Genomic DNA, 72,089 nt, shown 5'->3' on the forward strand with positions numbered 1-72,089 from the left:
GATGAGAGTGTAGCTCTATGATAGAGCACTTGCCTAGCATGCATGAGGCCCTGAATTTGATCCCCAGCATTGCAAATAAACAACAATACAAAGTAGGATAAGAAGCAGGAAATAGAAGGAAGTCATGAAAGCAAATTATAATGGCATAGGTGAGCTACAATAACCTGATTAATATCAGGACTTGATAACTGATTTTTCCATAGTGGGTTGCTTTTATAAATGTGGACTTACTTATTTAACAAATATTTATTCGTACTTAAACCTACCTGAACTGTTTTAAGTCTTTTATAGCTATCAGGTCATTTACTTCTCAAACCAAACTTAGATCTAAGAGTTCATCATTTTTCCCCCTTTACATATGAGGAAATTGAGACATGACATGGCATTGTAGTATGCCCAGCATCATACATCCAGTGAATCAGGGTTTGGACCCTAGGAGTTGGTCCTGATGTCCATATTTTTACTTGCCACACTAAACTGCCATACAGGGGGATTTACATCTACAATTATTTAAATTTTTTGATGAAGGCATAAAATCATTGGTCAGATTAAAGTCTATAATTCATTTTTATCTTCAATTTAACCTACATATTCCGTTATCAAGTCTAGTTTCCAACATTGATGTCATCATCCTTACATCATCATCATCATCATCATCATTTTTCATAACATCTTAATAAGTGTGTTTTACTTGCTCACATTTAACCAAGCATTTCCAAAAATTCACTGGATATCTGGCTTTCAGGCACTGTGAAAATTACTTTTACATATATCATGACCACTTTGGAACTTTTCTAAAATCATAGCAAAAACTTAAGTAGAGAAGCAGTTATACAATTGCTCCAAAAGAACCAACAGTGCAAAGTAATTTATGTTGCATGTTGAAATACATTATATGCGATGAGAAAACACAAATTTTACTTTAAGTGCTCTATTTCCTAGGCTTAACATAAAATTATACCATCATTCACTTCAGTAGCAGTTAATAAGAAGAGAAAGTTATTTTCCCCAGTGTGGAACTTTGCCTAATATGGAAAAGCTAACATTGATCAGAAAGCCTCAATGAGATTAATCCACAGTATAAATCAGTTACTAAAGAACTGTCGCTCTGTTTGATTTAATTATGTACTAGTTTCCAGCAAAATTTACATCATTGATAATTACACATGTAGCTTATTTCATTAACAGTGTCAGAATATTAATGATATTAATTAAAAATAAGATTACAAGTGAAGACGTGTTTCAACAGTGTTTGCCAAGCATACTGATGCAGAGGAAAATTAGTGATTATTTAAAGGTAACATTTAATTTATTACTTGCAAATTCCTTTATGAAATCAAAGGTTATTTAGTCTCTCTCCACAACCCCAGCTTATTAAGATATTAAGAACTGCCAGCTTTATCAGGCAAGCAAACAGAATTGCAATTGATTGGGGAAATTATTAATAAAAGTCAATGAATTTTAACTTTATATAAGCTGTTGGGAAATTACTGACAATTAACTTCAAGTGGAGTGCTCTGCTGAGCATTGTTTATAGAACTGTAACTTTCCAACCAGCTTCTGCATTGCCTTTCTCCTGTCACTACCACTCAATCCATTCTGTATAGCAGGTTCAACTATGTGATTATGATTAAAGCATCATCTTATTTGTGGTACCTCTATTTTTTAAATTTATAATCTAACTCTTGCAAACAAATATAGATGACATTATGACAACCACCCACATATCTACCAACTAGTTTAAGAAAAAATAATTATTGATGAAATGTAAGCCCCTATATATACTTATCCCAAATATCATTCCCCAGAGACTCACTCCTCTAAATTTCGCATATGCTATTCCATGTAGTTTTATACTGAATGCATGTGTGTACATTCATAATGAAAATGTAAAATTGATTTGCATGTTTTTGTTTCACACTTTGTTTTGGAGGTTTATCCATGCCAATCTATAATTCTTTATTTTTTAATTTGTTTTAATTATACATTTATGCACTTTGATATATCATATATAGATGGGATATAATTTCTCATTTTTCTGAGTGTGCAGGTTGCAGAATCATATTGGTCATGCATATATATATATATATATACACACACACACACACACACACACACACACAGTAATAATATCTGTTTCATTCTTTTATCTTTCCTATCCCCATATCCCTACCCCTCCCCTCCCATCACTTCCCTCTAGCTAATCTAATATAAGGCTATTCTTCCCTAGTGCCCCCTGCCTTATTGTGAATTAGCATTCACATATTTGAGAAAACATTCGACCTTTGGTTTTGTGGGTTTGGCTTATTTCGCTTAGCATGATATTCTCCAACTCTAACTATTTACTGGCAAATTCCATAATTTTACTCATCTTTAAAGCTGAGTAATATTCCATTGAGTATATATTCCACATTTTCGTTATCCATTCATCTATTGAGCAACACCTAGGTTGATTCCATAGTCTAGCTATTATGAATTGAGCTGCTATAAATACTGATATGGCTACATCATTATAGTATGCCGATTTTAAGTCCTTTGGACCAATCTGTAATTCTTAGTCATTTTAACCAAAAATTTTTCTAATGAAATCCCATGTATAGAAAATTATTTATACATTTTCTTATTGATATTGATAGCTATAGATGGATTAATAGATGAATAAACAGATATAATTACAACTTTATGATGACTTTTATTGCACAAGTCTCTAAGCACACAAACATGTGAAATCCTGTAGGAAATAAATGCTGATCTTAAATTATAATATTCAGGTTTCCTACATGTTGCCAGATTGCTTTCTAAAGCACTATATCAACTTATATATCAGCACTTTGATAAAGTTTCTATTTTTCCACATCCTTTCCAAAACTTTGAAATGTGGGACTTAGTATTTTTTTTCATTTTTTTAAATTTTTCTAATTAGTTATACATGACAACATAATGCATTTCAATTCATTGTGCACAAATGCAACTTTTCATTTCTCTGGTTGTACAGGATGTAGAGTCCTACCACAGGTGCAGTCATAATTGTACCTAGGGTATTTTTAGTCATTATTTCTCTAATGTAAACTCACTCCTGCTTCATGTTTTTATATTTTAAAACTCACTGATAGTCTGAGGATTGTGGGGTTGAAGAAGGTATTATGGCTTATTAAAATTTATGAGTCTGTGCACACACTTGATATAAGAATTTTAAACTTTTTACAAACTGCTCCTAAATTGCTTATACAATTTTATATTCTATACGTGTAGTTCTTAATATGTAGAACTGACCAGCATCAGCATTGGCTGGGAACTTACTTATAAGTTGCAAATTATAAAGCCCTTTACCTACTGAGTCAGAAACATGGTTGGGGGGGTATAGTTCACAGTATTTATTTAAATAAGATGATTTTGATGTACTTTCAAGCTTCAGCACCACTGATGTTAACCATAATTGTGCCTGGTTTCTCCTGGTACCTCCTTGTGCTGCCCCATCCCCAGCCCTCATCAGGGCCACTGGAATGCTTCACCCATGCTCTCTCCTAGCATGATAGGCTTTCCTATCCATGTCCATTAATTTAAACCTTTAACTGGACCCTGAAATCTTTGGAATCCCCCAGAAATAGAGTAAATTTGCTATAAATCCCAGCCATCTGAGCTTATAGACCCCATATATAAAACTTCTATTATATGTTTCTGGGCCTTTTACTTTGTGAAATGCTCTGCCTTTTATGATCCATGAGAAATACCAATATTTCACAACAGGTCCTCCCTGGATAGCCTTATGCAGAACAGAAATGCCCATTCTCTCCTTTGTTCCATGTCCACAACATGATTCTGACAGCATTTACACAGGTTGGCCTCTGTTACATGCTAACATGCTAACACAGCCATAAACATGTTTACATGTCTTTTTTTCACATCTGGATTACGACTTCTTGTTTTGGTACCTCATAACCTACTTCACAGCAAATGATCTGAATTGCACATGTTGAATGAATGAATTACTAAATTCTATTCTCAACAAATGACAGAAAGCAAGGGACAGAGTGGCTGTGATTATTAGTACTTATTATTACCCAAACATTCAATTCTTACATGACTCCTTTTTCTCAGAATGTAGAATGCCAACTGCCTATAATAAATATTTTAGGGAATCTGAATTATTTATTTATTATGTACTTGGATGTGCAAGGAAGGAAGTTGGTTCCTTTAAAATAATAACATTGGTTGACTTAAATAGCAGACACAGCACTCTCCCATCCTTATTTACAGACCCTGGACTCAGTTCAAGCACACAATGGCACATTAGAGATGTACTTTCTAACCTGCAAACAAATTTGAGGGTCAAAAGATCAATTAAGTAATATTAACTCATGAGTGATAGGGGAAATATTTCAGCTAAAACATTGATCTCAGTTCTGAAATGTAAGTCAGCTGAGCTAAATAAGTTCATGTATTCACAGAGAATAACATTATTTCCTGGCTTATACTCTAGCCTTAGGGGGATGTGACTGATGAAAGACAAACAGATCTCCCAGGTGGGAGAAGAAAAAAACAAATGAGTATCAAGCACTTACTTTGGCAGGCACCCTACCTGGCCCTTCCATACAGGTAGCTCATCTAATGTCCTTCAATCCTTCAATCTCTGCCTCTGTTCAACATTTCTTGAGTGAAAAACAAATCTTTTTTTTTGGACTGGAGATCTGGAGACATACTAGAAAGGATACTGGTGACTCAAGGATCAAAGTTCAGGCAGCCTCAGCAACTTAGGGAGACTCTAAACAACTTAGTGAGAAGCTGTCTCAAAGCAAAATAAATAAATAAATAAATAAAAAGGGATGGAGATGTGGCTCACTGGTCAAGTGCCTCTGGGTTAAATTCCCAGTATAAATAAATAAATAAATAAACAAACAAATAAATAATAGAAGGGATACTAAAACATTGATCTTATCTACAAGTTGCTTATAGGATTTATCCTCTCTAGAAATCTTCCTTCCCTGGGAATTCTACCTTATGGTCATCTTTTTCTATCATATAGCCCTTTTAGAACTTGAAATCTAATGAAGTTTGTGTACAATCCAAACACTTGACACAGTATTTTAGCTGTTTCATGTGTCAAGCCTATTTGTCTTGAATCATTTGTGAAGTATTTAAAAGTAAAATTTGCACTTTTATTTATTTACTAAGTTCCTATAAGGCCTACCTCAGGGTTGGGCCTAATTGCCGTTCAACAATTTCACTTTGAATTTTATGCAATATAACTTTATTGTGAAAAGAAAAAAATAGAATTACATTGCATTTTCTTTTTATATAATTTAAGATTGAAAGTATATTACTTCTTAGTTATTCAATAAATCTAGGCAGTTGTATATTTACCCAACATGATTGGAAATAAAAATATATATAAAGCTTTGTAACTATTTCTAGCCACCATAAATGATAATTTACTTATACAAATTGCTTTTATGGTTTTCAGGATTGAAACAAAAATAAAAGTAATATTTTTTCTCATTAGATTTTTTCCAGAATCTCTAATACAAAAGACATATGATTTTCTTCAAATTCCATATTATTTATTACCTGCGTCACTACATAATTACCATTCATAATTATATTGCTAAGATTATCAACACTGTTATAAACTACTTAGCCAGGTCTGGGATTTTATCTTAGACTATAATAACAATTTCTAATAAAAAATAGTGTCTTATGATTAATATAATGATTCTCACTTTGGATCAACCCTTTCTCTTCTTTATTATTATACTCCTTTATCCAATATATAGGGTAAATTGGTCCTTGACAAATGTTTGATGAGCAGCTCTTTAGCTAGATAGACGCCATAATCTCATTTATTTCTTGTACTAACCCCATTTTTGGCTTATTTTACAGATGAAAACATTGAGCGTGTAAGAAATTTAGAAGCTGAGAACACAATTGACCAAGTTATTAGTTTCTTGGTCCTGTGGTCCTAAGTACCCTATCATACAAGTGCTGTCCTACCTGTGGTAGCTTAAATGAGAGGTAGATATAATATAATAACAATGACTCAAAACAAATGGTACCTGTGGTGTCCTTTTGAGATCTGAGACTTGATTTGAATCTTCTTCTTGATGTGATGCAGTTTTATTAAGTGCACAGACATGATATTTGGTTTTCCTGTTAATGGTCATGAATATCAGGAGATACACAATGGAAAAGAAATAGAGCAGAAATGTTATTGGAATGCAGCATATCTTTCTAAATTGGTCCCTGAAAATGATTTGTATCAAACAACTGGGACAAAGGGAGATAAACCATTAACTCTGTAGTACATAGGAGAAGCAGTTGTTCGGTTTCCTGTGGCAGGTTTGTTAACACCTGCAGGCCTCACAACAGATTGCAGGAATTGTTACACCTTGGGTTGCCAGCCTGGGACTGCAAATTTGAATTTTCTCCACTAGAGAAGTGAATTCCCCTGCTGCTTTGCAAACTTTAAAAGCTTCACTTTTCCTTTGCAACAGCATGTTTTTGTGCTTCAAATGTATTCAATGGGCTGCTACAAATCAAAAAGTGAATTTGAAAGTGTTGATCCCAGGGGCAAGGGTTTGTTTGAAACAGTGAGAGCAAAGGTGATTTCTTAGCATTATGCCTTGTTGAAGAGCTTGCAGAGGAGTGCAATACAGCACACTTCAGCAGAAGTAAAGTCAGCATGCTATGTATTTTCTGGGCGATGTAATGTGTTTCAAGGTGACAAAACGACCATTGAATCAATGGGCTCAAAAGGAGAGGCAATAATGAAAGATGTAAGTCAAGGTAGAAGCAGTGAGAGAGCACAGTTTGGATTTTGAGTGCTTCTTTAAGAGGACTATTGCTAAAAGTTTCTATAGTGCTTGGAATGTGGCACTAAGAGAGAGCAGAACCAGACCCTGGTATTAAATTGAGCCCAAGGAAGGGAAAGCTTTACTATGAAAGTCATCTGATATCTTACTCTTTTAACACATGCCAGGAACCCCTGCAATCTTCCCCCCGCCCCCCGCCATCATAGAAATTTATCTTAAAAAATCAACACTCTTATTCTTCAATACTCAATAGGAAGACATTATAACAAGAATTTATTTTACTACTAGATTTGTTTTTCTTTTGAAAAATATCTTGCTTAAATTATGATTAAATAATAAGGATGATGTCTATCCAGTTAACTACATGCAATATGTACTCCAATTTATTATGAGATAATTTATTCTATTCAAATAACTATTGCTCAAATTCATCTGTTGCTGCAGGGAACAGAGACCTTAAGCAGGGCACAAAAAAATCATTTGATAGGATGCTTTGTTAATGCATTGTCTTGTGTTTGGTTCTCTATAATGGGCTTGGAATGAACCTCTAGACATTAGATCATCCGTTCTGCTTGAGATAGAATGGATTTTCACTATACCAGACTACAAGGCGTCTATCATAAGTCTCCAGGAAAAGAGATCTACAGTCTCCCTTGGAAACCTGTTCCAGTGCCAGTGCTTCTAATCCCACATCTGTATGTTCTCAAACAGTTATTGCTCACTAATCCATACTCTAGGAATGTTCTGTCAATATTAATAGCAATGATCATGAGCATCCTAAATCCCATCAGATAAAATTTAAGCCCATCTGCAGATGGATGGCTGCTTAACAGCATCCTTTTTGTAATAACTTTTTATATGTTTAAGGTATTTAATTGTCCTTGGCAATGGATATCATATAATGTAATGCACAATTCTGGAAGCAAAGACGATGCTGACTGTGTAAGAACAATATAGCCTGTACCAGAGTTGGTTTTCCTCTAATGTTTGTCCTTATGCTTCTACCCATTCATAATCTCTCGCTCTATCTACCTTGTGACCAATGACATAAAGTTTAGAGATAGCTAGCTGGGATTAAAGTACAAAGTCTTTTTTTTTTTGTAAGGTACTTTATTTTAATTAGCATAGTGTTCACCCAAGCTATAAAGCTTTGGGGGCAAAGAGTCTGGACTTTTTATTTCTCACAGATGTGGTTAACAATTGGAAGAGGCACTTAGGCAGCAATTGTGGGGAAAAAAAAAGAAAGAAAGAAACCAGGGTTTTGAATGGCTATGTGATATTGTTCTTTTGTACCACATTGGACAGGATTATGACACAGACAGGAATGATAATCTAAGTTTGCATCAAAACTGAAATTTGAATAATCAGAATAAAGTCACCCAATCATCCATGTGCCTTTATCTTTTGATATCTACAGAATTTTTGTTTTTTAGCTTGGGGGTCAATGAAGGGGACTAGAATGTTTCTTGTTAGTGAGATTATTTGGAATTAAACCATATACACTATATATAATATACTATAAAGGATAAGGGACATAGGAAGGGACCATAATTTCATATCATTTTTGTCACTGAAAAACTGCTATTTGTATAGTATGCATTTTTCTTAATTATGAATTTAAGTGGATCTCTTTAGAAAAGTCCCACCTTTTCTAGCCCTAAGCTTCCTGGGTAGGAAAGCTATTCCTGATAGAAAGTTGTCTTTTGCTTCTGAATTTCTATCAGTTAATTTCTATGGGAGTGTTTCCTTCCCCAACCTGTTCTCCTGTCTTGCTGGTTAATAGAAATAAATTTTGTAGTAGTTAATTATGAGTTTTTAAACTAAGTTTAAGCTTTATATAAATTATATATATATATTTTCCATTCTATGTTATTTTTTAGCACTTTGGCAAAGGTTATGGGTATTTTAAAGCTGCTTTTGTGAAAAGGATCATTTCCCCTTCTTGAGACATAAACTGGAAATAACTTACTCAATTGAATAGATATTAATGTTTATTTTATACCTATTAAGAGTTCCTTATCACACTTATAGCAGAGTAAGTTTCATGAACTACATACCTAGTAAGTGTTAAATAAATGCTAGTGTGTCTTCTGTCAAAAACATGGGTAATCACTTAAGGGCCAGACTTCTGATCTTATTAATGCAATCTTATTAAATTTATTATAATCTGAGAGGATAGAGCAATAAAACTCTATAACAGGTAAGCTCAAGAACCATTAGCATAATTCATATTTCCTAAGATTCATAACCATGCTCATTTACATTGGGACAGGATGATACTAACCAGTAGGTTTCATTATACTTCCTTCTTGCTCTATGATTATTCTCAAACAAAAAGATAGAGCTCAAAACAAGTAGAATATGGGAATGTCCATCAACAAGGAAACTATTGAATAAAGCACAGTAGAGAAACAACACTGAATAGCATACAATAAAATAAAAATATAGCAACAGGAAACCTATAGATGAATCTGCAACTCATACTTTTTCTGAAATCTACCCAAATACTGTGTTCAGTATTTTTACTAAGCAGGAAAACAGGAGGGTATAGTAGGGGAGACACATGTAAATGAATTCTCATTACTAAAATGTTGTTGTACATTCATTATGCAGGGGTTCTAGGGATCTATTTTACCACTATACCCCCCAGGATATTAAATAAAGTCTTTTACATGTGTAAGTCTTTTCCTTTCTATCATCTGAAATGAATTCTGTTTTTTTAATACATACTAATGAAAGAAATAATACGAGTAGAAAAAGATACAGAGTGATTCTTCAATAAGTCATTCAAAACAATTTTTTATCAGAGAACTGATTTTGTAATAGACTTAATGTAATTAGAGTTTTAATGTAATTAGAGTTACTACGTAAGAGTGAACACCAGAATAGTGCTAATTATAGTGACCAGAGGATCACTATAAGTGGGTTCTCTGAGGTTCAGGAAGTTCTCTTGATTTATCTGGAGCACTGTTTTAGCAACTCAGAGTTTCAAGGGGATAATGCATGTAAGACATTATGAATGCTACATCAGTCAGCTGGCCAGCACTGCATTGTAACAACCACTAAAAAAAATCAGCGACTTAAAAAGAAACAATTAGTCATTTATTTTCAAGCTCACAGGTCTACTGGGAAAACTGCTTCAATTGTAGGTCTCCAGGTTAGCTACGTGAATTTATTGATCCATGTAAATTTTTTTGCAGGGGAATTGGGAAGGGAAGGGCTCAAGTTGAAGATGGAAAGTTATCTGATGGGTTTCTGTTTGTTTGTTTGTTTTCTTTTGGCAATAGCAAAAGTATAAGAGGGCAACCAAAACTGTGCAGGATATTTTGTATTACATCTGATAATTTTAGCAGAAGTGAATCACAGGGCCAAGTACAAAGTCAGAAGGAGGGAAGGTGAACTGGAATGTGGACTTACATAACACTACTATAGAAAAGTTAAAAATGAGCATCAGTAATTTAGTCAACCACACAAATTTACCAAGGAGATAAATACCTTATATATTATGTTAGGTGTTTCCTCAGACTTGTTGTTCACCTGGGATCTGTTCTCTGCTCCCAGATTCTAAGGACTCTTTTACATGCACTGGGTTTTTCTGCTTGCCTGCTGATCAACTTCCAGGTGGTTCTGACCAAAGTATCCCAATAGGAGACTGGAGGGCAGGGGAAATAAAGCTGGGGATAAGTCTTCCCTGCATGGATAATCACATTCCTGGGCAGTAGCCGCAACTCTTGATTGTAGTTCTCACCAACTGGCTGAGACGTCATTGTTGTGTTACCTCTGGAGATGACAGTGGCTTCCCACTGTTGTCACTGAGTGTCTCTTTATTCTGGTTTATGTTCTTCATTCTAATAATCCACACTCATGTACATGGTCCTCTTACCAAAGTCTTCCTCTCTACCATCTCAAGTGAATTCTTCTTTCTTCCATGACTCTTACTCATACATATTTATAGCTAATTTCAATATGTATAGAATAGATATGTCCTTATTATTTGCAAATTCTGTCTCAAAATGATTTGCTAATTTTTTCTAAAGACTAAGAGTCATATATGTATGTTTTCTATTAAAGCTATATTATGGCCTCCTTTATAACTTCCAGGATATAAGATAGGTAGTGGCTATTTGACTAAGACTCAGGTTCTATACCAATTCTTCAACTAATACATGACATGCTTTTTTAAATGAAGGAGGAAAGTTTTCTACTTCAGCTACTTTTCATTCTGTGCATTTATTCTGCATTTACTTTCCTACATTCTAAATTATCTTTTACTTGGAAGCTAGCCACTGACATTTTTTAAAAAACACTGAATTTGATCACCTGCCCTTATCTTTAAAAATTCAAAGTGACTCAACTGGATTCGCATGACTTGAAAATGGTCTGCAGTAAGCTACGGTGAGGAATAATTTCAAAGCCTTAGAAATAAAACAGCCCAGTTTATGTAATAATGAGAATTGAGAAAATTATATTAGCATTAAACATATTTGGGAAGGTAGGGAGAAATGAAAAGAGTAGTAGCACAAACTCTAATTACAAGGTGATCTTTATTTTCCTTGAAAGATTAAAAGTAACTTGGAAAAGACTGTTCAATATTTAAACTTAGAAGGCTCAATTTGACTACTATTACACACATTCTATTCTGTATACAATAGAATTAAGATCCAATATGTAATAAAAATGTTGCTTTCTTAGCTGGGCGCAGTGGCACATGCCTGTAATCCCAGTGGCTCAGGAGACTAAGGCAAGAGGATCTGGAGTTCAAAGCCAGCCTCAGCAACAGTGAAGCACTAAGCAACTCAGTGAGACCCTGTCTTTAAATAAAATATAAAACAATGCTCGCTCGAGTGCCCTGGAGTTCAATCTCCAGTACCCCCCCCCAAAAAAAAGTTGTTTTATTTGAAATGGTTGCCAACATGTATTGTAGTACTAGTAATATCACAGGCACCACAAAATAATCCAACAAAGCCACATTATTAATGTCCTGAACCACGCTTATTAAAGAAATCCCCCCGGAGATCTGCGTTCACAGTCACTGAAGAATAAATACTCCCTCATCTTTCATTCAGTGATAGCAGAAGTTTACCCTTAGATATGTGGTTTTTTTTTTAATTTGTTCTTTTTAGTTATGTATGACAGTAGAATGTATTTGGGCAGAATATACATACATAGAGTATAACTTATTCTATTTAGGATCTCACTCTTGTGGTTGGACATGATGTGGAGTTACCCTGGTCATGTATCCAAATATAAAGATAGGAAAGTTTTGACTGATTAATTCTACTATCTTTCTTATTCTGCTCCCCACTCCCTCTCTCCATTTCCCTTTTTCTAATCCAGTGGTTCTATTATTCCCCTCCCCAACCTCCCTTGTTTTGGGTTAGCATCCACAAATTAGAAACAACATTCAGCCATTGTTTTATTTTTTTTAACTTAGAATGATATTCTCCAGTTCTATCCATTTACCAGCAAATGTCATAATTTCATTTTTCTTTACAGCTAAGTAATATTCCATTGTGCGTGTGTGTGTGTGTGTGTGTGTGTATAACATCACATTTTCTTCATTCATTCATTTGTTGAAGGACACCTAATTTGTTTCCATAGTTTGGCTATTTCGAGTTGAACTGCTATAAACATCGTTGTTGCTTTGTCACTGTAGTATGCTGTTTTTAAATCCTTTGGGAATAGACCTAGGAGAGGGCCAACTGGGTCAAATGGTGGTTCCATTCCAAGTGTTGGTTGGTCTGGTTCTTCCAGAGGACGTCGGAGAATCCTTTCCTTGCATTTTCCAGCTTCTAAAAGATCCCCATGTCCCTTGGCTTGTGGCATCACGGTTGATCTGTGTTTCTGTGAGATTTCTTTCTCACATGTATCAAGCACAATATGATTAATATCCCCTCTATACTCCACCACAATTCTCTTTACACATGCCACTATTCAAGCATGTATGGTGAATATTATTAAATGTGTTTCTTCTGGAAAGAACTCTAAATTATCAGAGATGATGCTTAATTCCCTTCTGAAAAAGCTTAGCACAATATCTAAGATGTAGTAGGTGCTCCATAAATGTTTATTGGTTATATTAATTGAAGAACTAAAATTATATTTATGTACCAGAAATAAAAATATAGCTTTCTATAAAGGAAAGATAAATGCCATGATTGTTTCAAATTTTTAAAACTTGTCAAATGTTACACACAGATTTTGATGCTTCTAGATGAATAAAATTTCTCCACAATCTAATGTATTTAAAATTAAATAAGTTGGCATCATATTTCTGATGCCTACATTCATCTCACTTATAATGTTGATCTTAACCAAGAAAAATAGCATTTTAATATTCTTGTATTTCATTTTTAACCAAGATAGGAAAATTTTATTAGATCAGACATAAAGTTAATTACATTTATTCACCAGTGAAATATGATATGTTTCTGTGCAGTAGAGATTTAGACATTAATCTTTGATTGTTTTAGCCTAGGATTTTTTCTAAAAAACACATAAAGAAGATTAATTTATATGCACATCATTGAGCATTTGTCTTAAAAATGTAACTTTTAATAGTATTTGAAAGAATAAAATATATCTGTGAATAAGTGCTACGATCTCCTGAAAATTAAAGAAATACATATAAATGGTTCTAGCAATCATTCTGGAACAATCCACCAAATGCAATACTTTCTTATTTTATAGTTGGATAGTAGCATTTTCCTTTAGTTTAAAGAATGTCTCCTTGGATCATTCATGTAAGGAAAACTAAGTTCCAAGTTGCATCCTCCTTGACATTTATTGTGAATTCTCAGCTCAAAGTTATAGAATGTGGGAGTTAGTGAAAGAAAAGAGCTTTGTCAAACTCTACTGCACTTTTATGAAGTCAGGACAAAGTAGAAATTTACCTCCATCTTTTTGATCTTTTTCATATATTCATGTCAAAATGTCATACCTGCCAAACCAAGGAAACCTTGTCATTTCCTTGGCAATTTATTCAACTTGAAATTGAAGGAAAAAGCTTTGACATATTTTTTTTTTCATTTCTGAAGTTCTCCTGGGGACAATTTTACCTAATCAAAATTAATCTTTATATTAGTTGGTCTCGGCAAGATTGATTGCCAATATAAAACAAACATCAAGACTACTTTTTTTTTTGTCTGAATTAATCTTAATATGGGGCCACAATATGCAGCTTCCAGGAAAAATATTTTTTTCAAATGAAAATACTTAAAATTTATACTACCATCTTTGTCAATTAAAAGAATCTTTTTTTAATTGGAGTACTTTTTTTCCCATCTGAAAACACAGAGACTACCTGTATTGTATAAACTCAGAAATACTTCCTACACCTCTTATTTAGAATGCCAAGAATTTCCTGAACCACAACATTAAAAAAAAAAAAAAGAACTAAAACCGCAAACTCATAAGCATCACAAAGCTGGCACATAGTTGATTTTCCACTTCAAACAAGGTATCATTTTCTTTCATTAAGCAAATCATCATCCATCGCCTACTCTGTCTTTAGCCCTGTGCTTTATTTCAGAATTCAGGAAGTAGTAGATTCTTACTTTGTAGAACATGATATACTACTTTTAACAGTGATACCAAGTACAGTCTCCAAGTGAACCTGAATTTTTTTCCATGGACCCATAGTGGCCTACCCATAATTACCTTGAAAATGTGAATACTAAAAATCAGTTTAATTGGTGAAATATATCTTGGGGAAGTAAATATTTACTTGCAAAGGATAACGAGAAAAAAAGCAAATATAAGAACAGCTGAAGAAAAAGGTGAAGCTATGATTATCACTAAATGTGGAAAGTATTATTTCTCCTTTTAAAATCTCCAGGAGTCTAACAATTCTCAAGCAGCTAAAGGCATCCAGGTAATAGCATATTCACACTTAAATCAGCTCTCTCAGCATTCCCTCAAGTTGTGTGAGAGCAACTTGGAATAGAAATAGAACCAGAAACAGAGAAAAAGGATAAGAAGTACAGTTTATACCAGAGGAACTTATATTGGAAGAATACTGATAGAAAGATTAGAAAGTTTGCATTCTTGCTTAAATAATGGAACAGAGGGTCAAATATTAATTCATGACAAATAATTTTCATTCTGTGCAATTCATCAGGCACTATATTAGCCCCTGGACTTGTGACCATGAACAGAAATCAATACATCACTTTCTCATTCACCTCAGTGTTAGGAGAAGCTCGATCTTTGGTGGGAAAACAGTAAAAAGAGAGAGATTTTAATTCACATGAATATATTCACCTTCCTATTAGCTGAGATCTGAAGAATAATTAAGAATGAACAGGGTAGGGGTGGATTATGGGAAAGGGTAGTTACACCATGCAGAAAAGGAAGCTCATACACAGGTTCTGTGAATAAATGGACTATGTAACTTTAAAAAAGCTAAAGTAGATATGAGCACAAAAAGTGGGTTAGAGAGTGATGTAGGATATAGCTTTCTGGCATCACTACCCAGGGGCTCCTAAGCCTTCAAAGGAAGAGCTGTTCTATGTCCAAGAACAAAATTAAACTCATTCCTATGTTTAATGAGGGGATAGGAAACATGACCACATTTGCAATTTGAAAAGATCACTCAGACTCTAATAAGAGAACTCAGAATGATTTTAGGGCACTCCATTAAGCAGCTAATTCAGTACTATGGGAAAGAGACAGTATAGCATAAAAACAACCATGAAGAAAAAGAAAAGTGCAGATATTCAAGGAATAATCACACAAGGAATACTGGTAAGGCTTAGTGAGAAATAGGGCAAGGTACATGAGCCACAGAGAAGAGTGTGATCAAATATACACATCAGTGTCATTGGCTGACACAGGAGACAATGAGAAAATAATAAGTCTGTGAACTCAGGGTTGGACTTGATTTTTTTCTTTGCAGTGCATTTGAGATATTCAAATAGAGATATCAAGTAGGCACTGGATCAAAACAATACTTGCACCTAATAATATAGAAGAGTTTATGGTGAAAAGCCATTATCTCCAATTTCTTTTTTTTTTTCCTTTTCCTAAGTAACCTCTTCTAAACATTTCAGGATATTTTTTTTTATTAATTCTGTTGTTTAATATGTAATTTCAGATAATTGACTAATATTTCTTTTTCTTGATTTTTCTCTTTTAGTTAATATCTAACTGCTATCATAATTAATATGAAAGACAACACCTCTCAGGGCTGATGTTTATATTTTTACTTTTACAAACTCTTACTAAATACATATTGGTGATAAAGGAGGAAAACTTTCATGGCTTAGTTATTTGTATTTATAACTCTGATGAATTTATTTGCTAAATTTAAGCTGTTACAATTAATTCTATGTTATTTGTCTAGTTTTCCAAAGTTACTCTTCTTACTGCCTTCTACAGTTCTCATATGAAAATAATGATTTCAGACAATCTAGAAAGATGGTGGAAGAGAGGAGTTTACTTTCCAAGCTGCGCCAATGGTGTGAGATCAGGAAAGCTGACAAACAGCTTCTCTTTGAGGTGGGTGAAAAGAGAAACCTTACTAGGATTTAATAACAGACTCTCAGAACAGCCTAGGGCCTCAGAAGTGTGGATAGAATAAAATTACAAAATTTAAAAAGGAAGAAAAAACTCACCACTGGTGCTGGCAGCCTCTGATGCAGATCCACAGCAGGCAAATCAAAGAGGAGGACTGAGAAAACCCGAATTTCAGGGGGCACCATGGAGTGTCTTAAAACAGAGACATCCGTTATGGAAGACATGGTTGAACTAATCCAGTGGGTAAGCTCACTATGTTCTCCTGTTGAAAAGCACTGCACATCTTCAAAGAGCCCACACTGAGCCAAGATAGCCATCTGCCATTACCTCCTGCAGAGCTACAATGGCCAGCAGGTGTAGGTATTGTAATTCCAGCTGGGTGTGATAACTTAACCTGGCAGAGGCCCACCACATGGCCTAGGGGGCGACTAAAAAACCAGGTGAAATTCAGGCATGCAGACTGTTGTACCCAGGAGAATTTTAAAGAAAAATGTTTATAGTTTGAAACTAGAAGAGTTTATAGTTTGAGAGTTTGAAACACTCAGACCCAAGATATTCCTGGTATCTCCCACCCTTTTAGTCTAGCAGTTCACAGGACTAGCTGAGAAGGATCAGGAACTTGATGGGGGGTGGAGGAAGTAAAGCAGTGAGTGAATGTGTGCTTCAGGACTGAGCCCAAGGAGTCTAGAAATACAGGAGCCAAAGATGGTGGAGGGGGGAATGATTGGCTCCTGGCCACATGAGCAGAACCCAGGAGAGACTCCAGGGGTACAGACTCCCAGCATGGATTGGAAGCATCCAGGCTCTGAGGTGTGCTGATTTGTGAAATAAAAGATGATGTAAGTAGTGAAATGAGAGAGAAAAATTCAAGAAGTGAAAGATCACTTCAATAAGAAGATAGAAATCTTGAGGAAAAAACAATTGGAAATTCTCAAAATTAAGGAATCAGTAAATCAAATTCAAACTCAATGAACTCAAGTGGTCCAGCAGACTAGACTACTTGGAGGACAGACTTTCAGGCAACAAAGACAAAACATATAATCATGAAAATAAAGTTGACCATGGAGAAAAGAAGTTAAGAGACCATGAACAGAACTTTCAAGAAATATGGGATAACATGAAGAGACCAAAGGTAAGATTTGTTAGGATAGATGAAGGTTCAGAAATACAAACCAAAGAAATGCACAAATTTTTCAATGAAATAATATCAGAAAATTTCCCAAATCTTAATATTGAAATTGAAAATCAAATAGAGGAGACTTACAAGACTCCAAATATACAAAATTACAACAGACCTACACCAAGGCATATTATTATGAAAATGCCCAACATGCAGAATAAAGATAAAATTTTAAAGGATGCTAGAGAAAAATTACCAGACACATTTAAAAGGAAACAAATCCAGATCTGAGCTGATATTTCAACCCAGACCCTAAAAACTAGGAGGTCTTAGAATAATATGTACCAAGCTCCGAAAGAAAATGGATGCCAACTATGAATACCATATCTGGAAAAATTAAGCTTCAGATTTGATGATGAAATAAAAACCTTCCACAATAAACAAAAGTTAATGGAACTCATAACTAGAAGCATGCACTACAAAACATACTTAATAAATATTTCTTAAAGAAAAAATTGAAAACCAGCAAAAGTGGGAACTACACTAGAAGAATAGCCAATCAAAGGAGAAACTAATTCAAATTAAAAAGCAGAAATAAATCCAAATAAAAGGTCATCAAAAATTCTCAATAATAACATGGAATGTAAGTGGCCTAAACTCATCAAGGAAAAGACATAGACTGTAGGATTGGATTAAAGAACAAGACCCAACAATATGTTGTCTCCAAGACACTCACCTGGTAGGCAAAGATACCCACAGACTGAAGGTAAAAGGACAGGAAAAAAACATATCATTCACATGGATCATATAAACAAGCAAGGATTTCTATCCTCATATCAGATAAATTGGACTTTAAGCCAAAGTTAATCAGAAGTGACAAAGAACACCATTACATACTGCTTAAGGGAATTGTTCATCAACAAGACATAACAGTCATAAATATTCAGGTCCCTAACAATGGAGCATCTATGTACATCAGAAAAACACTTTTCAATTTTGAGAATCAAACAGACCACAACACAATAACAGTGGGTAAGTTTAATGTGTTTCTCCTATCACTGTATAGATCCTGTAAACAAAAATTAAAAAAGAAGGGATAGAACAAAAAATACAATTAAAAGTTTAGACTTAATGGAAATATATAGAATAATTCATCAATAACTGAATATACTTTCTTCTCAGCAGCACATGGATCATTTTCTAAAATAGACCACAGCTTAGGTCACATTAAGTAGGAACTCCCAATTATTGGTGATTTAAACTAACAAAAATTCATTTCTCCCTCTCTCATGTTCATTGCTATTTGGTTGGGGCTGTCTTCCCATTGTTCTGCCCCTTAGATCCAGGTTGATGGAGGAGACACCATCTGGAATGCTGGTTGTCCCCATAGCAGAGGGAAAGAGACTGTGGCAATTCACATACAGCTCTTCAGGCTTTCAAATGGAAGTGTCACACATCATTTCTACTTATCTGCAACTAACCAAAGCAAAATACAAGTCCCACCTAACACAAAGGGAATTGGAAAGTGCAGTTCTAATATCAAACATGAAAGAGAACTGGAATCATTTGGTGGTCATCATTGATGTCAGTTGGATCTTTATTACTTCCAATTTGTAGATTAAAAACTTGATATTTGAGAAATCTGGTAACTTTTTCAGTATCACAGGACATTCATGAAGCAATGAACTGTGTTGCAAGACAGACTTCACAATATATCTTACAGTAAATTTACATGGATAAAACTCAGTTGTCAAGGGAAAGTACAATGAAATTATTTTCACATGTGTTCTATTGTTTTCATTTCAAAAGGATTTTTTTCAGTAACCAGATAGTTTAACCTTGGATTGATATATCTCAAATAGTCTACCATCACATCTACAGGTCCTACCTATTGAATTGATTCAGTCTTTTTAAAGAAATGTAAGAATTTCCAGTGGAATAGGCTTTAAATTTGATATGTTTTAACTAGAGTTCTAAAAAAACTATAAAACATGATATTGTTTGTCAAATATGACAGATACTTTTATAAATCTACATAAACATATTTACATATACTATCTTTTAATGTGTATTTATATATATAACTGTTGAGTTCTATTTTAACATTATGATTTTATGAAAGCATTTATTTTCAATTATTTTAGCATATAAGATAGCAATAAAATAAATTGAATTTGATGAAATTGAACAGCATTCAAAATACACTTCCTACAGGTTAAATATAAATAACAGGAAATATCATAAATTAATCATCAAATTTTTATATCCTCTGATTTTTATGTGTTCAATCTATTATCATTTTGCCAGAAGAGAAATCATTATAATAAAAAAAGCACATATCCAGGCAATCAGAATAAATAATAATCTAACCAAATATGGGTTAAATTTTAAAAATGTTAAATGCCTTGCCATTTTATTGTGAATGCAGAAAGAGAGAGAGAAAACATGTACATAAAATGAAAATAATAGAAATAAGAATGAATATAAGAAAAATAAAAAACTTGTTTTTAAGAAGCTAAAATCTACACAGGGAGATACAATTAGCTTGCATGAATGAACTAGATAATACTGAACCGATAAATGTTTGGAAGGAATTTCAAAGTCAAGAAGAGGAGTTCAGAGACTGAGGGGAGATGGATTGTGACAACCATTTTTCTGTCTTGAGTCATAGCTGCCTGTATCATTTAGGACAAGTGGTTAAATCAGCACAGACTCTAAGTACAAAGAGTTTCATTACCTTCCTTTTGGTAGAAATAGAAAATCTTTACATTTCTCATTTAAGTGGCTTAGTCATTGTAAAATCACTTAAAATGAAAAATCTAGAAGTAAATGTTAGAAAAGATATAGTATACTTCCATATTAAAAACTGCAAATGGAATGTGGGATCAAAAACATGACTTCATGAACTGATTCTGAGAGTATAACCTGGTCCCCAGGAACCTGAAATTCCTAGTGTGTGTAAATTCCCAAACAAAAGCTGAACATCTGACCCCTGCAATGATAACAACCGATAACTGTGATTCAAGGCATCAATTATTGAAATGGAAATTTTATATCATTAATTATGAGCGGAAATTTTGAAGAGATAATGTATTATACATAGATAATTGAGGATAATTATCCATCTGCTAGATCATAAAATCCCATCAAGCTTAATCTATGAACACAGAGTGTAATTTTGACTCAATGATAAGTTATTATAACCAATCATTCTACTACTCAATTTTAGAATTTTTTTTTTGTAACACTTTATATAAGTGGTCCAAATGGCATGAAAATTTCTAGTTTCATGGAATTTGGTACCGTCAATGCACAACAAGAAAAATGTCTGAAACCAGAAATGGGACTTTTAAAAATACTCATAATCAGGAAATTCTATATTCCCACCAAGATAAGCATATATTGTTTATTATTATAAGGAATTCCAATAAAAATTAAGTTATATGCAAAATTATTGTAGTGATATAAAAAAAAAACCTTCCCTGTAAAATCTGTTAACTCTTTTGTTTCTAGTGGTGTTCCCCATGCTCCATCATAAATTGATTCAATCTTACAACTTCAAACTTAAGCAATCAGTTTCCTACCTAAAAGACTAAGTAGAAAACAATTCCTTATTTTTTTAATCAGGAAACTAGAAGTTTCTTCTAATTAATTTCAATCTTCAGAGATTAATAGTCCTGGATTGCTTTCCTCTCTCTATGGTGTACTGATCCAGGGTAGAATAGCACCTCTCTGTGTTGAAGCATGATGGAAAAAGGTCACAATCTCCAGTCAGTGGCATCCCAGTGTTTCTTATATATTTGGCAATTACAGAGTTTTTAGTCTCAGCTACCCTTTCCCCTTCAGAAGCTTTTCTTGACTAAGATCTCTCATTCTTTAGCTTTCATTTTGCTCAATATCTTTTGTACTTGTTTGTAATAGTATTAGCAAACATTGACAAAGCCTTCACAATGTGCTAGCAGAGTAATAACTGAATTACATGTGCTATTTCTCCTAAGTAGCTATGATTCCATTTTGCAGATAAAGGGAATGACAATAGAGGTTTAACAAATTTTCCCTACTTACTGCTGAATTGAGCTTACAATTAAATGTGCTTGTGTACATGTGTTCCCACCTTATATGATTCACAAAAGATTGAATTTATTTGCATAAGGTATGATAACTTACATGTCTTTAAGTATTTTTATTTGCTCAAAACATAACAAGAATAAAGACCTACTTCATTCAATGTTACCTATATAGTTAAAATTATTAGAACCCATGAATTAATTATTGTTGTCATAATAGAGGAATCTAATATTTCCATTAAATCTAATCCATATGAGAATTTCATCTCTCTCTCTCTCTCTCTCTCTCTCTCTCTCTCTATCTTTTTTTTAATTTTTTTTGTAGCTGCCAACTTTGTTTTTTTTTTTTTTTAAGAACATTCCCTGGAGGAGGAGAGTGGATTTCATCTATGTGTCTAAAATAAATATTAGGAGACCCTGGGCTTTCCAGATCTGAGCCTAGGGTGCCCAAAGGAGCCAGCAGGCCCTATGGGCAGGCTGAGAACAATTCAAGTTGTGTGGAGACAAGGGTGGATCTGCCTATCACCATGGGTCTCTTTCATGTATTTTATATTTTGAGGGGATTTGGCTTTGTGATCAGGAAAGAAACAGCTGAGTATAAAGGTCTAATTTTACTAGGTACTCTTATAGAAGAATAATCATCAGGCCCAGGGTTGCAATTTATAAAAGAATAGAACATCCCATAATCTGAAAGTTTGTTCTCAAGAGACAGAATCTTTTAAGAGAATCTGAGAAGCAACCAACAGATAATGACTAGGTTACAATTTGACAAGAAAGCAGGTATTCTGGGAAGCCAGGTCTAATGGCAGTCAGAGCCCCTCTAGGGAAAGGCTCCTAGGATCCACCCCTTATTCTGGAGAGGGAGAAAGGTGGTTCAATGACCCTGGTTTCAACTCTTCCCTGCAGGATCTTGGTACTTAGTATCTGACAATTTCATAAGGTTCAAGACCACAATTAAATTATCTTTCAAAAAGCTAAGCAATAAAAGCTTTGTATCTTTTCAAGGAATTTTTTAAAAATATAACTGTAGTCCTGGTGATAAAGAAAAATACAACGACAATAAAAATATACTTCCTCTTCCTTATCAGCAGTCAGGTCAAATTAACAACTAAATGATTTTATTATATCCACTGCCAGTCTTACATTGTTTTCACAGTTCACTTGGATGGAAAATGAACAATTAAAGTCTTTCCCAGAGTCATTTAAAGGAAAACCTGAAACACAATGTTAAACTAATTAGTCATATTTTAAGATGAGTATTTTAATGATGATCCTAAATGCCTTTGATTCTTTTTTGAGAGGTAAGTGGGTGTTAAATTATACTCAAAATTACTTCTCATAAAAGAAATATTTTATTAAAAATCTTTTAAAAGTTCAATATATTCTGATAATCAAATTCCATAAAAGAATAATCTGACAAAGAATGTTTTAACATTTCTAGTTGTGGAAAAAAAGAATTTTCAATTAAATTTTACCAAGCAAAAAATCTAAACAAAATATTTGAGATATTTCTGGGGAAAATTTTTATTCATTTGAAAGAAAAATAATTTTCATGTTTTATAAATTGAGTACAAAGGAAGATGGAGGGGAGTTTTTATATAAACTTTCAGGTGGCCAAAAGTAAATACGAAATTTTAAGACAAATCATCTCTGGTAACAGGATTTGGAGAAAAATAGAACATATTTTCAAGCTAAATCTGTTCACAATGATAATTATAAAGCTTGTATTGTAGTAGAATTCACAACTAATTGTTCTTTAATCATGTTTCTTCCTGAGCCTTCCTCTCTTGAACTAAAAAAATTAGCATTAGTTTACAAGGACCACTTTCTGAAATAAATAGGTTTCTATTCAGTTAACAAAGTTCTCCTCTCCAGATTTTGCTTAGAAGTTTGGAGTTTAATGGAGCAAACACTGGCATTTCTCCAACAATAAATAAATGTGTCTTATAAAGTCCACTAGTAATGATCAGATTATTATACCTTTTTTACCTCTTTCCCTAAAATTTATTTCTACTGAGCAGTAATATTTATTTTGTGTTACAATTTGAGGTTTATGAGACAATTAAGACAGAATACCTCTTAATAAGTGGTTCACAGTATAGGTGGGGGAAAATGTTTTAAAGAAAAAATGGATCTTTTCTCTGTTATTATTAACACGGAGAAACAGGAGAGAAATATGCTATAGTGTCTTCACTATGTTACTGTTAGCTATTTACACAAAAACTCTATAAGGTAAATATTATATTTGATAATTAGATTTCACAATTGAGATTATTGATGATCTTAGAAGAGTTAAGTAATCTGCTTAAAATCATAGTTTTCATTGAAAATTCTAACATGAACCAAGAAGATCCCATCTCAGTCATGAATCAGGCTATGTTTATCTTCCTTTGAAGACAAAAAGCATGAGATCAAATTCCTAAGCACTTGGCTTCCAAAGCAGAAGATAAGCATGAATCCCTCAGGGGCTCAAGTACAGAACTTTCCAAGACCTACTGATTATAATTTAACACCGTTGTTATTAAAATTCAGTGTAGATTTAAATTATGGTGAGGTACTGTGATTGCAGTATACAAGGACTTCAAGACACAAGACTTTGTGATCAGGCAAACTAGGGTTCAAATATGAGTTTTTAATTCATTAATGATCTGGAGCAAATTAACTTCCTTGTACATATTTCCTTGTTTGTATAACTGGAAAAATACTGACCATTCCACAGTGTCCTTTTTTGCACTTGTATAATGATATGTAAAACTCTTAGTACATGTTTGAATGATGTCTTAGTAAAGTTATTTTTGTTGTTATTATTGTTTTTGTTACAGCTACAAGTATTGTTGCTAAAAACACTCTAATGCATGCAGTATTATTATATAGAGCAGTGTTGAATGTTAACCTGAATAAAATAAAAAGTCAGTTCATTCTGCAAATTTCCAAAAGGGAGCAAAAGAGTTGAAGGAATTGAGAATCCACTTCAGCATTAGAAAATTTTACGGTACTTTATTATATATTGTGATATATAATTCAAAAAGTGTTAAAAGAAATCAGTTAAATTATAAGATTAAGTTAATTGCTTATGTTAGGCAAAATTAGGACTCAGAATTAAGTATGCTGGCAGAAGTCATAAGAAACCCAAAGAGTTGACTTATCTTATTAATCACTCTCTTATATATCTATGATATATATATACTATAAATGCCATAAACACACAGACTTGGGAAGCTTTAATGGTACTAGTACCTTTTGCTAAGATCACTATTTTCATTCCTAAAAAAAAAAAACAGTTTTCTACATAATAGAAGTAGAAATAATTTGATAAAAACATTTATTTTAGAAATACAAAAGCTGTGTACAACAATTTGATCCCTTTATTTGCACAAGAGTAAAAAGATCAGTGAGAGAAGAATTAGAGAAGAAATGGTTGGAAGTTGACTTTCAATTAAATTTGACTTTTTGTTTTTTTATAATTCAATCCTTTTACGTCCATAACATCTTTAGTAAGTTAAATGCTTTAGCCAAACTCTTGTATAGAGGAAAAACAAAAGTTTCCTCAAGTGCCTGACTACAGATTCCAAAATAAGAAAGTAAAGGAGTCAATAAACACTAAGCAAGCTGGTGTACTGGAGTAAAAATAAGAATTAGATGCCATACTGTGAATAAAAACCATAGGAATGAAGAGACGTCAAAGGTAACCAGATTGAAGATTCAAGTCAGAATTTGGAGGTTTTGGTCCTAGCAGAAGCTCCGTTTAGTGTGTAATGCAGAGCCTGCACGTAAAATCATTGAGGTATGGAGGAAATAGAGATTCTTGGATTCCTCCTGGAACAACATGAAGTCAGAGCATCAAAGAGTTAATTGATACTGATATGGACAGTCTGTTGTTAGTGACAGAAAAGAAGCATGAAAGAAAATTCTGGACAAGGTACTCAGGCCTGGTAAAACTGAAAGAATATATTAAATGTCAATGGATGGCCAAAATGTGAAAGAATAGTATTAAAAGTGAAAGACAGAGGAATAAAAAGAGAAGCCATTGGCCTGGTGTAACACAATGATAATAATCTACAAGCAATACTTTGAATTAAAGAGGTAGTTGACTTCATTTTGCCCCACTGACAGAAGGAATGAGAAAAAAAATAGATGCTTCATGAGAGGGGCTGGGCTCTGCAGGGAATATATTAAATTGAATAGTGTCCTCCAAAATTTCATGTCCACAAGGAACTTCCAGAAAATTAAAATGAAAGGAGGTTATATTGGATTAGGGTAAGCCCCAAATCCAAAAACCGGTCTTATGAGAAAAGAAAAGGACACACAGAAACACAGAGAATGCCAAGTAAAGATGGAGGCAAAGACTGGAGTGAACATCTGCTAGAAAAGGAATGCTTAGGATTAGTTGGCCACAACCGATTTTCCTGTTCAGACATTCCACTGATTTTTGTGACATATCAGTTGGAAAACACTGGTTTTTATTTTTAAAGATAGTGCTCTGATCGCAGAACATTAGAACATATTCTAGCCTACACCCTTTCTGAGGTGTGGCCAGCTCAGTGAAAATGTGCTGATGACATGAGAGAGTATGTTATTAATGACATATTCTTGGAACATTGCTGTATTTTAATCACATTTTGTCATTGCACAAGTGTGTTCATAAAAGTAACAATAGATTACTCATCATGGGAAATACTCAAAGCATAAACACTTGTGTATTATCTCTGATTTATATTGCTCCCAGATGTTCACACATAATAAAAGAAGGAGGGGAGAGCAATGACTCTCTGTTCAGAGTAAAATAAATAAAGCTTCTGATACTCTTGGATAAATGAATGAGATCAGAATTATAATTTTAAAACTATATTCTTTGTTGATAAATAGTATCTCTAGATTAGATACAACAAAAGGTATCTACACTGTATTTTCCAGTTTCCTTCTTAATATTTTGACTATATGAACAATTTTATGACTTTTTTTATGGAATGAATATTCACATCATTGGACACTAAGTCAAGTTCATTCTTTATCTCTAAAACTAATATAACATGCTTTAATCCTTCCCTTCATTGTTCAAGAAGTAATTAGTGAGAAATTACCACATTCTGTGCACTGTTCTAAGCACAGAGGTTATCATTGCACACTAGCAAATGACATTATTGTCCTAAGAAATATGACATTAGGTGAAGTCAAGGTGAAATGGGATGGCCAAGACAGAATAAAATTGAGTAAAAATTTATGTAATTAGCAAATGTACATACTATAGAACATCCCATAAAAGAGATTAAGAGTGCTCTTTTGGCAATGCCACAATGAGGGGGTGATACTGGAAATAAGATGTGAATTGTTTCAGAAATAAGAGAAATTATTTTAGAAAAATAAATGAGCTTTAAGAATGGTTTCCCAAATGAAGATTTAGGAAGCATGAAGAAGACTTTGTGTCTTAGCTTGGGCTGCCATAATAAATTATGAAAGAATGGATGGCTTCATCAACAGAAATTTGTTTTCTCTCAGTTTGGGAGGCAGGAAATCTGAGATCTGGGTGCTGCCAGTATAGGGGTTTCATGAGGTCTCTTTCCTGGCTGGTAAATGCTGTTGCCTTCCTGTTCTGTGCTCACATAGCCTTTACTCTCTCCTCCATTCTTGCAAGGTCACTAATCCTATCAGATCAGGACTCCACCCTTGTGGCCTCTTTTAACTCTATATCCAAAACACCCCATCTCCATATACAGCTACATTGGGTATTAGGGTTTCACCAGATAAATGTGGGTGGAACACACTTCAATCCATAGCACCTAAGAAAAGAGTTCAATGTGTAGAGAGAGCATAAAGAAGGTCAAGATGGCAGAAATGAGAAGGTAAACATCAGGACAGTGGTAGGAGCCAAATAAAGTAGGGTCTCTAAGACAAAACTTAGGAGTGCAAACTTTAACAGGGAGACAGAGAATAAAGAGTTTCAAGTGGGAGAGAATGCCTGACTCAATATATAGCTTAAAAGTGAGTTTGACTCAGGTTACAGATATAGATAGCTCAGTGGTAGAGCACTTACCTAGCATGTGTGAGGCCCTGGAAAAAGAAAATTATTTTTAGTCTGCTGAGCATAAAGCAGAATGAAATATAAGATCCTCTGTTCAAGAATTTCACAATGGTGACAACAAAGCACTAATTCAACTGTGGGGCCATTTTGTGTGGTTATGAGAGTCTTAACCCTATTAGTGAATTAATACCCTGGTGGGGATTAACTGGGCTCTAACTGTAGACAGGGTGTGACTGGAGGAGGTAGGTCTCTGGGGGTGTGCCCTTGGGGTTTATATTTTGTCTTGGTGAGGAAAGCTCTCTCTCTGCTTCCAGGTATGCTTCATGTCCTCAGCCACTTTCCTCCAACCCATACTTTGGCCATGATGTTCTGTCTCATACCTCAGGCCTCAAGGAATGGAGTCAGCCATAGTCTCCCAAATGAACTTTTCCTCTACTGATTTTTCTTGTCAGATGACTAAAACACCCTTAGGAAAAAGGAGTACAGTAAAACATTATGTCCCTGAAGTGTTCTTCTCCATTCCCAAAAATCTAGATCAGTCAAGGGAACAATGAGAGCAAGTCTGGATGGAATGCCTGGATAAATTTTATCTCAAAGGACACTGGTTTTCTCTCATGTATGCTGGGAGTTAGGACAAGATAGTGTTATCAAGCACACCAAGATCCTTGGGATGCTGGTCATACTAGAGGACGAAGCAAGCTAAACTAGGGATATCACTGCTTATGTAGCCTCACTTATAAAACCCCTCTCCCTGAGGTAACTGGTGCTGACCTGAAGGTATCATGGGGAGAATAAGTGCCAGTCTTCCAACCAGCAACCAGTCAATCAGGCCTCATGAGGGATGGAAGTGATATTTTCTGACAAAGCACCATGAGTAAGGGATGGAGGAGCTATTTGTCAGCCTGTTGCCACTGGAATTTCTGGGGTAGCATCACAAAAGACAGAGGTGCCAACTGGCCAAGCATTATGAGAAATAGAAGTACTATATGTCCAGTCTGTCAGCACTGAGCCTTCCCCATAAGCATTTTTCAACAAACCTAATTTGATTCTGGGTACTGTCTTTGTTCTTCCATCAAACTGTCCTAATGGCCTAGCCCAGTTGAGCTATTGACAATACACATATCTATGAAGCCAGATCTGGATATAGGAATAGAGGCATAGAGACACACTTATCTGTCTCATTTTCCAAGGTGAAAAGTGATGGTGCCTTGGAATCGGTTGTGGCAGTGGGAGCTTGAGAAATGAAGAAATGCTTTAGGTGAGAGGAGTGGATATGGGAGACTGGGGAAAAGTAGGATCTTAGCTTAAGCAGCTGGATGAATGCCAATGTCATGCTGTGAGCTGGAAAATTGAGAAACTAATTTAGACATGCTAAAGGTAAGGATCATGTGTTTTTATTTAAAATGCCAAGTTGGAAATCTCCACTAGACACTTTAGAATATTAAAAGTATATAAATTTTTCTGTCATTTTTATAAATTTCTGTATCTTTGATTTACAAACTGACTATTAAGTATATATGCAGTATATTTGCTCATACAACTTTCAAATAATCAATATAATTTCAAAATCATTGTGGACCAATATTTGTGTAAAATATAAAAACATTTAATTATCAGCAAAACAAAATTTTGAAAAGTGGACAAAGTCCCTTTTTTAATTCAAATTAGTTATACATGACAGTAGAATGCATTTTGACACATCATACAAAAATGGAGTATAATTTCTCATTCTTCAGGTTATTTTTTACAATTATATAGAGTCAAAAATTATGTAATTGTTATGATAACCTTCTAGAAATATTTCAGTGACTGATTCCACTTTTGTACTTACCTCATTGCAAACTGAATCAGAGACTTCAAGAAGTACTATTTTTGACTACCTCCCATAGCTGTTCTTTCTATCTCCCCCTAATCCAGAAACTCTTGATGCTTTTCATTACTTTGTTCATACTAGAGGATTGAGAATACTAGAGGATTAAGCATGCTCTAGGTCATACTAGAGCATCTGCGAGCTCTAGTATGACCTAGAAATTACTAGTAGCCTACGCGAGCCAGATGGCACGCATAGGCTACTAGTAATTTTTAATTCAAGTTCAGTTATATTGCTGATGAGAAGCAAGAATTAAACAATCAACCCTATGTAAGGAATAAGTAACGAAGCTTTCATGGCAGTTGAAGCTCAGCATCGATTATCTAGAAATAAAATAATAATAAACTATTTTCACATTGTCATCTGCAGTACTAATTGTACTAAAAGAGGATCTGCTAGGCACATTCGTGCACATCTGACACCCCAGCAACCTGGGAGGCTGAGCAGAGGCTGGCAAGTTATAGGCCAGAGTGAGCAATTTAGTGAGGCCCTAAGTGACTTATTGAGCACCTGTGTCAAAAATTCAAAAATAAAATAAAAAGGGCTGGAGACGGAGCTCAATGTAAAATGTCTCTGGATTCAAGCCCCAGTACCAAACAATAAAAAAATAAAACGTATCCACTGCGGGGGGTGGGCAGAGCAAATTGAATCCTACCTGACCAATTTTGTAAGAAATAATTTTTCTGTGCAGTATGGAGAATGCTTGGAAAACTTGGAATGGAACCACCATTTGACCCAGCTATCCCACTCCTCCGTCTATACCTAAAGGACTTAAAAACAGCATTCTATAGGGACATAGTCACATTAATGTTCATAGCAGCACAATTCACAATAGCTAAACTGTGGAACCAACCTAGATGCCCTTCAGTAGATGAATGGATAAAGAAAATGTGGTATATATAGTCAATGGAATATTATTCAGCATTAAAAAAGAATAAAATCATGGCATTTGCAGGTGAATGGATGGAGTTGGAGAATATAATGCTAAGTGAAGTTAGCCAATCCCCCAAAACCAAATGCTGAAAGATTTCTTTGATTTAAGGATGCTGATCCATAATATGATGTGTGTGTGTTGGGGGGTGGGATTAAATGAACTCTATATAGGGCAAAGGTGGAAAGGGGAGGAAGGGGAAGGGAAGGGGAATAGGGATAGGAAAGACAGTGGAATGAGATGGTCATCATTACCCTAAGTACATGTACGAAGACATGAAGGATGTGACTTTACTTTGTATACAACCAGAGATATGAAAAATTGTACTCTATGTGTAATATGAATTGTAATGCATTCTGTTGTCATATATAACAAATTAAAATTTAAAATAATAATTTTTCTGTGATAAAATAGATATAAACATGAAAAACACCCATTATGAAGGAAATAGAGAGGAAAGAAAAAAATACTGACATTTGAAGAGTGCACATTTTTTAGAGTTACATTTATCTTATTCAAGCATTTGAGTTGCAAGGAATAAGAGTTTACTCAGCTAACAAAAAGGGATGCTTTTTTGAGTACTTGGCAAGCAATGTTATACATAAGAAGGGAGGTAAGGAATTATGAGACTTGGTTCTGGGAGTTGAAAAACAGAAACTAGGGCAGTGATTTGCTAAGAAACATGCTTTGTATCATTTTCTATAAATATTCCTGCCATAGCAGCCTTTAACTATCATTTCAATCATGGAGTTGGGACTGGAAACTCAGAAGCACACCATTACATTATATACCAGAAGTTCACCAATACATACAGTGTTTCTACCATTTAGATATAATACACATAAATGATCTAAAGAACAGATAATAGTATAAAAGAACAAAATAATTGAGAAATATGAGTTTGTAGTATATATTTGTTTCAATACAATGCATTTATATACTTTAATTTTTAGTAATGTGTGGTTTAATGACCAACTTATAAAATACCTGAACATTTAATAATCAGTTCTTTTGAGTCAGTTCAAATGAGCTCTACTATACCACTAAACCAGGGTCCTTCTATTTCTTACTCCCTCCTCTTCTCTCTCCTCTTTCTCCATCTCTTTAGCATTACATTCCCCCTTCTCTTTTTCTCTCATCTCCTCCCACACCTTCCTTACCTACTGATGGCTGATCTATTCTGCTTACCCACAATTTCTATTTCCCATAATTAGTTTGCCATGGCTTTAAATTCAGATCAAACTCTACATTAAGTTTCAACTTTAGAGTTCATAAGGCACAAAATACAGCATAACCTAATGTTTTCTCCTAAAATTCCAAAGGAAAAATGCAATTTATTCTTCACTCTGTAATAGATACTTGTATTCTAGATTGATCATTCCTGGTCATAAGTGGGAGTATCATATAAATAAATAATGACCTGTCCTTTAATAAAGTTTTTCCCTTGGGGGAAACTTGTACTGAAGTAAGATATGACTGTGGTAAAAAGTTACAAATATCTGGACCTACCTTTGTTTTCCTGAGAAAAGTACAAATTTTCATGCAATAAAGCTAAGTAGATGACCACTCTCTTTAAAAAGTAAAAATTATTTATTTGAAATAAATAATTAATAATTTAATTTGAAGAAAACCACTGAAATATTTTTATTTCCATGACACATGGTCAAAAGAAAAAGGTTAATTATTTGTTTTAAAATTGTTTTTACACAGTAGATAACACAAAGAAATTGATAATAACTAGCTGCTTGTTACCAAGAGAAAACTATTGCTGGTCAAATTGTAAATGTTTGTGTATCCCATAGTTGAACCATTATATCCTATTCACAGATTAGTGTTGAAGTATGAACTATGCATGTGAATAACAAAAAATATGTGGACAATGGTCTTTTTCGGCCCATGTACCACTGACATGTCTTACTCCATGATTGAGAGACAGTAAAGACAATTGTTTCACATTTCAGCCTAAACTATCAACTGAAGGCAATGAATTTCATTTGGTCATAGTCTGATTCTCTAAGGCCAGACTGATCATGAAAAATCCAAGTGGTTTTGAGTATGAATTCACCACAGTAATATGATAGCAATTTCTTACGGAAGTATGTGGTCTTATGATTTTTTGATTATATAGTACTCTAGCAGATTTTAACTTTTTCAGCATAGAATGAAGAAAAACAATGAAGATGACCAAGATAATGAATTTTAAGTTATTTTTCTTATCTAATTGTGTGTTCAGTTTAACATGACAAATTTTCTATTCTTTAAGTTTAGTATCTCTTCTAATTCGCAGGCTCTCTTCATTAGAATCACAGGATGGTAGGCAGATGGGAGGAGGGCCTGATATGCATTCTGGGCTACCTTTGAAGGCCTACTTACTGAATCAGAATATTTATGGTTCCTTCTACCTCCCTCTCCTTCTCACTGCTGGGGAAGTGAATGTGATCTAAGCATGAATCACAGAAAGAAATAGTTTCTCCTCCCCAACTCTACCACCTACCATCTAGTTCATGGTGTGTCTCCTGAACCCTGGTTTCTTTGAGAGTTTTCCTTTTCCAGAATGACTAGAAATGGAAATACTTATGCCCTTCAGTGGATATTCAAGACTGTGACGTTAGGCTCTGGACTCATCACAACAATTATACTAGAACACAGTATACAACCGAATACATTCAGGTTACTCAGACTCACATTACCTTGAAATTTGGTCAGCAACCTCAACTCCAGATTGAGCTACCTAGAAAGTCAGGCCAAATGTATTGGGTCTTTCGTCCGTTTGGCATTTTGTAAGACCTCTCTGGAAGATCTCCATCACTGTGTACAAATGAAAACAAACCACATTCTATAGGCACAGTGTTGTATTAATCCATTTAAAATCAAAGTTCTTTCTCAGTTTAACAAATGCAACAATGTCTGATGAGATTCATCTTAGACTCAACCACACGCAATTTACATAATCAAAAAGACAGAAAAATGGGGATTTTTACATTTTCCCCATGAATAATAGACAGTACTTCCTTTACATTTCTGAAATTACAGAGACATTTTTAAAGTGATTTTTCTTCCTAAATAAAAGTCTATTTCAAAGGCAATTTACACCTCCACTTCTTGAGAGAAAACTTTGTGTAACTTAGAAAGGAGAGTTTTTGCTGACTGCATTCCTCATTTAAAAAAAGAAACAAAGGTTAGTTACCATTTAAGAGCATGCACATATATGTGCTATTTATAGAATTAAAGTTTATATTCTTTAAATATATACTATTCATTCTTCTTATTTGCTTGTTTGACCAGCATTTTTTATGTAATTAAATGTTATTACTGAACTTTATTCTAACAATTACATAATTTGTTTTCATCATTCATTGAAGAAATATTTAATGGATGTTCACTATAATGGCTCATGATGCCCACTGCCTTCAGGGGAAATAATAAGAAAGGCATGTCCTCATCTTCAAAGATCGAGCAGTTGATATCTGTGCTCTTTGGGTAAGCTTTGATTTATAGAAAATAATGTAGGAGTGGCCCTTTAAGCCAATATTCAAAAAAACTATTTATAAATTTAATACAAAATTAGTGTTTTAGCCTTTAAATCATCCAACAAATACTTTCTTATCATTTATAGACCTAGTAAAAATGTTACAAATTCCAATATAAAATTAGAAATAAAAAATCACTCACTAAATTAAAACTTTATATTGGGAACTCAAAACAAATCAGGTACTTTCTCTATTGTGCAAATTTTTATTAAGCATTAATTATATTTAAAATATAAAATAAAATATAGAGATTATACCTACAAATAATAAAAAATAACATTATTTCTAAGGACATGATTTAATTTACAATTTCCATATTTGTTATAAATATTGATTTCAAATATATGTAACACCATGTGAATAATTCTCATCCAAATTCATCAAAATTAGACTGTTTTCTGTTAGTGTGTAGATTTCATACAAATCATTAAAAATTCTCGACACATCACAGGATTTATATTTTGTCTGACTCAATAGGAACAAGCAGAATCTAATGTTTGTTGGATAAATAAACCAAAAAAAACTGAAAAAATTACAAATGATCTTCATGTCCTAAGGTAAGCCATATCATCTAATATTTTTTGAGTCTTTATTCAAAAGTCTGAACTCCCACTAAAACTTTTACTGCTGCCCTTGACTTCTTCATTTGCATTTCTTTGGTTCTTTTTAACATTTGTGATTCTTATGTCTATAAAGATCCAGTATTGTACTTTTAGAGAGTCCTTCATGTCATTTTTTTATAATCTTTTGATTCTCTTTTCTCATTTGAGCATCTATAGTTTTGCTGTTTTTAATTTTTTCCCCACATTTTCCCTGCTTGGTGGGATCACAACTTACATAGCTATTAAAATGATACCATGCTAAATTATTTTACTTCACATGACTTGGTTCTGTAACATTTTTCATGCTCATACCAGACAAGCAAGAAAATAGTCAATATCAGTAAAGGAAAATGTACTGTGATAAAGGAAGTTTGTCTTCTCCACAGAATATATATTAGGAGCAGCTGCTCATCCTGACTTAATGGGGAAATACAGTGAGCTTAGTTTTATCTTAAGAGCAGGTATCATGTAGTCAGTAAACAAACAGAATTACTATTCAAAAGTGAAAGCAGGGCTGTAGATAGTGGGAGCCAGCTGACTAGGGAATTAGAAAGGCTTTCCTGGAAGGATTGAAGTACCCTCTGGGGGAGGATACTGTGAATTTGAAGTGGCCTAGATAAATGCAAATGTCTCCAGCAGTATTTACCTTCCCTCTATTTCTATGGAGGTTGTGACCGGCTGAATTCATCCTTGTGAAACATTATGCTATTCCATTACAATGACAGAACAGCCAGGTAACAGGTGAGATGATGCTGTCAGGTACTGATGCATGAAATTAAGCTGATGAGGAAAAACAAAGAATACAGGATGTAACTATTGGGGGAAAACAAATCAAGGTTTTCTCATGGTTTTCATGAGATCAAAGAAAATTGTATGATAGAAGAGAGAGGCAAACAGTAGGATAGGAGTTCGCTGCTAGAAACAAAGATGTCTGAATTCCCTATAATAGGAATGGACTTCTGTGATGCCCGGTTTTGACATTGATATATAGCTCTGGCAAAAGTAGATAACTAACATGGGTGCATGTGGTTATTAGAGTAAGCCACATCAAATAACTGAGGGGCTAAGTTCGTCCAATATTGTTATACTAGATTTCAGTCATCCCAAATGATCATCAGCTACAAGCTCTTAATGGGTTTCCTATATTGTACTGATATACAGGTTTAGTATCCCCAATATTAAAATGCAAATCCAAAATGCTCCAGAATATGATTGTTGACATGACTCCATAAGTAAAAAATTCCCCACCAATAGATTTTATTTCATGCACAAAATTATTAAATACATTGTATAAAATTACCTTCTGGGTAGTCATAAAAGTTGATTATGAAGCATAAATGACTTGTTTTTAGACTGTATTCCATTCCCAAAATATTTTATTATATTTAAATAAAATTCCTTTAAAAATAAGTGCTGGGTAAAAATGTAGTAACATTTTTAACATTCCAAATTAACCAATTTTTGAGTAGTAATTTTTGAGGACTCCTACTTCATACATTGGGTTTTACAGTGTTAAGTAATATTTGATAATACATTGGTAACTAAATACATCATTTTAATTTATACTTCTTTATTCATTAATAACAATCCCCATATCAAGTAGTTTGCTTGTTCAGGTTTTATACCTAATTGGTTTTTGAGGCTTAGTTTGTGGGGGTGTGGGTGAGGGAGGGCATTCACAAAATACCATCAGTACTTATTAATAATGCTTTACATATATTTTTGAAGTTGATTGGCCCTTACATTTTTATGATGATTTTAGCCTATAGTTTTGATGGCACATGCACATAAGAGTACATATACATATATGCATATATGTTTTTAATCTGGCATTAAGACATTTTCAGATCTCCTTTTTCTGAAGTATTACATGATCACATGTACTACATTTTACTTCAATTCATTATAATGATTTTAATTAAAACGTTAAAGTGTACAAATGTTATTATTTCTAATAAATGGTGGTTTTTATAGATTTTATTATGCTGCTTTTTTAAAAAATATGACTAAAATCTCTGATTAGTTCTGTATTGTGCTGATGCTCTTTGAGTAAATATCATTCTAGAAAAAAATATTAGGATCACTTTCCTTAAGTGAAAAAGATATGTATGTGTTAAATACTCACATATTGTTCTTATTTGAAATGGAATTAATTAATGGGGATTCAAGAGTATATGAGAATGGGATCTGTGGTCTTTTTTTCTATTCTTGTTTTCCAGGAAGTCAACTGTTACAATAAGAAAAAGTAATCCTGAAGTTCTTTTCTGAATTGTTAGTAGAATCATCAGCCCAATTTTTACAGTGACATTTACTTGATATTTTTTTTTCAATATTATAATATTATCCAGATCTAAAAAACAACACCATACCTCAGATGTTAAATTTTTATTTTATTTTATTTTTTTCTGGTTTAAAGTTGAAGACTTCCAGGGTGCTAAAACAATTCTTTACTTTTATGGAAGCACTCAATGAACAGGAAAACAGGGTTCTTGGCAATGTATATAAATCCTGTTTATTGTTAATACCTTTTTCTAAATAAAAAATGTAAGAAAATAGTTATATAATCTCTAAAAACAATAAAAATGTATAGTCTAATAACTATGAACTAGATTTTTTAAATGGTTACTTATTTATTATTTTTATTTTTGCAATTCTGAGGATCAAATCCAGGGCTTCTAACATGCTACACAAGCCTATACTACTAAGCTACACGCAACCCTTCAATTTACATTGTTAAAATGAAGTTAATCATATAGTTATTCAATTTTCATGAACAATTATTGTGAAAGAAATGACTATTTTCTGCTCATATTTCAGTTAGCCTAGTTCACAAAAAACAAGAGTAAACTTTGTAATACTTAGCATTTTATTTATAAGTAATTTGCTTAGAAATAATTTTTGCATATTTTGCTTAATCTAAAGTGTTTGATTCTTAGTAAAATAAGACTAAAAGTTTAAAAGTCTGAGTGTTACTAAAATAATCATGAAATTAATTGTTTCATATTAGTTAAATGAATTTCTATTACTAGGATTGTATGTTTTCTTCAAGGACATGCTTAGGAATGATGTTATTTTTTAGGACCAGTATATAGTTTAGATGAGGAAGATCATTTACTGGTTGACCTACAAATGAAGCATCAGTGCACAGACCAGTCCCATAGTTTATTCTGATTTATTCTATCCTAATCTACTCCATTTACTCTATTGTAATTTTCTTCCCAAAAGTATTTTTTCTTCAAAATTATGGATAACAAAATTTAATACTTCATTTTTATTAGAAAAAAAATCCCTTACTTTTTTTTAAAGAACTGTGTATCTCTTTTTTTTTTTTTTTGAGTTAGATACTATTTATTTTTCGAGTTATTCATTTGCATAAAATATACAGAATAGGAAAATCCAGACACAAATTAGTGGTTGCCAAATTTTCAGGGGAGGGAAGAGAATGAGAAGGAAGTTCTTAATAGGTACAGGGTATATTTGGGGGACCATAAACATGTTCAGGAATTACACAGCAGTTATGGTTGCATAACATTGTGAATATACTAAAATACACTAAATTGTCTACTTTTTTTATTTTTTTTATTGGTTGTTCAAAACATTACAAAGCTCTTGACATATCATATTTCATACATTAGATTCAAGTTGGTTATGAACTCCCAATTTTACCCCAAATACAGATTGCAGAATCACATTGGTTACACATCCACATTTTTACATAATGCCCTATTAGTAACTGTTGTATTCTGCTACCTTTCCTATCCTCTACTATCTCCCCTCCCCTCCCCTCCCATTCTTCTCTCTCTACCCCATCTACTGTAATTCATTTCTCTCCTTGTTTATTTTCCCATTCCCCTCACAACCTCTTATATGTAATTTTGTATAACAATGAGGGTCTCCCTCCATTACCATGCAATTTCCCTTTTCTCTCCCTTTCCCTCCCACCTCATGTATCTGTTTAATGTTAATCTTTTCTTCCTGCTCTTCCTCCCTGCTCTGTTCTTATTTGCTCTCATTATATCAAAGAAGACATTTGGTATTTGTTTTTTTTTTTCTATTTTATTTTTTTATTGTGGGTTGTTCAAAACATTACAAATTTCTTGACATATCATATTCCACACTTTGATTCAAGTGGGTTATGAACTCCCACCTTCACCCCATACACAGATTGCAGAATCACATTGGTATTTGTTTTTTAGGGATTGGCTAGCTTCACTAAGCATAATCTGCTCTAGTGCCATCCATTTCCCTGCAAATTCCATGATTTTGTCATTTTTTAGTGCTGCGTAATACTCCATGGCGTATAAATGCCACATTTTTTTTTATCCATTCATCTATTGAAGGGCATCTGGGTTGGTTCCACAGTCTAGCTATTGTGAATTGTGCTGCTATGAACATCGATGTAGCAGTATCCCTGTAGTACGCTCTTTTAAGGTCTTCAGGGAATAGTCCGAGAAGGGCAATAGTTGGGTCAAATGGTGGTAAATTGTCTATTTTTAAATGGTTAAAACTGTGATACTTTATCTCAATATAAAATTTTAAAAACTGAGAAGAAGCACTGAAGACACTGCCAACATTATGAACCGATATTTTGGTAAATCACTTAGCTCACAACTTAATATACATACTGTGCCCTTAAAAATCTCTTTCCTGTCCCACATACTTCTGTAGTAGTTTTTCCACTAACAGGAATTTCAGAAAATTCAACCAATTTCACTCAATTTCATAGGACCAGGAATGCACAGACTCAGGTCCTCGAGGGATCAACAGTGCATTAGGGTTCACACCATTTCCTGCTATTTCAGTAACTACCACATAAGCAAAATGAAGCTGGCCATGCCCCTCTATAGAGATAGCCCAAAACAAATAAGGAAGTGCCATTCACCAGGCTCTGCAGAGCCGGAAAGAGCTTCCACACTTGGTGCATGAGGGCTTCCTCTTATTACGTTTAATAAGCGCCACATGTCACAATGGCTGTGTATCTCAAATGTAACTTTTCTCTGAAGTCTTCTAGGCAGGCTAAGTCTTATCATTCTTCAAAACTCTTCTTATAATTGTCCCTCTGTTTCAGTGAAAGTTTACAAGACCCTTCTTAACCCTTCACTCTATGACAGTATTTTATTTATTTTATTGTGCCAATAACATTGTGAAGAAAAAATAATATTCTGTCGAATGAATGCATAGGTATGTGTATACACTTTTTCTTCCCTTTCTTCCTCTTCCATCTATCATTTTTAATATAAAATTTATTTCAATAGCATAAATGTTTTTACATCTTTATAGAAATAATATACTTTGTAAAATTATCTTCATGATCATCTTATATATTGACTTTCCTACACTCCATTTTAAGACCTTATATACTCCCCTCAACCCCTCATCACCATATTCCCATACTCATTTTCATCAAAAGTCTCTATTTTACTTGAGAGAAAGAAGAAGAAGGAAAACAACAGAAGAAAATTCCTGCCATTTCTGAGCAAAACAATTAAGAATCCTCTTTTATTTCAAAAGATATGCTCATTCCAGGCTCCTGAGTGAGACCAACGCCTTCACACATCCCAGAGATCCTATCCTTTGGGCCTACTTGAGGATATAATTATAACAGTTCATTCCTCTCCAGAAACATCAGCTTCTCTCTTTTTGGATTATTCTCATCATCATATGAACTGTTTAATTTCCTCCATCTTAAAAATACCCTTCTTTGGCCAGGTGCTGTGTAATTACAGGCACACCTATAATCCCAGTGGCTCAGGAGGTTGAGACTGGAGGATTAAGAAGATATACAGACAATCAACAAATATATGAAAAAGTGTTCGACATCTCTAGCAATTAGAGAAATGCAAATCAAAACTACTCTAAGATTTCATTGCACTCCAGTCAGAATGGCAGTTGTTAAGAATATAAACAACAATAAGTGTTGGTGAGGATGTGGGGGAAAAAGACACACTCATACATTGCTAGTGAGACTGCAAATTGGTACAGCCAATGGAAAGCACTATGTAGAATCCTTGGAAAATTTAGAATGGAACCACCATTTGACCCAGCTATCCCACTTCTCGGTCTATACCCAAAGGACTTAAAAACAGCATTCTGAAACGACACAGTCACATCAATGTTTATAGCAGCACAATAGCTAAACTATAGAATCATCCTAGATGCTGAAGGGTAAGAATGGATTAAAAAAATGTGGTATATATAGACAATGGAATATTATTCAGCATTAAAAGAGAATAAAATTATGGCATTTGCAGATAAATGGATGGAGTTGGAGAATACAATGCTAAACAAATGCTGAATGTTTTATCTGATTTAAGGATGCTGATTCATAATGTGGTTGGGGGGGAGGGGGAGGCATGGGAAGATTAGATGAAATCTAGATCAGGCAAAGGGGAAGGAGGGGAAGAGAGAGGTTATGGGGGTAGGAAATATGGTGGAATGAGATAGACATCATTACCCTAAGTATCTGTATGAAGACATGAAGGATGTGACTCTACTTTGTGTACAATCAGAGATATGAAAAAATGTGCTATATATGTGTAATATGAATTGTAATGCATCTGCTGTCATATATAACAAGTTAAAATTTAAAAGAATTAAAAAAGAGTTCAGAGTCATCCTCAGCAACAGAGAGGAGCTAAGCAACTCAGTGAGTCCCTGTCTATAAATAAAATACAAAATAGGGCTGGGGATGATGTGGCTCAGTGGTTCAGTGCCCCAGAATTAAATCCATTGTACCTAAACAAAAATATATATATTCCTTTGACCCAGTTTATTTTACATTATCCTATTGTTCTATTCTTTTCATAGGCAAAATATTTCTCTCAAAAGGCAGCTATATTCCATGTATCCAAACTTTATGTTGGTACGTACAGTTCTAACATGGCCCCAAGTTTCCCTGGCCCTCTGGCATATACAACTTCCATAATCCCTGGAACTACAAATGGGATGGATTTGTTTCTATATTAATTAGGTTATTATATGGCATAATTAATGTTAAAATAGGTAGACAGTTCAGGTAAGCCAGAACACTTACATGAATTTTTGTTTGTTTGTTTTGGGTACAAGAGATTGAACCCAGAGGCACATAACCACTGAGCCACATCCCCACATCCTCAGCCTTCTTTATTTTTTATTTTGAGACAGATCTCTCTAAATTACTTAGGAACTTGCTAAATTGCTGAGGCTAGCTTTGAACTTGCAATCCTCCTGCCTCAGCCTCCTGAGCTGCTGGAATTATAGGCATGCACCACTACCCCAAACAAAAAGGAGATTCTTATCTTAACCTGTGGCTTTGAAGAAGGACAAGACACATGGAAAGGAATGCAGTTAGCCTTAAGGAGTTAATCGAAGTTGTTAGCTGATAGCCAGTAAGGAAACAGGGACTTCAGCCCCAAACCATATGAAGTGAATTTTGCCACAGCCATGTGAGTTTAGTAGAAGCTACAGATTAAAACATGTACTGGCTGATAGTCATGCCATGCCAGATATTTTATCTAGAGTACCATGAACTAATAAATAGATGTTGCTTTAATTCACTAAGTTTATGGTGATTTATTCCACAATAATAGAAAACCAATACCCTTCCCATTTTCCTTTGGACCATCCCAAATTATATTTAGAATCACCATTCCAACAAAAGATTATCAATGGTCTTTCTATTGATCAATTCAATGCAGAATATCTAATACTATCTTTCTAGAACATCAGCAACATTTCTTCAAATTGACCCCTTCCTCCTTTTCCACTGAGATGGAAATAATCATCCCATGTGATACCATCCACACAGCTTTCCTCTTACCTCATCTAGTCTCATTCTGGCTCCCTCACACTTTTCTAACTTTGTTTCTGAAACACCATTCCCTCTAGTCTCTCTTTGTCCTTGTTCTATTCTCTTGTACCCCAATAAGTGGTTAATTATCTGTTGGTATACTCCTTAGTAAATTACCTGAGAGGGTTGTGCTGACCTAATAACAGGGGTGGTTTGTTGATAAGAGAAGGTCCTGGCAACCTGGTCACAAGAGAGAGAGCAACATGATCTAGTACCAGCAGTTCCCTTAAGAGATTATAATTAACTGTGACTCAGGGAGGTTCTGACATACCAGGCCACATTTTCCTGAAGTTTTTCTGCTTGGATAATGTTCCATTGGTTATAAGTACTACCTCCCCCAAGGGATTATAATTATTTATGGGTTGGGGGGAGATTGGATATCCTAGTTCCCACTCTTTAGATGTTTGCCTGCCTGATAAAGCTCCCTCTGGTCTGTTTTGTGACTCATGGATTTTTCTTAATGCATATGTCTATTATGTCTTCCCTGAAAGTTAATGCCCTTTCTTGTCCTTCCCTCTACCCAACTGTTCATGGCTGACTAACCTACCTAACAAGAAAGGCTGAGATTCAAAGAGCTTTCTGAAGACTTCCTAAGACTAGGCAAAGGGAAAGGATATGTGGCTGTTGACCAAAAACATTTCCTTTTGCCCCATATTTCCCCCAAACCCCTGTGCTTCTCTATTCTCCTTTTGCTTTCTCAGAGAAGAGATGTCATGGGTGTTGCACAGAAGGCTCTGGAGAGCAGGTGATGTACATCTATTCCTGACTCCATCTTTGGCAGTAGCATGTTGGTAGCTCAAAATAGGCTATTATGGGAACATTCACATCATGAAAGTAGGAACACGCTAAAAATCACTGTCCTTTGTGTGTGGAGAGCCAGCGGTCTGTGTTGCAAAGCATTTACAGAACACTCAACCCTACAAAATTCAACCTTCCAAATGCTTTCAATACTCTGCCAAACTCCAGTGTTATTCTTTGCTCCAAAAGAATATTTTAATTCTTCTTCTTTTACCAGTCACTCTTTTATAGACCATTATCAGGTCTAGTGGCATAGCATATATTGCTTCTAATTCCATAATATTTGTGCAGCTCATAATTTTGCCATTTTACTATTTTTTTTTTTTGGATTTCAATATGCATATTGAAAGATATGTTGCTTATCATGCTTTCATACCCTTCTTTATCCTGAAGTCCCTGCTGTGATTTCTGTTTGTGTGTTAGAATCCTCTTTCAAATATTTGGTCAAAGGGATGGGACAGTTGAAAGAAGAATGTACATGTATAATATATATCATATGTAAATAATTTTCTTTTCTATTAAAATCACACATAATGAAACAGATCCCCTTTGAAATTAAAAGCAACTTCCTGATAACTGCTTTCATTTCCTCACACTGGGGACAGACACGAGAAAATTAAGGATGACGTATTCTCTCACACAGCCTAGCTAAATCTACTTCCATTATTTCCTGCCTTTTGTTCCACTGTGCCTCCTCTTCTCTTATAAAAGGTTTATGTGTCCCTGAGCCCCTGAAGATGCCAATTTGACACACACAAAAAAGCTATTTTCTATATTCCTCAAACCTGGCTGTGAATGAACCTATTTTCTTGCCAACCTGACTCCCGCGTCTTTATGGAATGTTACAGGTGGGAAAGCCAAATGCCCCTGGTGTCCTTAAGATATAGCATGCCCATGGCTAATGATGATGATGACTAAATTAGTCAAAGGTTTACAATGTGTCAGGCATTGCTTATATCACTTTACCTTAAAAGTTTAATTCTCATGATGAAATAGTTACTATCATTAGTTTATTTTATTTTAAATAAACTGATACAGAGAGATGCTAAAGAATTTGTTCACGATGGACCCTTGATACTTACCGAGTGACAGTAGAATTGAGAACTCTTTCTTGTTTATTTGGAATATTTTTAAGACATCTTAGTAGCAGACAAGACTATCACTTATTCTTTAATATTTCAATCCCTTTAGAAAAAAATATTATTTACATTCAGTTTCATGGCAAAAAAAAGACATAAATTGTGTTTCTTAGGTTGTCTAGTTAATGAGGTGATAAAAATGTTTACTATTCAATATGTGCTAAATGGTACTCTTGCTCCTCATTTAGTTATTTAATAAAGGAAATTAGTAATTTAAACACACTTGAAAATTAGTCTTTTCAAGTGTGTTACCTTTAAGGTGTTTGATATAAAAGTATTCTTGTTAAACCTAATCTCACTCCATACAAAGATGGAAGGGTTAGCTCACATTTTATCATTTATTAAACTCATCCTGTATTTTTTTTTTCTCATTCAATTTTGGAACCATCTGAGGTATGGGGCTAATTATTAGAGACCAAAAGTACTTGATCCTGGCCACCCTGGCCCATCCCCACGCCACACTGCTGGACTTGCCACCAAGAGCCGCACCTTAATAAAAAACACAGAGATCAAAACTGAAATGGAGCATTCTCAAAATAACAAAGCAACAGCATACTACTTAGGGATGCTCAAGAGATCTCTTTACTCCAAAAGGTGGTGGTAGTGGTAGTCTAGGAGAAGGTGTGACATGGCCAAGACTGGTGATGCTGGAAATTTGGGGGGTTTGTGGGTTTTCCATCTGTGGGGAAGTCAACACTATTGAGTAACCTATCTGGGGTATATTCTGAAGTGGCAACCTATGAGTTCACTACTCTGACTGCTGTACCTTATGTCATCAGATATAAAGGTGCCAAAATACAGCTTCTGTAACTCCCAGGTATCACTGAAGGTGCCAGGGAGGGGAAAGATAGAAGCCATCAGGACACTGCAATGGCCCGAACATGCAATTTGATCTTGATTGTTCTGGATGTCTTGAAACCCTTAGGACATAAAAAAGTAATTGAAGCATGAAGAATTGGAAGGCTTTAGTATTCACTTGAATAATAAACCTCCCAACATTGGCTTTAAAAAGAATGACTAAGGAGGTATTAATCTCACAGCTACATTCCCTCAGGGTGAGCTGGGTGCTGAAACTGTGAAGAGCATACTGGGACTTTGTGTAGTGATGCCACAGCTAATGGCCTCATCCATGTGATGGAATGAAACTGTGTTTATATCCCCTGCATTTATGTATTAAATAAGATTGATCAGCTCTCCATTGAAGGATTGGGTAGCATCTATTAAGTGCCTCAGTGGGTAGCCATCTCCGCCCATCACTGTGGGAAATTTGGTGATGTGTTAGAAAAAAAGCTGGGACTATTTGAAACTAGTGAGAATTTACACCAAACCCAAAGGCCAGTTGCCAGATTATACATGTCCAATAGTACTGCCTTACACCAGGACCACATGGAGGCTTTCTGCATGAAGAGTCACAAAAATCTTATCAAAGAATTTTAAAATGCTGTGGTCTAAGGTCTCTCTGTGAAATACAATCTACAGAAGGTGGATAAAGACCATACATTGGAGGGCCAGGATGTCAATCAGATTGTGAGGAAATGAAACCTTTTCCTTCTCATCTGCAGGGGCCAACCACAGCAGCTTTCTCCATGAGTGAGCACCCTACTTCGCCCCTTCTGTCTTTAGTAGCCACTGGATCAGAATACAGAGGTGGGAGATAGAGACCCCCAAACTGCAACTTCAGTTGCCTTATTTTGGTGTCACCTTCTATGTTGAACTGTATAAAAGATCTGGTGGGCTTATTGGCTTTGTGCAAAGAGAAAAAAGAAAAAGAGTACCTGCTCATGTGTTAAAGTTGTTAAGAGTGTGGCTCACAGAGATAAACAAGATTTTCACGTCACAGTGATGAGTGCTTAGTTCCTCATACCCTGGGACCAAGTGTAAATTGAAAGGACCTAGCAAGCTGCTAGAATTTCAGTAGCTTTCCCAAGTTCCTAGTAGGGGAGACTCCCAATTATAGTTCTATTAAAAAATTTAGAAAGCTACTGTTATTTTACCCAAAAAAATGGATATATAAAAATATTTGAAAAGACTTGCTGTCTAGTCAACTTCTTGTCTCTATGACCAAAAGACTTGACAAAAACAATTAGAGGAGGAAAAGTTGATTTGGCATATACAGTTTCAGAAGTCCCATTCCATAGACTGCTGACTCTACTGCTCTGGGCCCAAGGTGAGGCAGAATATCATAGCAGAAGGGTGTTGAAAAGGAAAGTAGCTCAGGACATGCAAATCAGGAAGCAGAAACAGCTCCACTCACCAGAGACAAAATTTAAACCCCAAATGCAAACACCCCAATGACCCACCTCCTCCAGCCACACTCTACCTGCCTTCAGCTACCATCCAGTTCATACCTATAGGTAGATTGATTTACTGAGTAGGTTAAAACTTTCTTAATGTAATTATTACCTCTGAATATTTTTTCATTGTCACATATGAACTTTGCCGCAGTCCGGCTGCAGCAAACTAACCGGGGGGTGACGAGGAACTTGTGTAGGTTGGTACAGCAGGAGTGGGAGCCCTTTATTGTAGGACAGGAGGGGTATTTATACATTCCACACAGTTTATCTCAATTAACATAAACTAGATATAGCAGTCAACCAATAAGGAATCTCCACACTTAATGGCTCGCTGGCGTTACTTCACAAACCACTCCCTCTGGCAAAATGCCAGGTGCCATCTTGACTTGTTTACAGACCCTAACAAACTTTTCAGGGACACCTCATATCTAAACTATAACAAGTAGAAAAATGAGTATTTAAAAAATATGTATATGCACAACAGGTATATATATGTGTGTATATATATACATACACATACATATAAATAATTCATATGCCTCATCTCTGCCCATCACTGCTGGATGGCCCATATATATTTTATATAAATGTAAACATATAAAATATATATGGGCCCATCCAGAATATATAAATTTTAAGTTTAACCACTATGAAAATAAGATAAATAAATAAATGATAACAAATTTGAAGTTTTAGGGAAAGAGAACTATCTGCCAATTTCATCGTACTACTTAAATAATACTACCAAATCTATCTTGTCATAGTCATTAAAATTTCTAATAAGTCACTGATAAGTATATTTGCAAATTATGATACAATATGAGAATAGTTAATTCACTAATTTCACATCCTTAGGTTTGACACACATATGAAATAAAATGAGAATATTTGTTTTCAAAAATTAATTTGGGTCTTTTACAACAGCAATAGTAGGCACAAAATTCTATTTCTATGTGCAATATATTTATCTAGGGGCTTTATAGAAATAGGATTTTAAGTAAGGCAAATGTTCATCATCTCTCTGTGTCCTTCCTTATCCTAAAATTCATGCTATGATTTCTACTTTTAAGACAGATGCCAGACCAAGGAATTTCTGTTTAGAAAAATTTGTGACTCCATTGATCAAAATCAGTACTGGGCTCACTGTGCATAACTAGTAGGATACCTATCATTCATCAAGTTTCCATTATAAAAGATTAATAAATTCTATATGCTAACATCCTCACTGTACTTAACAATATTGTACTGTGCATTTAAAAATTTGTTAAGTGTAGATCTAAAGGTTTGTTAAAGGATTTTTCATTGCTGTGACTAAAATACCTGACAAGAACCACTTAGAGGAGAAAAAAAATATTTTGGGCTCACAGTTTCAGAGATCTCAGTCCATGGTTGTCAAACTTGATTGCTCTGTACCTGAGGTGAGGCATTATGGCAGAAGGGCTTGGCAGAGGAAAATTGTTCAACTCATCCCAGCCAGGAAGCAAAGAGAAAGAAACAAAGGGGCTAGGGAGAGAGAGAGTTCCCAAGACCACACACCTCAGTGAACTACTTCCTTCAGCCATGCCACACCTGCCTACAGTTTTCACCACCTCCCAGCAAACTGTTCAAATTATCAATCCATCCAAAGAAGTAACCCACTGATGAAGTCAGAATCCTCATGACCCAATCATTTCACCTCTAAACATTGCTGTTTTGCCTAACACACTAGCTTTGGGGAGACATTCCACATCCAAACCATAATGCATGGTACGTTTCTTGCCTCAATAAGAAAAACAGATCTTATCCTTATCTAAATATTAGAAATTACTTTTTTTCTCCTGCCTTTCTTTCAAATAACAGAGCTATTATTCTACTTTAGTAACACATATTTCACCTGCACAATTTCAGTCACTACCTACCCACTCTTCTAGTTCAAGTTACATTTTAATTCTGTAAAAACTGTCAATACATCTATACTAATCATTCTAAAACAGAATTTACCATTTCACTCCTTCAATTAGAAACATTCAGTGATTTTGTCTCCTAACAAATTAAACAAAATTTCTCAGCCTTCTATTATAGAGTTATTATAATACTACTTAAACCTTTCCACTAACCTTATCTGCCACATGGCTCTAATTGAACCCAGTGCTCCACGTAGCTTCTGATCTTTCCTTTTCCCCATGTTTCTTATAGATAACTTGCACACCCTAAGGCATCTTTAAATTCACTGTCAAGATGCCTTTCTCCCAAAGGCAATCAATGGCTTCCTGATTTTAACAAGTATTCTCCCTTTTCATAACAATTTGCAATTCACTTTGATTATTAGCTCTGATTTTTTGTTACCTTTCTTTCTAGAGTAAATCCTGGAAACAAGGTCAGTGTCTTATCCTACACACAAGCTATACACACTGTCATGCATAATTTTAAGAAATATTAATTGAATGGCGATTGAAGTCTCCATTTGACTTAGAAGATGATTCAAATATAGGCTCTTAAGTTGATAAAAATTTGATTCACTATATTCATAACTTAGTCATTGAGTACATTTTTGTTTAATATTATTAATAAATTATTCCCATAACTTTTTGAGAACTATTAGAAGTTATAATTAAATATATCTTTAAAATCTAGCATTCTAGAAATGAAGATGCTAAGAAGATTTAAAGTCTATGATTTGGGGTCACGCTTTCTGATTTGAAAACTTACTACAAAGATAAAATAATTAAAACAGTGAACATACAACAGTAAAAAACACAGAGAAATACCCTTTCTACATGGAGGTTACATTCTAGTGAGGAATACAACTAGTAAGTCAATAAGCAAACTAGACAATTTCAGAATTTAATAAGTTCTACAAAAGACATGAATGAAGTGCAAATTAGAAAACTACATACTATGAGATAAATTAAAAAAGCAAAAATGCATACCTGTGTTCAGGGAGTCTATTTTAATTAGCAGTGCTTATTTTTTTCAGAATAATTAGTACATGTTAATTAAAAGATAATTTTATTTCTCCCTAATACTTGTGTGATATATAGCTACAAAAAGTAGTTGTGTTTACATGTTGGTAAAAATGTACTAGCCAAGTTGCAGCAGCATGAAATGAACTTTTTGTCTGCTATTCAGATGAGCGATTACAAAATTAAAAAAAAAAATAGATCTCCATGCAATTATAGTGTATGAGTCTTGACTACGCAGTGAAATATCAAACTGAAGGCCATTCATAAAATAGTCTAGAAGATCATATAACTCATTACACTTGCACATCGTTAGTGAAAAATTGGCAACAATGCTGTATACTTTTTAATGTAGAGGAATAAAGATTACGGGGGAGTAGATGATTCAAGAGATCATTAGTGAACATTTCCAAGCTGAGTCAAGTTTCAACTCCAGTTCTTTGGGGAACAAATAGTATTACAAGACAGCAATTGTTTTGTAATAATGTAATAAAGTGTTCTTAATTCAGCTGCAAATAAATCATAATCCATATTTAAAAACCAACTGTTAAGCTTAACTGAACTTTATTTGAAGCCCCAAATATTGTAACAGATTAACATTTACAAATAAGGGACACTATTTCACTCAACAAAACCAATGAACATTGGAACTCACAATCCAGATCTGAATTCCAATGCACTGATCATCTCATTCCAAGGAGTATATTCTCAGGGAAAACATATCAGTTTGAAATTCTTTGTAAAACATAAAAATTTACTTTTATATGAGTCATTTGTCACAGGAAAATGCATAAACAAACAACTCTAAATTCATGGTCACACAATGTATTGTTTTCCCAAAATGTGAATACACAGTAAAAATAATTATGATATTGAGAGAAACACAAACCAGGCTTTAGACTTCTATGTGTATAGTTCTAGTCATTTTTGGAGTTATTCTAAACTATAACATATATAATATGTGACAAGAAATAAATTTCTTCACCTATTTCTAATCAATTTGAAAACTATTCTTTTTTGTTTTTAATGAGGTCTTATTCTCGGTAATATTAAGTAAGGACTCTTCCTTATTGCTACTCTGTACTTTTCTGCTCTCCACATTTCTCAAACTTGTCATTTAATGTAAGGTAAGAAGGCACTGAACTGAGAGGTGATTTTCAAGAGACATCATCTTTAGTGATGAGGACATTTAAAAGTAAAGTACATTTAAGAAATTCTCAGCACTAAACTTCACACATAGCTAATGTCTTTAGGGTACCCAGGGATATAATTTTTAAAGATATTAGGATGGTTTTTCTAGGTTTATTGCCTTTGGTTCACTGTTACCACTTACATCCTGGATGCGACTCACCACAACAAGACTTTCTGCAGCTTAATTAGAGTAGTTTACAATCAAGAACTGAAGAAGGGAGAGATTTCTTGATGAGAATAGAGGCAAGTGTGAAGAAAGTATGTCATATGCACATAGCAGTTGGTGATGATCTTTGGACAAAGAAATGGGGAAGAGATGACAAATCTGACATTAAAAGAATCAGTTCTGGAGACTGAGTGGCTACTCACTCACTCTAGCTTAAAAACTAACAAAAGTTCTGTTGCTGACAACCTCATGGTGAATGATTACCCAATTTGCCCTATTGGCAGCCTAACATCCATGCCTCATAATGAGTCTATCGCGCCAGCTGGACTTAAATCCTTATTTTCTCTCTCCACACACCTTGCCAATGATCACTCCCAGGCCAAATGCATATTTACATCAAAGGTGCCTTATTTCTCTACTCCACTAATTTTGCTTTTATTCCTCTTCCTTTGGTATGAAAATCATATCTTCACAACCTTATATCAACAGCCTCACTGATCTCTTCCTTTCCTTAATTCAAAGAATAGAGAGGGTTTATCTTAAAACACACACTGATTTGTTATGCTACCATTTTTTTGATGCAACACTTTTTCATTTGCTTTCTATCATCTCTATTACAAATTTCTCCCATTTCTTCCCCCAAACTGCATTTCCAGTTTTTTCAACTTCTATCACTTTTTTTCTCCCTTTGTCAGGGATCCATTCATCTCGTATCTGAATGATCACAAGACCTAACTAGCAGAGCTCCCTAGTCCTAAAATAAAAAGAGCTACTATTTGCAGAAAGTCACGCGTCAGAATCTGGAACATCCCATTAAATCCCCATAACAAGTCTGTTATCCCTCTTTTATGGATGAACAAGGTGGCTGAATTTCTTAAAATTACAAAATGAAGGAATTAGAATCTAACCAAAAGTCCAAACTCTAAATATGTATTCTTTACACTATGCACAATTTCCCTTTCAAAGCATCTTTCGCATCATTTCAATTTGCAGAAAATCTTACTTTTCTTATATTACAGGGAATACTGAAAAGCAAGACAAAAAACAAATTAGCCATTGTGATAATTCCCCTTAGAACAACAATGTAATTCAATTTTTGAGTTAATGAACATTTTTTGTTTGAAAAAATAAAGAACCACAGATAGACAATGGTGAAACAAGGGAATACTTGCTTGTTTGCTCTGCTTAACACAAGGGGCAAACATTTTGCATTTCTGTAAGACACCTGGGATAGGAGGAGGTGAGTGATCTGAAACAGAGGGACAGATAGGGGAAACTTTGTGAGATAGAGATAGTCTCAAGACAAGTCCTATGTAGGGAAATCTCCAGTATGAAACTTTTCAAGGCAAGCAATAACCCATAGATCTCTACAAAATGGTAGGTATTATATTGATTTTAAAGTTATTTCTTGCTTGTTTCATAATTCTATCATTTACTCCCTTGTATTGAGTAAAAATCATTACAAATGACAGATTGCCTTGAGTGAGAGGTGACTTGTAGAAACCTTTATAGACCAGAAATTCTAGGAAACTAAGAGGACCCTCAAATCCATAGAGAAGCCAGGAGACAGCAGGAAATCCTGGTACCTGCTGAGCTGACTGCTGCTTTTCCCCAAATATAACTATAAAAGGTGCCCCTGGAGAAGGGGGTATTATGATTAGACCTTCTATTGCAGAGGAGTTTGACTCTCCAAAAAAAAAAAAAAAAAAAAGGCATTCTGAAAATCTGGATGAATGGAGTTTATCCAATTAAAATATTAGTATACCAATATTCCTTTCATGCTAAAGAATCTATAATAACTTTCTTCAAATTCAATTTTTAGGCTCATTTTAATCTTTAGGTAATTTATTTTATACTCTATTATATATCCATTCCTATTTTAATCAATCATCTACTGTCTTTCATACAGATATTCACATATTGCTAAACTATGTATCTGCCAGAGTAGAGTACCCTAGACAAATTCATACACACCTCCAGCCTCCGTGCTCGTTCTGTCTCATAAATCTAGTTCTATAAACTGTTTTGTTCATGATGTGCCTACTTTTAACTTTCCTTCATTCATGGATTTTTCATTTTTTTTCTGAATGATTTCTTTATTCTTTAAACATTTAATTTCTTTATTATTGACCTGGTCCTACATTATTAAATTATCCTTTATTTGATAAACAGGATTCCTATTGGCTCGAAAGTCATAAATTATGGAGGATTTACACCTTATGTTTCTACATCTCTAACAGTAACACAGAATATTACCTGGTATGATAGGTTGAAGTGGCCCTAAGATGGTGGAATTATTCTCTGGAAACTGTGAATGTTACCTTGGATGGAATAAAAAAAATGGCTTTTCATGTAATTAAGTTATGAATTTTGAGATGGAGAGAGTATCCAGGACTCTCTGAGTGGGCTGTAATTATAATCTGAAGTGTCTTTAAAAGAGGTAGGTAAATTGATTGCAGTGAAGGGAAAGCAATGTGACCACAGTAGCAGAAAATGGAGTGATGGTAGTCAAGAAACAAGAGTGGTGGCTGGTTTTGTAAAACAAAGAGGCAAGGAACAGATTTTGCACCAGAGCCTCCAGAAGAAACTGGACTTTCTGACACTTTGATCTCAACTCTGAAGTCTAATTTTGGCAAAAGAAGCACCCAAACAACAGGAGAACAAGTCTGTGTTATTTTAAGCCTCCAAATTTGTGATAATTCATTACAATGGCAAGAACAAACAAATACCGCTGAGTACTTATAGTAGTTATTTAATAATTGCTTAACTGACCTTTCGACTTTTGGCAGTGGTAGAGACTTTTGGCAAGCACTCTTCTACCACTCTAGAAATAAGAGTCAATTCTTCATCATCTGCACCTTTTACTTGAAATGAAGGAGTATAATCTATCTAGTTAAAACACAATATAATATAATTTATATTATTGTTTTTCTTAGATTATTTTCTTACTTTTAACCTAGTTCTATTCATCATGCAATAACCTCGATTTATGATACATTTATTACCAAAAGTCAATGCTTCATATTATGCATAATAACAAAAGGAAATAATAGCCTACCCTTTGCTGTTCTTGCAGTTCATTCCTCACTCTTTAGTGTTTACTTTTCCTTCTAATTTTGTATTTTTGTACATCTCAGCATGAGACTTTTGTACCTATAAAAATTGTTTTCTTAGAATGATAAATTTAATTTATATTTTGGAAGATATATATCCTATCTTTCCTGAAAATTAAAACAGTATAAATCTGAGTGAATGTTTTCTAAGGGCATAAAGAGATAAATGACACAATCCAAATAAAATATTTTTGGGGAAACACATTTTAGATGTCACTTTATTATCTTGATGGTTGTATATGGCCCCATATAGAAAGAAAATTTATACAGTGACAGGTTATTTTACTACTTTGGTAACTGTAGACCTCGCTGTACTATATTGATAAAAAAAATGAAGGGGTCTGTAATATGTTTTACTCAGATTCTGTTATGAGCTGAACTGTGTCACCTAAAATTTATATGTTGAAGCACTTACCCCTAAAACGTCAGAATGTGACTGTATTTGGAGATAAGGTCTTTAAAAAAATAAAAATCCAGTTAAATAAAAACCATTAAGGAAGGCCCTCATCCCACAAGACTGGTGTGCTTATAAAGATATCAGGACACAGACAACAAGCATTTGTATGCACAGAGGCAGCAGGGGAGTAGCCAAGGAGAAAGGTCTTACAGTAAAACAACCCTGTTGCCACCTTGATTTTGGACATCCACCTCCAGAATTGTGAGGAAATCAATTTCTGATATTTAAACAACCCATTCTGTGTTACTTTGTTATGGCAGCCCTAGCAAACTAATACACAAGTCTTAAGATGTATCTTGTGACAATTCAGAAAACATATGTGTCACCTAAATATATGTAGTCTGTTCTTGAGTTTCTAGGAATTCATATTCTATGTGACCAAGATATCAGCAAATTATAACTGCTAATTATTAAAACTGCAACTAGTGCTTCACACGCTTATGTGCATGTATTAAAGAAAAATCACAACTGCACACCCAAACAGGGAAAAGCCCTATTCAACTTTAGACAATCCTAAAATATTAGTGCTACAAAAAGTTGTCAGAATATGACTACATGGCAGTATCTCAAAAGATACACAAAAACATTTTCAGTTATGTATGGGGAAGAAAATAAACATGAGAAGTGACCTTCTCTCACTGGGGATTATGGTAAGCAGCATTCTAAGAGTTCACTAAACTCCACCCACCCACCCCCCACCATCAAGTACAAATCCTCCATAATCCTCAAAACAGTAAACAAGATGGACTTTTCTCACATGATTTAATGATGTCATGTGGAACAACTGACTTAAGATAAAATTATCCAGGTGGTCCTGACCTAAGCACACAAGCTCTTTCAAAGCCGAGGTTTCTCTGGCTGGTTGTAGAATTGGAAAGGAATAAAACAGAAAGAGAATATACTGTATCCTTACTGGCTGGAAGATGGGAAGTGTGGAAAGGACATCACAGGGCTTATGAGGAACTCTCCACGAGAAAAAAAGCAGAGATTCTCAGTACTACATAAGAAACTGGATTCTGCCAACTATCTGAATCAACTGTGAGTAGATTCTCTCCCAGTTCATCCTGATGAGAGCGCAGACCTGATGATACCTTGATTTCAGCCCTGAGCAAAGAAGATATATATATATATATATATACTTTTGGCATAGAAAAGTATGAACTAATACATGAATGTTGTTTTAAACTGATAAATTTGTGGCAATTGGTTAAATAAATTTTTTAAAAACACACAAAAATTATTAAGAAACTATAGTAGTACATTTGGGCTACTACAGATTCAAAATGAATTCCAAGATTTAAAAAATGGTGAATGCTCTTATCTGTCCAGTGTCTTTTAATTTTAATGTTAATAGTTTAAAAATATTCCTTAAAATATTATATGACTCTATAGTAGCATAATTTTGAGAACTATTATATGATCATATTATATTTTTATGGGTATAGGAAAATTGATTACTGTTCAATACCAACTTACTAAGAAACCACTCTCTAAATCACTCGTGTTAGTAAACAAACTTGGTCATTGCTATTTAATAAGTGGATACATATGAATAAAAAAATATGTGACCACTGTTATTGCTTGGATTTGAAGTTTTCCTGCAAAAGCTCATATGTTAGACAACAGCAGTGTTCACAGATGAAATTAGATAATGAGGGCTATAATCCCATCAATGGATTAATCCATTTGATGGATCCATAATATGAATGGACTAATAGGTGTATCCAGTACTACTGGGGCATGGTGGGAGAAAGTAGATCACTAGAGTCATGAACATGGAGACTATATCTGTTCCTGACCTTTGTCTCTCTCTCATTCTCTGCTTTTTGGCTACATGAGCTGAGCACATTTCCTCTGCCACACCCTTCTGCCGTATGTCTGCCTTACCTCAGGCTCAGAGCAATGGAGCTGGCTGATCATAGACTGAACCTTTGAAACTATGAGCCCCAAAATAAACTTTTCCTTCTCTAAGTTGTTCTTATCAGTAATTTTGGTCACAGTAATGAAAAGATGATTACACAAAAAATATAAATATTATAATTTATATATGAAAGTATTGATTATACATGCAATGCTAGTAGATTTGTAACAGTAAGCAGGAAAAAAATCCACTTTACAACCAACTGGAATGAATACAAAAGGGAAAATAGGTTTGTTGGGTTTTTTTGAAGAGGGTCACTTGTGGAAAAGATGAGGAAACAACCATGCTGAACAAAGAAGTTTTGTAAAATGATTAATATTCATATGGAATTTTTTTCATCTGCTTCAAAAGGTAGAGATATGCAAAGCCCAGTAGCCCAATAATCACAAAAGCCATATTTGCACTTGAAAGCAGGTTATTTCTTTGCAATTTCTAGCCTATCTAAATTTGTGCGATAGTATTAAGGATAGATATTGGAAAGGCAATTGAAAAACAGGTCCTAAAATATGCATAGTTGTAACCAAAATCCACTCTTTAAGTAGCAATTGCAGGAATAAAACATTTACACTATGCAGAGAGAAAGCAATATGCAGCAAGTATATTAACTTTGGATCCATAATGAGAGCTAAGTCAACAATACAAGGTGAAGACAAACAAAAATGAAGAAAGATGATCAAAATGGGCTAAGAGCTTCACCAGGAAAAAAAGATGAAAAGTGATCACCAATGCACCTAAAATTGTTTATAATATTCCTAACTTGTCATTTTTCTAGATTACATATGGCTAATTTCATACTCTAGATTTTATCTCAGTTCATCTTTAAGTGTAGTATCCAAGATAGATAATTAGCGATATGGTCTTGGCCAAAAGGTTTTTCCTGTGTATACCTCAGTTTCCTCATCTGTAAACATTACAGAGTTTATAATGAGAGAAGCTGGATCTCAGAGTGTGGTGAGGGTTTGATGAGCTAATACCTGTAAAGCACGTAGAACAGAATCTGGCACGACATGAGTATTGCATAGTGGGTGCTGTCAGGGGCAAAAAGAATCCTTTGATTAATATATGAATGTATTTGCAAATATATCAACCAATGTTTTAATTATTTTTTAGGTGCTAGGCACATATCAGACACTAGAGTTGAAATAGTGCCAGATAGTCCATGTCTTCAAGGAGCTTACAGTTGAGAGTGATTTAGATAAGTAAAAAGAAATGCTAATATCATGTGAGAAGTGCAGGGGTGCATATAAAATGTGAATGATGATAATATATTCTTCAAAGATTGGCATGAAGCTTCAATATGATAATTTCCAAAAAGATTTTATTACAGTACTTGGCATAAAGTAAAGACTTAATAAAAATGAGCTCTTAGTCTGTGTTAAATTCTTCTCTGTTGATTTTGTGCTCGTTTTTTCCACTAGCTCATAAGTTCCTCCAGAAAACTAATCTCATCTTCAATCAACATTCAACATTTTGACAATATATGCCTGATGACCTCTGAAGTACAAAAGAAGAAGAGGAGGAGAAGGAGGAGGAAGAAACAGAGAAGAAGAACGAACGAAGAAGGAAGGCAGGGTCCTTGCTCTAGAAAGACAGATTTGTATATTTTTGTATTATAACCCAGGGTAGTAAATATAATTGTAGTGATAAAGTCAAGTTATGGAAAGGTAGAAAATGAAGCAACTTGTTTCAAAAGCTGTATCACCTTAATATAAGTCTTAAATTGAAGTCAGGATTTTTTCAGGCTAACCAAAGGTATTTTATAAACCATGTAATGAAAGGAACTGACCAATCTGAAAGTTCCAGGGAAGATTTTTTAGGGAAAATTTGAGAAGGCAAGAGAGACAAATAATGATGAGAGATAGCTATATAGTGGATGGCAAAAATGATGGCGGTTGGGGCAGCAGGCTTTGGATAACTTGTGCTTCAAGGCAAGGAGTTTAGATTATGTACTGAGAACATCAAGGAGCATTGAAGCAATGTGCTTGGCATTGCATGCTGGAATCCCCCCTTTGCTGAAGCACTGTGGATTGTAATTCTTATTGTAAAGCTCTGTTTTTCTGATTGAAGGGTCACAGTCTCAAGGATATGCAGACTGACATTTGGATCTGATTTCAATCTCTGGTAGTATACTTAAGAAATACTGTGTACTCTATAAACATTTATGGAGTTAAATTAAAAGCATGGGCTTAGCACAAAACTCTTTATTACTGACCTTACAATAAAAACCATATTGAGTAGAACAGTCCCTTGAATGTATTCAAACATATGTTCTCTTAAAAGTTGCCTCTAATCCCACAACTTGATTTTTTCCTAACTAGGAAAGTGCCTTTCAAACCTTTTACTGATTGGCATGTGATCTTGAAAAGATGGGAGCACACTTTCTCCTGTGGTCAACAATCAATCACCTCCCAACAGAACTCTTCCTTAATTTAGTGTCAATGGTTAAAAATATTTTGTCTATTTCTGTTTATTTTTATTTCATGAAAGAGGACCATTAAGCATACAATTGTTGAAGCTTTAAGAGTCAGAGTGTATATCCATAACCTTCTTTTAGCATTCTAAAAGGTGATAGTAGAATTGGTTCTGAATTAGTTGATCACTAAACTAAGAGACTAAGAATCTGGAAAGGATTCTAAGTTTTAAAGTAGATTTCTTCTCTCCCTCAAAACTAAACTAAGATTCCTCCCTAAAATATTTTCTCAAACATCTAATAAATGAGTTATGTCTCATATGATCACACTGTATTTTTAATCTATTATTTAGCCAATATGTTTCCGAATTTTGTAATGGGTATACCTTGGCATACGGTAATTGAATTATGATTAAGTCAATTTAGATGAGTATCTCCTAGCGTTTGTGTTTAATTTTGAAAGCAATAACAGTATTAGTCATACTAATAATTTTAAGCACACCAAATTACCTAATGAGTTGTCCCTGTTAACATATGAACACTGAAAACTATAATTTAGTAAAATTCAATCATAGCAAAATACATAAATCAAGTCATGATCTCATAGTCTCTCCAAACATAGTCTCTTATTTTATACTATATTTGCTTTTTTTCTCCCTAAAATGCCATATGTTTCAGGTGTCATTACACAGTCCTTCTACTTTCTATGACCTAATTACCATAGGCTAAATTCAATACCCAGCACATTAAGTTCACTTATGTACATGGGTGAGTTGGTCGGGGAGAAGCAAAGTTCCTTACACTTTTTGTTTATTTGGAGGGTGTTTCATTATCTATTTCCTAAACTATTCGGTTTTCATCTTTTTGTCATTGTCCATAAAGAGTCCAGAGATGCAGCATACCTCTGTTACATATAGCTCATCCTCAACTGGGGAGTTTATAATTACCACAGGAAATGTCCCACCCTTCCCACTCAGCCACCATAATTTAAAACATTCTAAAACAATATAGGAAATCTAGGTATTCATGCAGCTCATTATTTTTTTAAATGCACTGGCATTTAGGAATGGGAATCCCCTAGTAACAAAATGTTCTTGTCATTAATTTTATCCTCTGATTTTCCAATACAATTGTATCTTTGTTTGTTTGTTTGTTTTGGTACTGCAAATTGATCTCAAAAGCTCAACCACTGAGCCACATCCCCAGCCCTTTTTTATATTCTATTATTTAGAGACAGGGTCTCCTTGAGTTGCTTAGGGTCTTGCTAAGTTGCTGAAGCTGGCTTTGAACTCACAATCCTCCTGCCCCAGCCTCCCAAGCTGCTGGGATTACAGGTGTGCACCACCGCACCCGGGTCATATCTGATCTTGTCCATGTAGAGCTAGCTCAGTTGTCATGATTGATTTTCACCAGCCCAAAACAAAATTAAATAAAGGCAAACATAGTCTCTATTTTTCTGTTATTGACTAGGGTGAGGGGAAAGCTATTGTATGCTGTGATTTATAGTTCATGTCATCAAGTTCTGTAAACCAAAAGTATAAAAAAAAATGCACTCTATGCTTACATGAGGGTAACCTGAAGGACAGCCAGGAAAAATGAGAATTTTTTTTAACTCTAAAAGAAATAGAAGTTTATCTTATTTCAGATTCTCCAAATGATAATAGACTGATGTCCAATAATTTGTCTCCTTAGGGCTCCTTTCATGGCTTTTGTAGAAAAAAAATATATCATTTCTTTGAGCTTAAGGATTTTTTCAGTTTCTGTTCAGTCATTCCCCTGATGACCCTACTGAAAATTGTGCTGTGTGAGTAGAGAGATCTTTGGCAGATTTCTAGTCATTGGTATTTTGATGCACACAAGTGAGAAATGACAGTTTTGTATTTAATTATTCTGTACATGATGGCAGCTTGACTTTCAGTAAGGCTTTCTAGAATGATAAAACCAACAATCTGTGAAACTGAAAAAAAATTAATTAACTTACACAGAATATTACATAAAGAATGTCTTTTTTTCTAATCAAAATTATGTTAAAGATAAAATGAATAGTTTCTGAGGATTGAAATTATCCTAACAGAACCTCTCATTTCATTAATTGGGATATGTAGCACGTATTTGCACAAATTATATCATTTTTAATGTTGCATTTATCAACTTTGTTTTTAAACCTCTCGAATATGGAACACCGGCCTTTTTAGTGATCCAACAGGAAAAAATAAAGATGCTTTGAATTTATTACAACCCCCCCTTTTTTTTCTTTTAGCTTAAAACAGAATAGTACAACCAGGAGACATGAAGAGCCCAGCAATATGTTCTTGTAACATCATCCTCAAAAGCTCTCACAGAGAAGTGGGCCAGACGTCAGGACATGACCAATGGCTCAAAAATTGCTGGCAAAAATGCTTTGCTCTGAGTTTTGACAAAAATCTGGCCCTAGAGGAAATGATGTAGGCTGTTATATTACCAGAGAAATATGTGTTCTGATACTCCAATTCCCATCCAGGTCCCACTGTGGGGAGAGAGAAGAGGAAGCAGAAGGCCAAACAGGGACATAGCTGCAGAGCTGATTGACAATAATGGCCCACTTTCCCTCATAAAAGAAGAATTACTCACTCCATTCCTGTTCTGCAGTCAGTGTGGAGTTCTGTAACATGTTTTTACTATCCTTTATTCTGCAGAGAGAGGATGCCTTTTATCTTTTTAAATACCCATCTTTTAAATTTTGTTGTACAGTCTTAGGAAGTAATGCATAGATAGTTATATTTCAATCAGGAAAATGATGCCTGTTAATTTTTCTCACTTGCTTCGTTCATTTTCTTAAATCCTGGGCAAACTCCCCAAAAGGAAATGTCAACAGCTTATAACATTTTTTTTCTTCTTCAACAATTTTCCAATACTAAAATCCTCAATAACCTGTTACAGACTTTTTTTTCCCAAAAAATACAGCACGGCATCTGTAAGAGTCAGCCAAAATTTAACATTTTGTAGAAATTTAGGTTCCTATTTTTGTTGTATTTTAAAAGTCATTATAAAGGATTCATAATTAGGTTTTGTAACAATAACTGAAGTTTCCCCCAAATTTTCTAGAAAACCTAAAATCTCACAGACATTTATCCCTTGTAGGAAAGGAAAAAAAAAAGATGCAGGGGAGGAAAAGGTAAAGAAAGAGAAGTTATATTAGACTATTGTACAGATTATAAAAAGCTGGAATATTTTCAAACACTTGCTTATTCTTCATAGATTTATATACAGCACACAGGTTTGAAGAGCCGGAATTAGAAGTTTAAGAGAGAAAAGAATTGATACAAGGTAACTGTCCATGAGGAATTTCTTCAGATCTAAATAAGGGACATATTTTTATTTCCCAGGGCTTTTATAGTTCTTCTGGTCCAACATTCATGCCAACTTTTGGAAAGACAGGGAGATAGGAGAGCTATTTTTCTTCCTAAACTGCTGGTTTCCCAGAGAGGGGGGAATTTAACTCGAGTCGTTCAAGGGCAGGCACTGGGGAGAGCATCCTAGAATCACTGGAAGATGTTCCACACTACAGGTTTTTGTGGTCCTGGCATGGGCAGGTTCCTCTGTGGTCTCAGCGGGAGTGAATGGATATTCTAGCAAAGCTTGTGTCAACCACAACTGCTGACCTAGAATCTCTGTAGGGGTTTCAACACTGAGGCCATCCATAGTCTCTCTTATTTTACTCTTCCTTTTGGCAGGGTAATAGGCTGTACCTTATTTTAAGAGGCTGGGGGTGGCTAGAATAAGATCAGAGGATACATATTCAGTTAGTTTAGGTTTGATTCATATGGGCAGTTTTCATGTAAAGGAATACAAACTTCTGGGGGTTAGTTAAGGGATTAATACATGTCTCTCTTCTATGCCAGAATTTGGAACCAACAAAGAGACAGAAAGGAGTCAGATATGGAAATTGGAGATCTATTACAGGTAAAAGCTAGACTTGATTGAGTACGTTTGTGAAAGTATGAGGCTAAGTGGGCTTACTAGCACTCCCATCTCAGACACTAAACCCAGAACTTGGAATGCAACCCTACTGCAAGGAGAGGTAAAGATCTACAGAGAAAATGCAGGTAGGCAGATTTTTTTTCTTTGCACTGTATGTGAGGTATGGAGAGGAAGAAAATATAATAATATATGACATACATAGTGCTAATTATTTTTAAAAATAATTATTACCCCCCCACACACACACATGCACGCACACACTCAAATCTCCAAAGTATCCCATGAGGTAGGAATATCCCTATTCCTATTTCACAGATGAAGAAAAAGAGGCACAGAGCCTTTAAATAAGGTCCTAAGCACAGCTGGTAGACAGTAGAGCCAGGATATAAATGCAGAGAGGTTTCTGCTTCAACATTCATTGTGCTACAGAAAAGATAGTACCGTTATGCTAAAAGTCAATTAAGATTATTGCAATTTAGTTGAAAAGTTCCAGGAATTTGGGTTTTCCTTATTGCCCAGATCATATCAATAATGTTGAAAAGATACATAAAAGTTGGCATAGGCTCACTACCAAGGGAGACAGATGGTGCTATTAATGTACATTTTTACCTTTGTTATAGCCCTTCAAAACCTAAAAATTAAAGAAAGAATCCATATAAATTTGGACTTACCCACTTTTAATTAAATTATGAATACATTAATATTTTCCAGTGAGACCTAAGACCATAATATATTCTATGAAAACAAAGCATGGGGTGAGGTGGGGTATTTTTGTCAAGAAATTTGGGGAACTAGTAGATACTCTTTTCACCTCTTAGAGAGTTTCAGTGCCTGCACCTCAAATGTTAAAGGTTCCATAATCTCCTGCAGTGGAGCTCAATGTTGTTCAACTCATCAATTCCAAAACTCCTTTGGGCGCAGAGCATTTTGTTGTCTTTATAGTTGCTATTTCTTAAAAACACCTATTGGAGTTCTGCATAATATCTACTTATTCAGTGAAACATTCCATAGACAATTTTGTGCTTTGAATCTAATTCTATGTGTTTACACTTCACCTTACCCTTTAAAAAAGACATATCATAATTCACATTTTTTCACACTTAACAGGGACACTTGCCCTGAAATCATCATGTGCTTTATGAATCATAGCTTGTCATAGTTTAACTGGCAGCACCTTTCTTTCCCAGTGGTACAAAAATTAATGGCATATTCTAAAACTATGGTGTCTTAGATTGGATGAAACCTCCATAGAAGGACAGGACATGGAATAGACATTCTGTTTTGTTTTGTTTTTCTTATTCATATATGTCCAACACAATATTGCAAATCAAGGGGATCTCTATCATCTAGTTAACACCTAATATACAATAACCACGGCAAGTTCTACTAAAAGTAAAACAAGGAAAGAAGATAGGCATGTGACATTTCTTCCATTTTGCAAAGAATTAGAATCTCATAGGTTTCCTCAGTGAAATGGAAACACATGTGGTCTCTGGAATTGGGCAGGGTTTCCATGATAAATGGTTTCTTTCTAACCTGGCTTCTTTAAGGAAAGTTATTTGGCATTTCCTTAAACAATGTCACTTCCCAATTTCTAGGCAGCAGTAATTCACTGCTGCTAGAGCCAAGATAGAATAGCTATGCATTATAAATGCTTCTTTGTGTCTTGTTCACTTCCTCTGTATATTTTAGTCCCGATTAAACACATTTGTGTAATGTGTTTTAATTCAGAGATTCAATTTAATTTTGAAGTCTTCAAATTATGTTGAAAAGGCAAGAAAATAACATCGCAATTTTCATGTTTCCTGTTAGCTGGATGGCTGAGTGGTTCACTACTAATTTGATACCTTAGCAAAATAGGGTGACTACTAATAAGCACTTTATGTTGTCAAACAGCTGCTATCTGCTACTAGTGGCAGGTTTGTTTTTTTTTACTTTGCACTATTAGCAAATGCATGTCAATATCAAATTATCTCATATCTCTGAAGATGTAGTATTTAATCATTATTCAGATAAGCTGATTTAAAAATTGGGTACAGAACAAAAAAGCAATTTCATTCTTTTGGGGAAAAAAAGCAACAAGTGATATAAGTTTATTTGTTAACATTCTTTCTGCAAAGTATTTGCAAGATCCTCAAGAAAGTGAATCAAGATTTTCAGATTTAGTAGGTGACCTGGAGATCTATAGGATGACCCCCCTCTTCACCCATCTTCTCCTCATTGTTATTCTTCACTTTTCAGATTAGAGACTCTAAAGTCTTCAGGTTCTTGCTAGAATGACAATTACATTCTCTTATTAAAGTTAATCATCCTGTCTCACAGACTAGGAACTAAATCTTTCACTTCACTGCCCATATTTATATAGATTTGTCCAAGCAGAGAGTTTTAAAAAGAGAAATTATGACTCATGTGAATCCACAACCATTGTTTCAAAAATGTATTTGTTTTTCTTCTCTCTTTAAAAAAAATGTGATGGTTGGAAGTAAAATGGTTAAAAGTATTTTTTTCATATGCTTTTCTTAAACATGAATTCCAAGAATACTTTCTTAATTATATAGGGTGATAGTTAAAAGCAGCTATGTAGATGACTATCAAGTTTCCAGAAATGAGCTATCTCCACTTGAGAATACTTGTGTTTGAGAAATTAACATAAAGCAAAAAAATCATGGAAGAGTTTATATTTTTTCCTCCTAGGAGAGTACTTGGATGACTAATAATCAGAATCATGACCTAGCTAGATTACTGCAGAAGTGTATTACAGTGCCTCTGTGAATAATGGATAATGGTGAATAAAGATTGGGCCCTAGAACCTATTTAGGACAATTTACAAAAATTTGAAGGGCATCTAGGAGATGAATGAAAGGAGTCAAATATTGTTCTGAATCATTGTTGTTCCAATCTGAAGTGCTAGCTCTTATGGCTTGGATCTGGAACGTCCCCCAAAGACTCAGGTTTTAAAGGCTTCGTCACCAGTGCATGTTCAGAAGCGGGATTTTTTTGCAGAGTGATTAGATCATGAGGGCTCTGAACTCATCAGTAGGTTAACATGCTGGACTATTGAGAGGTGTTAGAAACTGCAGGAGATGTAACCTACTTGAAGGAAGTGAGTCCTTGGGAATGTGCATGTGCATGAGAATTATGTCTTGTATCTGATCCCTTCTTTCTCTCTGCTTCCCAAGCTTCCATAAGGTAAGTGGCTTTGCTCTACCACACCCTTACACCATGATGTTCTGCCTCACAGCAGGCCTAGAAACATGTGCAAGCCAAACATGGACTGAAACCATGAGCCAAAATCAATCTTTTCTCTTCTAAGTTAATAATCCCAGGTTTCTTGTCCCAACCAAGAAAAGCCTCTGGCCCCATGAAAACTATATTCCAAGTTAATGAGAGAAAATCAGAAGAACTTCCAATCCAGAACTTTCGTCATTGAGTCTTCATATACTATGCCCAGTGGAGAAATTCTCCACAGAATTTCAGTGGAGACCACACAATAATTAAGCCTTATATTTTATTTTAAATTCTAACTTTATTTCTTCTCACTTGTCTTTTACAATATACCCAATTCAATGCAACCCTCTTCTTTAGCAACTTCTCTCTAGTAGCCCTAACTATACTTCCAGGACCTATTTAAATATCACCTCAATTTGAAACAGCCAGTCTAGGCACCTTTTGTCCATTTCTCCTCTGTGCTTCCTCAAACTATATTCGTATTTCTAGTGTGTAATTGATAGCGAATTGTGTAATTGAAACTGTCAGTTTACATGAGCTCACAGAGCAACTTCCACTTAGTAGACTCTTGACAAATATGTATTAAGTAACTGCATAAATATATATGAATAAATTAATAAATGGTTAAATGAAGAAGTCTCTTTTTTTTTCTGCTAGGCTGTACATTTGGCATGGTTTCAGAATCATTCTTTGAGCATATGAAGTTAGCTCTCTTACTTATAGGCATTTTCTGAATTAGAGTAGCCTTGCTCAGTACTGGCATGTTGACCACACCGTCCCATTTTATTCATTATCTCATTCTATTATGTTCCAGTTTTGATTATATCTCCTGGTCACATGATGAATGTAATAACTATGTGCAGATTACTGTGAACAATCTTTGAAGTGTTTATCTCTACCAAAGATTGTTTAGTCCTTGAAAACCTGGTACCCTGTTGCTCATAATTATACTGATTTTCTGCTCATGCTTCTAATAGAAATCTTCAAAAGCATCATAGTCTATTTTTTTAGCCTGTCATGTTAACTTATAATTTTTTAGAGTATGTTCCTGCAAAAATAGAATGCATGGACTCTGGATATTCATAAGAGTATTATATATACACTAGTAAGAGATGCATGTTGTAAAGGATCAAAACTTTTCAAACTACATTTCTGAGGATTTATCTACATTTTTCATTCAAAAGCAATGGAAATATTTTCTGACATTTATTAGAGTTTAAATAAAACTGTGTATTCTCACTCCCAGATGGGTTAGTCTTTCAGAAAATATTGTTAGACATTCTATTTATATTTTAAGTTTAATTTTTTCTTGTCTCCCAAGAAATATATCATGGAAAACTATATATACATATATAATTTTTTTCTTTCTTTTTTAGTTGTTTGGGTCAAGGCAGATAACTTTCTAACAACGAGCGCCATCTAGTGGTATAAATAGAAAAATACCAAAGATGAATTTTCCATTAGAAAAAGTATTGCTATAAATTACTTCTTTTCCTGTACTATGTATTTTACATGTGTGTGTATATGTGTTAATGGAAATACATATTTAGGAAGTAAAATGCCACTTCCCATAACAATATTTTTTCTCTATTTTTATAAAAGTAGCTGTAATGATATTTAAACACGATTTACTAAATTTCAGACTTCCTATTCTCTTACTTATTTTTAATTTATTATTTTTATAAATGGCCACTTTTATACATTTGTATAGCATACAAATCAACAGTAAAGGTAACAGAGCAAAATTGATGAACATTATTATTCAATCCACAGAGACTTCTTTTTTTTTTTTTTCCTAAATTGGGCCAATTGAACTAATATTTAAAAATTCCCTTCTAGATTAGGTTCAGAAAAGTATACTAAATCCTGTGACCTGCCTTTCTGTTCTTACAAGTCTAATTTCAAATCCGTGACACAGAATATCAGAAATAGGCAGATTAATAAGACTACAAGATATAAGAAACACAAACATCTGCTGTTCTCTCAATGTTCATTACAACAAATATAAAATGATATATTCTCTCTACATATTTTTTTTTTCTAGAACTGTGGATTGAACTCAGTGCTGCTCCACTACTGAGCTAGATTCCCCAGTTCTTTCTATTTTTTCTGAGACAGGATCTCACTAAGTTGCTGAGGTTGGCCTTGAACTTGTGGTCCTTCTGCCTCAGCCTCCCAAGTCTCTGGGATTGCAGGTGTGCAGATATTGTATATTTTTGTTTGAAAATATGTTGTAGGTTGAATCCCACATTGCCATGTGCAAACAGAAATAAAAAAAAATAGTTTTAGATGTTTTGTGTCCATGTGGGTGTGTAAAAAGAGGTAGACATAACAAAATAAAGTATATATCTCAATGTATATGACCAACAAATGTACCACTTTGGGTTAGTATGTCTTGCTTAGTAATTCATTATCCCAAAATTTAGTAGTTTCAAGTAATAGTCATATTATTACATTTCATGGTTTTGTGAGTGGAGATTTGAGCAACTTGTCTTCTGTTTGATGTGGCTATGGAAACTCAGTGCGATTCAGCTGGTCTGGGGGTGCCTTTGCATGGATGGTTGGAAGATAGAGATCAGCTGGGAGTGTTGACTGGAGCATCTACACATGGCTCCACCTGCATGACCACCAAGTTCCAATGAGCAAGGAATTCGACACATGGTTCTACAGACCTGACTTGGAATTCATATAGCATCACTGGAGTTGCCCTCCCAGATTCACTCAACTAAACATCCTCACCTATTGGTGGGTAAAATGCCAAAGAATCTGAAAACACATTTTCAAGCCACCAGGAATCCATAGGGAATAGTTGAAAATTTTAAGAATGTTTCATGTGTAGAGGAGATGAATTCTGATGGCTATCTTCAATTCTCTGAAAGTTCATCAATAAAATTAAGAAGTAGTCTATATAGTCAATAAAATTGATATGAGAATGAGTAAGCAAAATGTTGGAGAAAAGTATTTCAGTTTCATATAAGGAAGGAGAGTTTTCTGATGACTGAGCCTGTACGTTACGGTCATAGGCTGCTCTGAGAGGCAGTGAACTGTTAGGGTGCACAATAGATGCCATAACTATTACGGATGTGATATCTACATTTTGTGAAAGATTAGACAAGGTGGACCTCAAGGTTTCAATAGTACATCCAATGGACAGAGATCTGCCTCTTTCTCCATGGTGATACTGGTAAACTATGAGCATCTGAAGGAAAGACGAGTTATTTAGGGTAGAATTTTTGTAATTTATAAAATAACAAAGCATGCACCTGCTTCCCATGTTGCCTGCATGATGTAACACAACAGCAAGCTAACTCACTGAATGCGTTAATGATTAAATCCCATTTCTAGGTAAGAAATACAAAAAATAGCCATGTTTCTTATCTATGCATATTAAAATCACTTGTGGGGAATTTCAAAACAGTGATTCTCGAGGTATATCTTCAGAGATTCTTAATTACTGAGTCTGGAGGGAGTCTGGGCATTGGTGATTTTAATGTCCACTTGGAGTTGGGGAGCAACAGCTACAGCAGCAGAACAATTGCAGAACAATTAAAACTGAAAAACTGCAGTTACAAAACACATTTGTCCACTTAGAAAGGAAGTCCTCTCAGGACAGATGTGTTTCTCTTATTAAATCCAGACAGACCATGTTCTAATTGAGGATAGAAAATGTATCAGCATTATTTTGAGGATTACATCCTGGTTTATACAGTAAAACTTCAATAATTTTCAAATTAATCACTATGTGAAATAGAAACTATAGATAACATATTTTAGAGCCAGGTAATAACAGGCCACATTATGCAGGCTCTTTGGAAAGAAACAGGGACAGATGAATAGCAACTTTTCTAGAAATATGTCTATACTCTGTATAGACTATAATAAATGTTTTTAACTAAAGCAACATTTTTATATCTATCACAAAAGTTAGCTCTTAGATATTTTTGAACCATTAGTTTTTGTTGAAATTATAAAATGGAACAAATAGTCTCAAAAGTTCAGTGAGATCAAAGCTATTATTTCTAATATATTTTCAATTAGGCTCCCCATGTGTTATTCAATATGAAATTCTTTCAGATACAAGTGAAGGGTAAAATTCAATTTGTCATTTAAAACTAGTCAGCTGAAAATTTTGAATCTCTCAGGAACCATGTCACATCTCAATTTCTGGGCTTGTTTGGGAGTGAAGATGAGAGGGAGCCTACTGTGAATGCTGATGTAAAAGCTAGAATCACTCTTCATTTTCGTTTTAGGGTCATAAATTTCTAGCTATACCACTGGAGTGAATCATTAGTTCCAAGCATCAGAGCAATATTCAACCAAAATATCTCTGTGTTCATTCGTGGTAAGTCATCACAGTGTGACATTCTAGTACTTAATAACAGGGATCTTCATAAAGCATGTTGGGCAGTCTTAGAAATTTTCTTATATCTTCAATTAGGAATTATTTTGTACTGTGATCATAAGAAATTGGTAGACTACTGTACCAAATTCATCTGAAGATCACTGCACGTGACAAATTACTCGACAGTGTTACTTTCTAATTCTGGGAAGAAACTTTATATTAAATCACCTAAAGTTAGTTTTATTTTTGTGAATTGTTTTTTTAATGTGTTTTATTAACTAAAGAGATTTTATGTTTGTCCTTCACTTAAGTGGTATCATAACATAAACAGAAAACTGGAAAATCAGGTGAAATATGACTGGAAGTCAACAATATATTAATATACACAGTTTTAAAAATTTCTAAACAAAGTACACTTAGCATTGAGGTACCTCCTTGAGGGTAGATATTTCAACCATATTCATCACTGGATTCTTGGCACTTAGCAAAGAGCCAAAAATAAAGTGGGAATTAAAAATATTTTTAATTAATTAATTAATTAATCAATGAAAGTCCCATTCTAACAAGCACAAGTTTGGCGGGAGTTATTGTTTGTGCAAAATTAATTCTTGATATATACAATTTTTCTGGATGCAAGTATGTTTGTCAATATAAACATTCATTTTTATAATATTATGAGATTTTTATTTTTCTATTCCTATGAAATACCCTTCTAAAATCATGAGCCAATTTTTCTCCTCTAAGTTGTTGTCAGGTCTTTTGGTCACAACAACAGAAAAGCTGACTAAAACTATCTTCACCCATTTTAATCTTATTTATTTAAGAACAAATCAATAAAAAGCACATATCAGATCCATATAACAAATCATGAAGTCAACATGACACTGGTCTTTTTCAGATAAGCCACAATATTTCTGGTCAGTTCTTACCTGGGACAAATGAAAAAACAAAATCTTAATTCTGAGAATGGAGTCAGGTCTTAATGTTTCATGTCTCTGGCAGTTTGAAAATCTCGTTCAGGAAAATTTATTTGTCCTTCTCTTTTGTGTTTTCTATCATGGCATTCTTTGGGTTTTTCTCTATTTCTGTTCTGGTGTATGATAAGAGAACAGAATGAGTTAAGTGGGTTAGGTTTCATGCCTTAAGCTTCATTTCATCTTTATGACAGTCTCAGGAAGAGGAAATAGAAAACTTCAAAGTGATTAAGTAACGTAGTCAACATTTATTCAGTTAATTTTCAAAGTTGAAATTTGAAAACGGTTTGTCTTGACTCCAAATCTCTATACCAAGCTGCCTTTCTATTGGCAACTGATATTTTGGGGGTTAGCGGAAACTCTTTTTCATTTTCTAACTAAGGAATTCTTAATTTGGGTAATCAAGTAATATTAGAAAAAGTAAAACACTACCACTTATTTAAAAAGTAGAGTATTTGAGCCCTAGGAAGTACAAATATACTTAAGAATGAAGGAACTGACCTTAGTAGTTTCATTGTTTTGCACCAGGATCTGCTCTGAACAAGGCCAATCCGTGATACCAAATGGGAAACTGGATTTGGGTCTGAGAGTCCAAAACTAATATGCTATAGTTATCTTTAGTCTTCTATTTGGTTGAATATGATTATTAGTAAGGTTTTGTTCCTTTCTTCACTTTTTCTTTTTGCTTCCATTTCTTCTCCCTTTGAGTTCTGGTACTTGTTAAATGTCATTTCACTGAACATTTAAAATTAAAATAACCTTCCCCCAATCCCTTATCATAGAAAAATATATCTGTTTTCTATTTAAATAGTTATGAAATGGAATAACAAATTCGTTTGTGTGAGTGGAGCTGGTCAAGAAAGTACTA

At 34.3% G+C, this 72,089-nt stretch overlaps 1 pseudogene; it reads left to right on the top strand.

Annotated features, from left to right (window-relative positions):
- Positions 1–15,497: 15,497 nt before the first annotated feature.
- Positions 15,498–45,765, top strand: LOC107139706 (annotated as a pseudogene).
- The last annotated feature ends 26,324 nt before the right edge of the window (positions 45,766–72,089 follow it).

Source organism: Marmota marmota, unplaced genomic scaffold (assembly GCF_001458135.2).
Source record: "Marmota marmota marmota unplaced genomic scaffold, marMar, whole genome shotgun sequence".
Classification (NCBI taxonomy): Eukaryota; Metazoa; Chordata; class Mammalia; order Rodentia; family Sciuridae; genus Marmota; species Marmota marmota.